General features: G+C 43.7%; 1 protein-coding gene across 1 annotated transcript; it reads left to right on the top strand.

Moving 5' to 3' along the window:
• The first annotated feature begins 17,972 nt into the window (after positions 1-17,972).
• LOC124697315 (heat shock 70 kDa protein BIP1-like) lies at positions 17,973-36,109 on the top strand. Its single transcript, XM_047229924.1, has 4 exons — positions 17,973-18,314; positions 19,371-19,431; positions 34,772-35,012; positions 35,116-36,109. Exons 1-4 carry the CDS (start codon positions 17,973-17,975, stop codon positions 36,107-36,109), a joined length of 1,638 nt encoding a protein of 545 aa, XP_047085880.1.
• Positions 36,110-72,089: the final 35,980 nt, after the last annotated feature.

The following is a 72,089-nucleotide window of genomic DNA, read 5'->3' on the forward strand; positions in this document are numbered from 1 at the left end:
ACTAGATAATAATTTTGTGTGCCATCTTGTTCTTCAAAAGCTGCATTATTGACTTGTTTCTCTGACTTGGCATGACGCTCACATATGGAATGCTGAACATATTGGTTTGCATTCCCTCTTATACAAGTTCACAGGTGATCCCACTATATTTTGTATCTGGTCCATCCTAAGCTCCAGCATTAACTATCCTCTATGTGTTGCTCGAGTACAAGTTTATATCCCGAAACATCTTGATTTGCATCCCCTTCACTATAAGTTCAGGAGTATTATTTAGTTCACGGCCAATTTGAAGTAATTGCACTTGTCACATGTTGGTTCACATTCCCTCCTCTTTAGCTTTTGCCATCGTAACTTCTATTTTTGGTTTACATTCCCTGCTCTGTAGATGTAGCCATCATAACTTCATCTTGCTCAGTCGTTGTTACAAAATTTATAGCCAAATGTTATTCCCTGAACATGTTGGTTTGCATGGGACTCGACAGTAGTAAGTCTGCTGTTTCATTTTAACGTGCTCTGTTATATTGGCTGTTGGTATGCAGCATGCACTCTTTGTTTGCTTATTGTGCGCATTACAATGATCTTCTTATAACGATGAAATGATGAGTTCCAAATTCTTTGGCAAACAATATTGTAGTATCTTTGCCTTTCCATTGTTGCTGTCTTAACTTGTAAGGACTTTGTTTCAGATATAGGTGGTGCATGGACAACTTAAAAGATTGCTGAATGGCTTCATTGTATTGCTAGGTTCAATTACCATTCAATTTCTCTAGGTTCTCGTAATATTTTTTCAAAGCCTTGCAGACTGATGTAATATTTAGTTAGTTTTTATAGTTCTTTCGCGCATTTTTTCTATGGTGCTTGTGGTAAGTGAGGCTATCCGACAGAAATCATGTGCTGCGTAAATATTCTCAGTATCTAAATCACAAATTCCCATCCCTTAAACGACCCATTTAAGCCAAAATACATAAGTGCCGGCCCGCAAAATCCTAAAGCGCCTATTATGCCGGCATATAAACAGCAACTAAACGAGTGGGCCAGCCCACTTGATTTATGGTGGACCCCACTGTCTAATTGGGCCGGCCCATTTGCTTTAATGTGGACCCCACCCACAACTGGGCTGGCCCTGTAACAGAAAAGTAGGCCCCACAAGTTTATTGGGCCGGCCCACTAACTAGTTGGGCCGGCCTGGTTACACGATAGAGGGCCCACATTTATTATTGTGCCGGCCCACTATGTTGTTGGGCCGGCCCACTTGCTATATGGTGGACCCCACATACTAAATGGGCCAGCCCATTAACAGGAATGTGGGACAAACCTGTGTTTTTGGCCCGGTTCACTATCTTGTTGGGCCAGCCCACTTGACATATGGTGGACCCCACATACTTAATGGGCCGCCCCTTTAACAGGAAAGTGGGACCCACCTGTGTTTTTTTTGGCCCGGCCCACTTGCTATACGGTGGACCCCACACACTAAATGGGCCGGCCTTTTAACAGGAAAGTGGGACCCACCTGTGTTTTGGCCCGGCCCACTTACTTGTTGGGCCGGCCCAGTTGCTATATGGTGGACCCCACATACTAAATGGGCCGGCCCTTTAACCGGAAAGGGGGACCCACCTGTGTTTTTGGCCCGGCCCACTATCTTGTTGGGCCGGCCCACTTGCTATATGGTGGACCCCACATACTAAATGGGCCGACCCTTTAACAGGAAAGTGGGACCCACATGCTAATTGGGCCGGCCCACTAACTTCTTGGGCCGGCCCAGTTGCTTTAAGGTGGACCCCACATGTTAAATGGGCTGGCCCGATAACAGGAAAGTGGGCCCACATGTCTTGTGGGCCGGCCCTTTTGCCTGTTGACCGGTCAAACGAGTGCATTCGGCCCGGCCCACATGCTTAGTGTGTCGGCCCCTTTAAGTTTTGACCAGTCAACCTTAGAGGTTAGGCCCGGCCCACGTACTTAATGGACTAGCCCAGCTATATAGTTGACCGGTCAAACTATGTCAGCTGGCCCGGCCCGGAAACTTAATGGGCCGGCCCGCTTAAGACGTGGCAGGCCTCGTGTGGGCCTACCATCTACCACGGGGTTTCAGCCGGTTAACGCCGTTAACTGCCGCTAACGGCGCCCGCCACGTGTCGGCTTGCATGGCGTCGGCGATCAACGGGCTCCCGAAAACACTTGCGCAACGGTCCGATTTTCCGTGGCGGAAGGGCGCCCAAACGCGACGGACCGAAAAAACGTCGTAGGACTTTGCTTGACGCAGTTTCGACAACAGAACCCATATCGTCGGGTTAGGCCCATAGGCGACGAAAAATACCCCTTAGTGGACGATTTTGGGACGTTGTCTATCAGAACTTTTCTTGTAGTGGTTGTTATTGTTGCACTTAAATCAGCCTAGCATATTTAGGTTTTGTGCTTTTAAAATAAACATTAGTTTAATTTCATATTCTTACAAGAAAAATGCGTAATAGTTTTTCAAACATCTATTCACCCTACTCTAGGCAACATCTCATCCTTTCAGCTGTTGAAGATGGAGATTTATAATGATAAATTATCTTCAAGGGGAAACTAGATACTTAACCACCCTTGAAAAAATAATGCCAAATTAGTGCGGAAGGTGAAGACATTCATTGAAAAATTACTATTAAAAATTGCAAAAGGCAAGAATTTATTGTCAAAAATTATCAAGGAAATCGCTTGGAAAAATTTAAAAAGAAAATTACTGTAAAAAATGAAAATAAAAAGTAAAAAAAGGATCGAGGACACTTTTCATGACTGAACACTATTCATCCACGCATGAACAATGCATGTAGGGCTACGATACAAGCAAAGCCCTTCGGCTTTTATATATGCTATAATTTATCTTGTGTATATCTTGGTTAGCTTGAGTTGTTGTTGTTGCACTTAGTTGAGCTTAGCATATTCAGATTTTGTGCTTCTAAAATAAACATTAGTTTAATTTCGCATTCTTACAAGCCAAATTCGTAATAGTCTTTAAAACACCTAGGGACATCTCGTCGTTTCAACGGTTGAAGATGGGGATTTATACCGATAAATTATCTTCGAGGAAGATACTTAACCACCCTTGAAAAACTAGTATCAAATTAGTGCGGAAGTTGAAGACTTTTATTGATAAATTACTATTAAAAATTGGAAAGGAGAAAAAGTAAATAGAAAAATTGCTGTAAAAATAAAAATGAAAACAAAAAGTAAAAGGAGGGTCGAGGATATATGTATGTAAACATGCGTTAGGCATCTTTTTGCATCAATTCTTACTAGATTTTGATTTGACATCAAAAGTATACAAATATACAGGTACACATAGAAAGACTTTAGATTTCAGTGTAATCACAAGCACGGGATATAGGGTAGTATCATGGTCTAACTAATCATAAATGAATAGAAAGTTAGGGAGATTAGTTATCAGATACTCTCTCCAATCTATACTTGTTGTCATGGTTTTAGTCTAAATTTAAATTAAAGCTATGACAAGAATTATGGAATTGCGGGAGTAATAATTATGGTCAGAGGAGTGAAGACGATCGGTTACCTTATATGTGTGTAGGTACTCATGCATATCATAGCAGATAAGGATCTGTGTACAATATAAGTCGGGTTCAGGACTTTGATCATAAAATCTAGAAACCAAAGCAAACCACACTCTATATATATTTAGTACACATTCTGAAGAACACTGGCTGCTGGCATATCTGTTTGAGTTTTTACTGGACAACTTCAGTTGCGCATATCTGAAATTCAGAAAAGCCTCGGCACACGCACAGCACATTCCTGTACACCCTAGGACATAATCCAACAGTGATGTGCCTTTTCTTGTTGATGTGAATAAATACAGAAGACACAAATGATACATCTAGGAACCAGTTTCCTGATAACCTAGAACCAAGGTGGTGATTTCTGTGTGAATAATTGCCTTGTCTGCATGTTTGTGTAAGGCTCTTGACCTTGAGAAGAGTTCTGATGTCGATGCGGCGGTCTCTCTCTCTCTCTCACCTGAGTCTAGCATGCAGGTGGTTGCTAAGTCAGGAGTGTTGACGCCTGTACCCGAAGCTTTCGTTGCCAGTGAGATTTGAGTTTTTCTCGCTACCTTGGCTGTTGCCTACCCTAGATGAAAAGGTACGTCCAAAAGTGATGATGCTAGCCCACACGAGTGTAGAAGTGAGAAGAGGGGTGCTACAGGGAAGGCATCTGCAGTCTTGATGGTTTCTCCCTTTGCCTTGGTCTGTTTGTCGGTGCTGTGTAGGTGTCTGAAGTGTTCGTTAGTGTGGCTCTGTGATCTTGGTGTTGGCATCAGTGGGCCTGTTGTTCAGGTGTTCGGGTCTTACGTTAGGCTTGCTGTTGGTGTGTGTGTGGGTGGGCGGTGTTTGGATGGACGTGACCTTGTTGTTGTAGGTTTTCGCTTGATTTTCTCCTAAAAATTTGGCACTTTCTTCTTAATTAATGGATGAGGCAAAAAAATTACCTCCGTTTCAAAAAAAATGTAAATATGCCGCAGAGATAAGAAACAATTTTAATCGTGTTATTTTTAGGATCATCAATAAGCATGGATCCGACCATTTTAGTTCAGATAAATCATGTCTACTTTAGCACCATCAATCTGATTCAACTGATAGGTTTCTTTCAGAGAAGTATATTGTAGCATATTGTAGCAGCATATGTTCAAGTTCAGGCAGAAGCACTAGAACCTAGGAAAACCAACGGATTATTGTTCCTTGCAAGTATTTATTACCTACATGCTTTACTATTCTTGATACATGATCATCTTCTGTTACAGCACACTTGAACACTTCTCCTAATAGCACACAACTAATAAATAATAATATGCTTGCAATACACTTGTCTGCTTCCGTAAATAGGGGTCAAAGATGTCACTAAACTGAATTAGGCCATTATCTTTCGTTGCGCAAATAAACATGCACCTGAATTTTTTTACAAATAAATAATAACCACACTACTGTAACAGACATCCAGTGTTCAGCAAAATAACTAGGTTACAGAAATCATCAAGCTAGGCTGATGTTGAATTGCTTATTTCAAGTAGGACCATTTTTGGGCAACTAAAATGATCAGCTCAGTGACTACACTCTGCTGGTTCAAACAGAGTCATGTACTATTTGGGGTTTTCCTTCATTATTGACATCAACGCAGTTCCAACTCTGAACATAAACTTAAGACAAAACCACCAAACTGAACACATTAACCTTCTGATGTCTTCAGGATTGATGCAATCTGGTATAAGAAGACTTGAGGACTGAAACATGCCTGCAAAGTGGGACAGTATAGCCGACAGTTCAGTTAACAATAAAAAGGAGTTTACTAATTGATTATATACAGGGGAAACTTTGTACTCACATTAGTGAGCGATCAGCAGGCGCCGTCCTGGAAAACGAATTGGCTGCCTTCAATGTCATATGTGAGCCCGATAGATTTTGTTATGGAGCTCCCCAAGATCTGTTTGCCCTTCACTCCGGCTTCATCCCGCCTGAAGTACATGCACAAGCCGAAATTCCCATCATAGTAAAACGCATTCTGGGGAGGTAGTCTCAGCTTTGCACCAGAAGCAAATAAGAGCTCCACCACCGGCAAAGCTGGCCAGTCTTTGAAAATTGTATGCCATTCATCCTCAAAGCAAATGGCAGTATCGGCCCGAGTAGTTACTCGGTCCCGCTTGTAGCCAAGAGACTCTACGGCTGGAGTGACCGCCGTATCAAGCATATCAAATGTGTCCGACAACAAGTATGAATTTTCTGTCCCCGTGTCGACTATAATATCAGACGATGCTTCCACCACCTTGGTTCCGTTGACACTGACGCCATCTAACTTCAAAGAGTACACCGGCGGGCTCACAGCAACAGACAATGGTGTCGAGTAGGAAGAACTGACGCGGCTATAGTTTCCGATGGACAAATATCCTGGCTTATTAGTGTCCCTGGGGAAACAGTAGCTGAATGCCTTGTACCCTACAAGGCGTGAGACTTGCATGAAGAAGGAAAACGGCACGTCGCCGAACCCCATAATGCCGGCATCAGAATTGCCGTATTTTGTGTCCAAACTGCAGCCGAAGATAAAGCCACTGAGAACAGCCATGTCGTTGGGTCCAAGAGTTAGTGTGTCCATCACCAATTTTCCCACAGAGTATGAAGACCCTGCTCCATAACTCATGGCATACAAGCAGCTATCCTCTTTTTCCATGCATGCCTTGGTTTCTAAACTCACTGCCAGGCTCTTTTGGACTGCAAGGCATGTCTCAGTCGAGCACCCAACACGTCCGAGTGTCGTCGATTTGGTAGGGTCGAATATCTGACCTGCACCAGGTTCATCTTGTTCGTGGCATCTCACCGTGCATGGTTCGCACTGAACAAATGATAGTGTGGATCCTGAGTCAAATGTCACCAAATTCCATATGGGTGGCGTGCCAATTTTGATTGGCATTAGATATGCAAAAGTGTTGATACTGGGGTCCCTTGTGACATTAATGTCCAGTTTCATATCCTCAGATGGCCTCAGGTGTCCGAGAGATTCCTGGGCACACGCGTGTTCTCTATGGAACACTGGGAACTGCAGTGCGCCCTCCGAATTGACAGCATGGTCTGTTGTGAGCGGATAAGAACTAGTTAGTCAAACAATGTTGTAATACCTCATATATGGAGTGTCACTATGTGAACTGCAATTTGTAATATATTAAGAAACCTATCATCTGTTTTGTATGTATACTAAAAAAGTAATCCAAGTGTAAAAGAAAAATAGACACTCACTAAAGCATATAGGCAAAATTTAGATAAACATGATGACTAGGGACACGAGAATGAAGAGATGGTAGAGAAGTACAATGCGTATACGTGTAAAGAACTATAGCAATATGTTATTTTTCTTGTTCGAGAACGCCTAGCAAAGTAGCAATATGTGCGTCGTGTTAAAAGATAGAAACTGCTTGTGTGAAAGAAGCCAGCATACCATATATGGAGGAGGGACACTCGGTGCAGTATGCCGTTGTCGGTGCAAGAATCAATATGAGCAAGACTAGTTTGAAGCACCCCATGTTGTACTGCAAGATCCCTGTGCACTTGACAGCCTCGAAGGACCAGACTGGGATTCTTATCAACCTGCATCAACCAAACAATTAGCGTCTTAGCCACTTGAGTAGTACTAGAAACAACACATTGGTCCTATATATACTGCATTTTGAGCGTAACCATGAACATAAATAACCATTGCAAGCTATTTTTTACACATCTCGCATGGTAGCTATACAAGCAACCCAATCATGTAATCCAGAAGGCAATAAAAATGGTGAGAAAATAAAGTCAGTTTTTAGTTTTTACAATGAAGGCTGAACTTGAGAACTCTTTAATTTAATCGACAGGAAGTCTGAAATAAATATGAACGTGGTCGTTCTGTTTTGCTTAATGAAAAGCAGGGCTATATGCCTCGCATCTAAAAATAAACAAATATGAACGTACTCCTGTCACGCGCAACTCAAAGTTGAATCTAATTTGTCACATCCAACTCAAAGATCAAGATGTAGTAATAAAGGTCAAAAGGTCGAGCGCGGCTGTGGAACTGGACATGCGAAAAATCCAAATGAAACCTAGCGAGACAGAACCTGATTAATTCTTAGACTAGATGGGAAAAAATGAAACTATTTTGTGGGATGTGCGCATGTGAGTTCAGTTGAGAGACAGAGAGAGAGAGAGAGATTTTGTTCATTCTATTATGTAGTGGTACGTTATGTTGCATGACTAGGAAATAGTGGTTGCTATGTGCAGTTTAATCTTCTAGCAAACTTTTCGAACTTCAAAAGATGGACCTTATAGGCGATGGTAGGATTCTTGAAGAAACCGCCAGAGAGGGGCCAACAACATGGGCAACTATGCCTTGGAGGTCTAAATATTTGAACATATATTACCGAGACCACCTTAGATGGGCTCTACTTCAGACGGTTTGCACGGCCCTTCAAAGATGGGCCACATGTGAGTCTAGGTCACTTGCAGGGGTGGATGCAAGCATCGGGCCTAGTTCTAGATTCTAGAGCTTTTCCCATCCCTTTCTTTTGACATGAACAAATACCTGTTTACCCGTAAAATGTATAGGGAATCCGAACTTTCTATGGAATGCCAAGTGCAACTCCTTCAAACCGAAAGGAAAAACATCCAAGGGAAATAAACCTCCAAAGCTCCTTATTTTTTTCTTATAAACCCAACAGGGCCTCCTAGGGATTGCCTCTTGACACATGGTAAACCAGCGTACTGATGCTGTTGGACTGCCAAGTGCGCCAATGGATCAAAAGTCCAAATAAGAATAAAACGAATCAAATTATCAGAGAAAGAGACAACTAAATGTATGAGATATAGAGAGAGACAGAGAGATGGAAACTCTGGAGAAGAAACCACGACGGTGAGGTGCCACTGTTAACTCAGATCTTGTTTTTTGAGATTTCTAATTACCTTGATAGGTCATCAAACCAAATGCACTTCCAAAGCTCGCTGATTCCATCTCTTCCCACAGAGAACAGCTGAAAAGCAAGAACAAAGGTTGGCAATTTGTTTTGGATCTAAACTCATAGGCAGAGACGATTTGCATCTCTAGCTAGCTTGCTCTCAGATCATGTAAACAAACCTTTGCGGCCCAGACGAAGATGCCGATCAGGAAGGCGAACAGAACGCCGCCAGGATACCACATTACCCTGCTGCCCTGCCCAGCGAGATCGGATTGATTTTTTGGTGGTGCTTGACAAAGACTGATGGACGGCTCGCGAACTATATGAAAGGCAAGCAACCCGGCCGGCCGGTGGGAGCTGTGGCATTCCATGCAAGGGTATTCGTTATACGTCCTTTTCGTTGCCGTATAATTGTCATGACACAAGGACGGCTGTACGTCACTGCCGCGACCGACCGCGGAACGCGCTAATGCGATGCCACAGCGAGAGCTAGCTAGTAGCGTCCTTTTCGTATAGGTTTTCTTCACGTGCCCGAGAACTCACACTTCCGAGTTCGTACAGGTATATGCCACAACGAGAGTTAGCTAGCACTCCACGGTGATCATAATGTCCAAATGCAAAGTGGTAAGGTTCCGCGAGGCAAAGTGGAGCTAGCTCCACGATATGATAATCATAATGTTCAAATGCAAAGTAGTCCTCATCTGCACCAAAAATTATTGTGTACACACTCTTTTTTATTGCTGCAAATACTTTTTTTTTGTTGTAATTGCTCGTGAATTTTTGTTGAAATTGTTGTTGATTTTTCACATTACGTTTTTTTAACGGTGCACCCTTTTTTTAGATTAGTATTTCTTTTGTACGAGGGGGTGAGGATCTTGTTGCAAATACTCTCTGTACTAGGGGTAAATCACCACCAAAGTATATTTGTTGTAAATATCTAGAAGGTCAGGTCAAAGCGATATACACATTCATTATAAGTGGCTAGTTCTAGACATCAGATGTCTATCCAACGACACAGAGGATTGATGATTTTGGGATGCCGATCGGGCGACTGATGCCTAGCACGCGCGGATATGATATCATCCTTCTTCCTTACCTGTCAGTTTTATACCTTTCGAGACAGGTCCGTCCACCCGACATGTTGGATAGTTCATCTAAACCTGACAGCCCAATGATTGTCTATTCTATCCTCCATGGTAGCAATAGAGGATCAACGCAAGTTGTGAAGAGGCATGTATCATAAGTTGGAAGGGCATCTACCCTTCCACACCGGTCCATCTAGAAACTTTTTCTATAGAGCTTGTTTTGTTTGTAGGGTTTGAAATTTGCATGTAATTTCACAGGAAAAGTTTTCTTTACTAACCTCAAGGAAAGTTTCCGTTATTTTATGACAACTACGGCAACCCTTCCGAAAAATCATGTACTTCTCCTACGATACAACCAAACAATATGTACTACAAATTTCTAAATTGTCAAATTCCTTAAAATTCAATGTGTCAGGACATGACATTTCTATGTATTTATTTTCCTATTCAAGAGTTTTAGAAAGCCATCGAACCAAACAGGCCCTTATTTATCAGTGGTACTTTAACTTGCTTCTTAATTCTTTTGTGCTAATCAAGCGATGTAGAGGGTGGGGAAATTCCTCGTTTAAAGTTTCAAAAAGAAAACATATGGGCTATGGTGGCTATGTTTAGATATACGACTGTGGAAGTGTGGATGCGCAAAGGAACTGGTCCAGCTCCAGCAAGCAGGTCCCCCCAATTTCGTTCATGGTAGGTTTAGACGAAAGGGACTGGGATGTGATGTACACATATCCGCACATGGCTTGCTCACTACTATAGCAGTGATGACTCCTCCTAAGGACAGGAAGAACCGGTAAGAACACTCCACGCCGGCGGACGCTGATTGCTTGAACGCTCGAACGGTCAAAGGCTCGCTATGTTGCCTACTGATGGACCCAGCTTGTGATGACTGATGAGACGTGTGCTCTTCTCAAATAATAGAGAAATATCTGGATGTTGAGGCGCGCTTCGACTGCCGTAGCCGCGCCTTATACTCTTGACCTAGTATTTTATCACGGGATATGCAGCGGAAAAATTATGATGTACTCCCTCCGTCCTAAAATGTAAGGCGTCTAAGGATTAGTCAAAAGTCAACGTTTTTTATGTTTGACCAAGTTTATGCACAAAAATATAAACTTTCGCAGTACTGAATCAACATGAATAGATTCACCATAAAATATATTTTCTTAATATGTCCATTTGATATTATAGATGTAAATATATTTTCTAAATATTTGGTCAAAGTTAGTAAAGTTTGACTTTTGAACAGTCCTTAGATGCCTTACATTTTGGGACGGAGGGAGTACATTTTATAAAATATATTTTTCTAACATAGTTTTAACCGGATAAGTATTTGAAATAGCGATTTTCGATTTTCCTTAGTTTTTGCCTAATTATCGGTTTAGTGCTATTTTGGGCAGTCTTTGAAATTCAGGATTTCTCGACCTATCAAAAGCATATCGGACATTTGGATTTAGTCCGTCAATTGTAATAGCAACTCTACTTTTTGACGATATATTGTACTAATATGTTCAAAATATGCAAAAGAGGTATATGTATCCATGTTCAAAAAAGAAAACGCATGCATTTGTATGCATCATGTGAGTTAGCTAGCATAGTAACTTACTAGGTAGAAAAGCGCGGCTTGCCGCGCGCTTGACTGCCTAACGACGAGCAAACAAATATAAATAAATATTGTGAAAAAGGTTAAAGTAAGAAAATATAATTTTGCAATTCAACATGCACTAGACGGTTTACACTTAATTGTATAATAGTTTCTCCAGCCCAAATTAATAGACGCAAAACATATAATTCTGAGTTGCTCAATTAATTTAGGCCGGAGGGAGTACATGATATCATGAGCCAAATAGAGATATCATCATAAGAGTGGTGCTTTGTACATACTAATATACCAAAGAACATAATTATACTACACATAACATAAGAACTGGCTACATAATCATCTATCTTCTGAACCTGGAATCGGCTTCCTGTCAAATGGCGAGCAATGAAAAATTAAGTTGACAGACAGTACATATAGAACGGAAAATGGTGTCATAGGTCAGATGTGATAGTTACAGAAAGAGGTAGCAGAAGTACATGCACAAAATATAAAGTGCACATGTAAAAGTTGCCCACCTATGGGATGTGCGGTTCTTTGGAAAACACGTATTATGCCTTATGCAATATTCTCACGAGTCATCCATTGCATAATATAAAACCACATGACATTATATATGCAAAAAATCATGTTCACAACATACTTATGAAGTTATGATATATAAACCGGTAGGTTGCACCTCTCAACAGTAAATAGTGCATCACCCGAAATAGTTCAGTAAATAAATAGTAACACAATTATTAGAGTACATGTATCCAATGAAAAAATAATGTATCGCTAACAGAATCAGATCTCTAATTATGCATGTCTTGATCGGTAATCTAAAGATTGACATTGCTATTGGGTTAGCTCCTTTCTCAATGTGATATCCATGCATGACATCAAATCCTTTTTTTACTGTCGGTATAGCTTTTGTGGATCATGCACATAAGTTGGAGTGACTAATCTTCACCCATCATTGACCGGACTTTACATGCAAAACAAAAATTGCATGCACTATCCAAATATAAGCTAGCAAAAGGATAAATGAGAGATTTCCATTGTTAAAGAAGATACATGAGAGCATGAGAGCCAAGATTAAAGTAAATAAACTTAATAGGGAATCATATGATATATCATCGATATATGAGTACTTTTAGGAATTTTCTGAGAAAACGTTTCAAACATGTATACTGACATTAAAAGATGAAATTTAGATATGAAAAATTAAAATGAGAAAAAGTGGACCGGAAAGAGACATTCCTACGAAAATGCTCTGCCATAATGACACTGAATTTTTGATGATGCAGACAAGTTACATATAGCTACAACTCACGTCATGCAGCTATTCGCAGAAGATAGACAGAGGATGCCAAACCTGAACCTGCAACAACTATATGGACATAATTCAACAAATCTTGAGGCGAAACATAGAAAGGCAATCATGGGGGCATCTCCTGGAAGCAGCCTAGGGCCTGATGTATTTACAAATTAGTTGTACAAACTCTATCTCGAGAACTTCAAAGCTGAATTGATCCAGCTATTTCAGACACTACACAATCAAACTATAGAGCTATCTGGTTTAAATCTAGCCTTCATCACATTACTGCCCTAATGTGATAACCCACAGAAGGTTACTAACTACATGCCCTGTCTCACTTCAGCACTCTATACCAAAAATGATGCGCCTAGGTTCTGTCCAAACAGGCTGCACAGCAGGATCAGACAGCTGGTGGATGCTTTAGCTGGTTGAGATGGTGGTATCTGAACCAGCATATCCTGAGCTCGGCACACACGACTCGCCCTTGTGGCGTTCCCTAATAAAAAAAAATGATTGGCCGTACAGGGGAAGAAATCCAGCAGCGCTGGTTATTGATAGCGGTATTGTGTGCACAACACCAGGAATGCGAGTACGGACACTCGAACTCGGGCGGGCTAAGAGATATCAGCAGCTCACTTCCACCAGGCTATGCCTTGGTTCACACATTTCCTAATGACAATGCTACCAGGTGCGGAAGGCCTAATAAAATGTCAAATTGGCTCCAACAAATTGGTGTCTTTTGGACCGACTATTAGTGCCCATTTGGAAGACTGAACTGCACATTCCCGGCTCTATACACGTTTGCTACTGACCAACAATGCACGGTTTGCCTGCAGTTCAACAACACTGAACGAACAATTCAACTTTTAATGTCTTGTATATTTGTGATAGCTCTAAATATTGATGCTTTTTACTGCGGATTCTTCACTATCTATCACTTGTTTTCATTGGGTTTTCACTAGATTTTGTGTTTCAACTAATTTTAACATTGCAATCGAGGCGAAACCTTATTTTGAATTATGTATTTCAGGAAACCATCACTTATGGAGGATTCCAAGGCATTTTTGAGCTGATTGCAACGAAATATGAAGATTTCCTTTTGAGGCCAAATCAATCCTGGTGCAGCAGGGTGTTTAGCGGGCACCCTTATGGGCGGGGCCGATCGTACCACCCGTCCATACTGTGTGCCGCCGCCTTCCTCATATCAATACGAGCCTCTTTCATAAAGGAACACATAGAAGAAACAGAACGCTTAGCCACCATTCGCACAAGAACAGAGCAGATCAGATCTGAAAAAGGAGAAGACCACCATCGACTCCCGCGAAGATCTACCCCCTCAAGATCATCCACTCATCCATCACACCCCACTTGTATTGAGAGAGAGAGAGAGAGATTCATACTTGTAAGATTAGGGATTGAAACCTCTATTCCATCCCGGTTTGTATTTTATTTAATCTTCAACTATTATGACTTGCTACGATAATATCGAGATGAACTCTATTTACATTGCTATGATATCATTGTGATTTTCTCCTCTCATGTGTGAGTAGATCCCATAGGCGTGGGAGATGTAGGGGATTTGTGAGATTTGTTGTGCCTATTTTATTCCATCTATTTGTGAAACTGTGATTAAGATAATTATGTATGAGAATGAACGTTTATATGCACCTAATGTTGCTATCTAATTTAAGGGCCCAAGTAACATGATCTAAAAAAACTCATAGACAGGAACTTGTTTGCTAGTGAATCGGAGACCCCCGAGTATTGACATGGCCGATATCAAAGAGGATCTAGCAATATTCGAGGAATCACAAGGGACCACCAAGCTTAAAGTTTTGATCTGGTTTAACCACCTTAATAGATGCGCTGACCATGGATTTGGTAACAGGAAGAAACATCATTGAAGAGAGATGAAATGTACCAAGAGGAATCTTTTTCTCTTTTGGATTGCTTGCCTTCTCAAATATAAATAGGAAGAATCATATTCACTTATCATATTTATTCCACCAGGCACATTCATTATCGCCATGAAATGAATCACCCTGCACCTCCTTTTTCATCTGCAGAAACTCGCTTTATTCTCTAATATATGTTTACTTTAATGCACTTTACTTTATTGCACTTTCAATACTCAAAACTCCCTTATTCATATTCACCATTTTCCATTTCAATACTTGCACTCAACTCACCTAAGACTTTTGACACCGTGGGTGCGACAGAAATACCGCAGATAAACATCCTACTAAGATCCTCATTGGGATAGGATATAAAAACCGGAAATAATACTTCCACGAAACATGCACGAATGACCCTGTGTTCTTCCAGGCCATCAAGCTATTTTTTGGCACCGTTTCCAGGAAGCTAAGCGATGAGTGTTTGTTTGTTGACACTAGTAAGTTTTGATGATCTCTTTTGAGGACAAAGGATCTACACACTACGTCTGGAAGTTATTCAAAATCTTGCTACTCACGTGATGTAGATGTAAATAATTTAAGTACTTTGATGGAAAATTTATCCATCACCGCTAAGGTAGCTGGGCCTAGCAAAACCTTAGGAGAATATGGAACTCCTTCAACATAAATGCAAAAAATCCTATAGTTTATCCTGATGTAAAGGGCATCGAATATGAAATAGATCCTGAATTATTAACTATGTTGCAAGAGAATGCCTTTTTAGGAGAAGATCATGAAGATCCAAGCGTTCACTTAACTAGAGTGAATGATATATCTGAGGTAGTTGGGCCAAAGAATTTTCCAAAAGATTTTCTACTTGTTAAATTATTTCGTTGGTTCTTGAAGGACAAGGCTTTCAAATGGCTACAAGCCTTACCAACAAATACTATTGCTAGCTGGAAAGACTGCATAAAATAATTTATGAATAGATTTAATCCTTTTTATAAGACTATGTAGGTTATAGGGGAGATCACAAATTTCTTCCAGAATATTGGAGAGAGCTTTGCCCAAGCTTGTGGAAGATTCTCCGGATTACTTATGAGGGTTCCCAACCATGGTTTTATGGACCACATGATTTTGTAATATTTTTATGGTGGACTTAGCGATGAACCTAAACAAATGGTTGATGCATGTGCAGGAGGAACTCTTAACTCATTGACATACAAGGAGGCAATGATCCTTTTTGGTGAGAGAGCTTTAAACAATGAACAGTACAATCCATTAGGTGAGATTGAACCAAAGTCATGTATTCTCTTTATAACCCCTGAATTTATGCCTGAAATGAAAAAGTCAATCGAAGAGAAAGGTATACCAACTAAGCTTGCAATAGAAAACAAGACTAATGAACTACAAGAAATAGTAGTTGAGAATGAGCTTAATATGGAAATGAAATTTTTTTGGTAACAACAAACAGGATTCACAGAGCTAATATTTAGACAACTTACGCTCCACAAGAATGGTATAAATGTTTTAGTTGGAACACTAGAAGATTTAAATCACACAACTAAACACTTGAATAAACAGCTTGATATGGTTCAAGTACAATGTGACCAAATAGCTAAAGCTCAAACTTTGATTTTGAGCCAAAAAGATTTTAGTAAAGCTTTTCTACTAATATTATTACGAGACGAGGTACAAAAACGCAGGAACCCCCGGGGCTAGTATGATATGAAGAAGAACAAGCTCGTAAGGCTAAATAAATAGAAAGAATGAACCAGGAGGAGAATGACCTAGTCGATCCACAAGATGATATTGACCTTGAAGACAGAAGGAAGAAAGAAAGAAGCCTCGAAAGAAAATATTGAAGAAGATACTGAGAATCAAGATGAGGTATATGATTCCGATGCTGAGATGGTAAAACCAAGGGAAGAAGCTGGTGTAAGCCGTGAACATGAAGAAGAGGCCATAATATCCAAAGAAAAGAAACTAGAGAAGCAGAAGGCTAAGAAGAAAGCAAAAGCAAACGAACGAGAGCCATCACCAAAGGTAAAATCGAAGGTACCAACTAGAGACATTCTTTACCCTAATAGAATGAAGGTCGATCATAGTAAACACCTTTATGATGTGCTATTGGTAAACTTCATTTAGAACTTCCGTTAGCACAAGCTATACTAGTACAAACTTATACTAAATTTATTCGGGATATTCTTAATTGAAAAAAGAAAGTGACTACAACTTTGGCCATAATGACTAGCTATGGAGATAAGCTCCCCGCTAAATTAGGTGATCATTGAATACCTACTATTACTTGTGCAATAGGGAATACTAGTATTCATAATGCTTTATGTGATCTAGGTGCATGTGTTAGCATTATGCCATATGACCTTTATAAGAAATTAGGCCTAGGAGAGTATTCTCCGACATCCATCACTTTACAAATGGCAGATAAAACAACTAAAAAGTATGTGGTAATGATAGAAGATGTTTCTCTCTGAATTGATCAACACATCATACCCACTAACTTTATAATACTTGTTATGCTTCATGATGATAAACTTTCTATTATACTTGGGAGACCTTTTTAAAGTACGGCAGGAGCAACCGTTGATTGCACTGGCGGGAAGATAGTCTTTAATATATATGATGACCAAATTACTCAGTACTTCTCGAAAAAGCCAGACTGCTAAGCGCACCCAAGAGGTAAATGCATTTTATAGTGGACAACCCAAGGTGAGTTCCAATAATCCAAATTATGGTTGAAACAACTCATAAAATTTCTAATAAAATGCTTGATGGGAGTCAACCCATCCTTTTCTTCAATAAATTTTGAAATTTATAGTCCTTTATGTTATTTATTTTTATCCATTAGGTTGTCGCTAATAAAATCTGCTTATTTTTGATGTTCTACAGAAATTTTCGATGAAAAAGACTAAAATCATAGTTAAAAGGGGAAGGGAAGCTGAAAGCAATATCAAGGAGAAATAACGACCACAGCTATGGTGGGACGCGTTTGTATAGCATGACCGTACCGAAAAGTTGAGTCTTCTCACAAGATTGACGAAACCATCTGTAACTTTAGCGGACAGTGGTACCGCGGGATCTGCCCGTACCACCTGGCCATACCAACTTCAGCTTCGGAACTTCAATTATCGACGAAACCAGTACGGGGCATACGACCATACCGCCCGCTCGTAGCAGATACAGGTTTGTAATCTCATCCCCAACCGACGTATCAAATGGTGGCGACCATCGGTACGAACGGGTTTGCCCCGTACCGCGCGCCTGTACGGAGGGTTCAGCCTCGTGAAGACGACGGCGGCTGGTAGGTAACCCTGAAGCCAGCCATTTTATTCTCTCTTTATCTCAAAAACTCAAACCTTAATCCCCTTGAATCTCCGATTCTTCGCCAATTTCGTTCGTTTGAGTTGGGGAATCTTCACATCGGTACGTTTCTTGCCAGATCCATTTATTATTTGTAGCAATGAACGGTTGAATCTCTCATATGGGCACCTAGATGAGTTCATACTTTTTGAAATTTCTTGTTGATTCTACACGTTTGAATTCAAACTTTATGCCTATAATGATTGTACTACATCATAGAAACCTATTGCCTATACTTTTGCTATGAAATTTTTTCAGTACCATGAATATTGGAGGTATGTTCCGCAAGAACGCGACCGGTGGTGCTAGTGGCTCGAGCAGCCACCCCAACCCACGCAAGAATCCGCGTAGGAAGAGGGACGGTCTCCAGAGCGAACTCGACAAGGAGTACAAGCGTTTGGCAGAAAGCAAGGTGCTCCCGACGAAGTGGCCCGACTCCAAATTCATCTCCCGCCAAAGCCTCAGCAGCGACTTCGACCTGCTGGTGCGCAATGCCGGCATGAAGTTCTTTGCATCTCTAAACCAGGACACCTACAAGCGTGCCACTTTGGAGTTCATCTTGTCCTTCCATGACGACCTCGCCGTCCTCGATCGAAGGACCACTGTAAGTTTTCGACTGAACCCAGAATTGCATGCCCTCACTTTTGAGGAATTTTGTGGTTGCTTCGGGTCTCCACTGATGGGGAGCTCGATACTACTAATGAAGATGTCCAAGAGGCGAAACACGCCTTGCAGCAAATTTCAGGAACACGAAGGAATGGACACTTTGTGGCGTGTGAGTTTAATACCAAATTTGTGCTTTTACTTCCGGCAATAAAAAAATCCAGCAAAGTTTAGCAGTTATATCCATGCCCATGAGACTAACAACTCCTCTGGCAAACGAATGATCTGCGGATGAATGGTCCTGATATTCAGTTATTGAGTTGAAGGCATGGGGAGCATGCTACATGCTATCGGTGGGCAAAAATATTAGATTCATGGGGATGGATATAACCGTAGTTTTACAATTATCTATGAGAATTTATGAAATTCATTCAAGTTTCGATAAAAGTTTGGCATGTGCTCATCACCAAGGGGTAGAAGTTCTTCAAAAACAATGAAAAGATTGGGTGTTAGAAGGTCATGATTCTTGATGTGGAGGTCAATGATTTTCTCTAAGTTTAATTCTGTTTTGACTTACAAAAAAGCACTCTTAATTTGACCAAAGCATCCATTGCTCAAAATATCTCAATAAAAAGAGAGGTGCCAAAACAATGTATTCGTGAGCCTAGCCAAACTCTTGACACTATCCATGGGTTTGGATTTTTTTTTTGATTGGCAAGCTACACGTGGTTAGGACGCGACATTAGGTGCAACCATTTAAATATCTTATGATCATATTTGAAGTTGCAAGGTTTTTGAAGATGAATTTGATACCACTTCGGACTTGTGAGATCTTCTACTCCATTTTATTTCTCACTACTGTTCTTATATCACTTTGTCACTCGAGGACGAGTAACAGCTAAGCTTGGGGATGTTGATAGCTCTAAATATTGATGTTTTTATACGGATTCTTCACTATCTATCACTTTGTTTTATTGGGTTTTCATTGGATTTTGTGTTTCAACTAATGTTAATGTCGCAATCTAGGCAAAACCTTGTTTTGAATTATGTATTTCAGGAAACCGTCACTTATGGACGATCCCAGGGCATTTATGAGCTGATTGCAACGAAATATGAAGGTTTCCTTTTGACGCCAATCAATCCTGCGCAGCAGTGTGTTTAGCGGGCACCCCGTACCGGGGCCAACCGTACCACATGCCCGTACCATGTGCCGCCGCCTTCCTCATATGAATACAATCCTCTTTCGTAACAGGACACACAAAATAAACACAACGCAGCAGCCACCATTTGCACCAGAACAGAGGAGATCAGATCGGAAAAAAGGAGAAGACCACAACCGACTCCTACGAAGATCTACCCCCTCAAGAACATCCACTCATCCATCACACCCCACTTGTACTGAGAGAGAGAGAGAGATTCATACTTGTAAGATTAGGGATTAAAACCTCTATTCCATCTCGGTTTGTATTTGATTTGATATTCAACTATTCTGGCTTGCTAAGGTAATATCGAGATGAACTCCATTTACATTGCTATGATACCATTGTGCTTTTCTCCTCTCATGTGTGTGTAGATCCCATAAGCGTGGGACATGTAGGGGATTGGTGAGATTTGTTGTGCCTATTTTATTCCATATATTTGTGAAATTATGATTAAGATGATTATGTATGAGAATGAATGTATATGTGCACCTAATGTTGTTATCTAATTTAAGGACCTAGGTAACATGATCTGAAGAACTCGATCATAGACATGAACTAGTTTGCTAGTGAGTCGACGACCCCCGAGTGACACGGCTGACACGTCTCAAACGTATCTATAATTTTTTATGATCCCTGCTTGTTTTGCACCAATTCATATGTGTTTTGTTTACACTTCGTTGCACTTTTACATGATTTTTGGCACTAACCTATTAACAAGATGCCACAATGCCAGTTTCCTGTTTTCTGTTGTTTTTGTATTTCAGAAAAGTTGTACAGAAAATATTCTCGGAATTGGACGAAACAAAAGCCGAAGTTAATATTTTACCGAAACGAAGACGAAGTCCGGAGGGGGGATGAAGAGGCGCCACAGGTTCGGCCAAACCACCCCTAGGCGCGGCCTAGGGCTGGCCCGAGCCTAGGGTAGGTGTGGGGCCCACAGGCGCCCCATCGACCTGAATCCTCCGCCTATTTATACATATTCTTGAGAAAACCCTGGATACCTACGCCTCCATCCACGAAAAGTTCCGTCGCGGCCGCCATTGCCGAAACCATCTCGGGGGGTTCTGAAGCTCTTCCCGGCACCCTGCCGGAGAAGGAAATCATCGCTGGAGGCATCTACATCGACATGCCCGCTTCCGAAGTGATGCGTGAGTAGTTCATCCCTGGACTATGGGTCCATAGCAGTAGCTAGATGTTTGTCTTCTCCACTTTGTGCTTCATGTATCGATCTTGTGAGCTGCCCTACATGATCAAGATCATTTTTATGTAATCATCTATGTTCTATTTGCCGGGATCCGATGAATGTTGAATACTATGTTAATATTGATTATATATTATGTCATATGTTATTTGTGATCTTGCATGCTCTCCGTTGCTAGTAGAAACTCTGGCCAAGTGGACACTTGTGACCGCAAGAGGGGAAATTTATGCTCGATAGTAGGTTCATGCCTCTAGTAATCTGGGAGTTCGACTTTATAACTTCTAAGGTTGTAGATGTGCTGTTTCTAGTAGGGATAACCCAACAATTTTTTATCCGAGGGTAACTATATTGTTTACTTTACACATATTGCTTAATGTGATTGTCTGTTGCTTGTAACGTTATACTGGAAGGGGTGCGGACGCTAACCTGAAGGCGGATTATTAGTCATAGACGCGATTGAATTATGGTCCATGTATTATGTTGTAATGCCCAATACCAAATTATCATAGTAATCATCTTGTCATGTATCGATTGATATTCTGTCAATTGGCCAGCTGTAATTTGTTCACCCAACATGCTATTTATTTATGGAGAGACACCTCTAGTGACCTGTGGACCCCGGTCCTATTTCCTTTACTGATAAATTCAACTGCAATCCTGTTCTGTTTACTTTCTGCAAACATTTCCTTCTATTCGATACGTCTAATCCTTGGTGTTCAGCAAACCGTTGAGATTGACAACCTCACTGTAAGTTGGGGCAAAGTAATTTGGTTGTGTTGTGAGCAGGTTCCACGTTATTGTTGACGCCAATAGCGCGCCCTGCCACTAGTCAGCCATCAACAACTTCAGAAGTCACGCCTTTCTTCTACTGGTCGATTAAACCTTGGTTTCGTACTAAGGGAAAACTTGCTGTTTTGTTCATCACACCTTCCTCTTGGGGTTCCCCAGCAGCGTGTCCGCATACATCAAGTACACGCCATCAAGCTTATTTTCTGGCGCCGTTGCCGGGGAGAAAGAGGATTTCTGCAAGGGGAGTCTCTCATCTCCAATCTCTTTACTTTGTTATAGTTTTCTTAGTTTCTTTATTTTGTTTTGTTTGCTTTCATTATATCAAAAACACAAAAAAAATAGTTTACTTTTATAGTTGTCTTTATATCTAAAACACAAAAAATTAGTTACTATTATAGCTTTTATTTCGGTTGCTTTTGCTAAAATGGGTTCCGCTGAAAATACTAAGTTGTGTGACTTTACTAGCACCAACAATAATGATTTTATTTGTACACCTATTGTTCCACCTGCTCCCGAAGCAGTCTTCTATGAAATTAAACCTGCTTTGCTAAATCTTGTCATGAAAGAGCAATTTTCTGGTATTAGTACTGAAGATGCCGCTTCTCACCTTAATAATTTTGTTGAACTTTGTGAGATGCAAAAGTATAAAGATATAGATGGTGACATTATTACACTGAAACTATTTCCTTTCACATTGAGAGGTAGAGCTAAAGATTGGTTGCTATCTTTGCCTAGAAATAGTATTGATTCTTGGGTTAAATGCAAAGATGCTTTTATTGGAAAATATTATCCTCCTGCTAAGATTATATCTTTAAGAAGTGACATAATGAAATTTAGACAATTTAATAATGAACATGTTGCTCAAGCTTGGGAGAGAATGAAATGTTTGGTAAAGAATTGTCCCACTCATGGACTGACTGCTTGGATGATCATCCGAATTTTTATGCAGGACTAAATATTCCTTCAAGAAATCTCCTGGATTCAGCTGCTGGAGTTACCTTTATGTCCATTACTTTGGGGGCTGCAACTAAATTACTTGATGATATGATGTTAAATTATTCTGAATGGCACACCGAGATAACTCCACAAGGTAAGAAGGTAAATTCTATCGAAGAATTCTCCTCCTTGAGTGATAAAATTGATACTATTATATCTATACTTGTTAATAGTAAAAAACATGTTGATCCAAATAAGATTCCGTTAGCTTCTTTGGTTGCTCAAGAAGAACATGTTGATGTGAATTTCATTAAAAACAACAATTTCAACAACAATGCTTATAGGAATAATTTTGGTAGCAACAATTATAGGCCATATCCTTCTAATGGTAATGCTTATGGCAACTCTTATGGTAATTCCTACAGCAACAATAAGAGTGCACCCTCTGATCTTGAAGTAATGCTAAATTAAGGAATTTATTAGTAAACAAACTACTTCCAATAAAACTGTTGAGGAAAAGGTTGGAAAAATTGATATTCTTGCTTCTAAAGTTGATAGCCTTGCTCATGATGTTGATTTTATTAAATTAAAAGTTTTACCTCATGATGTTAAAGAAAGTAAAACTTTGAATGCCATTCAAGTTAGAATTGATGAAAATGTTAGGATGTTTGCGGAATTGCATGCTAGGTGGGAAAAAGAAGATGAAATTGCTAGAAATAATAATTTGACTAAAGTTTATACCATCACCACCACCAATAGTAATGAAGTTTCAAATGTTATCCACTCTCCTACTATTGATAAAAAAGTAAATGGTGTTGGAAAAGTCCGCTCCTTCTACAAAATTGCCTAAAACCACTGAAACTGCTCCTGATAAGTGTGCTGAAATTTTTTGGAGTATGGGAGACAAGATTCCTTTTACCTTTGATAAAAATGAGTTTGATTTTGATGATTGCAATATCTCTGAAGTAATTAATTTCTTACAAAATCTTGCTAGAAGTCCTAATGCTAGTGCTATAAATATGGCTTTTACAAAGCACATGACAAATGCTTTTATGCAAATGAGAGAGGACAAATTAAAACGTGAAGCGTCTATTCCTAAAATGTTCGAAGATGGCTGGGATCCCATCATTAAGATGAAAATAGATGGTTTTGATTGCAATGCTTTATGTGATCTTGGTGCAACTATTTCTGTTATGTCTAGAAAAATCTTTGATATGCATGAATTGCCACCGTTGGAAAAATGTTATTTGGATGTCTTGTTGATATTGCTGCAAAGAAACCTTTGGGAAAAGTTGATAATGTTCTTATTATGTTTAACAATAACCTGGTCCCCGTTGATTTTGTTGTTTTGGATATTGAATGCAATGCTTCTTGTCCGATTATATTGGGAAGACCGTTTCTTAGAACAGTTGGTGCTGCTATTGATATGAGAGATGGGATTATTAAATATCAATTCCCACTCAAGAAAGGTATGGAACACTTCCCTAGAAAGAGAAAGAAGTCATCTTATGACTATCATTAGAACAAATTATGATGTTGATGTTTCTTCACTTGATAATACTTGATACTCGCATTTTTACTGCGCCTAGCTGGAAGGCGTTAAAGAAAAACGCTTATGAGAGATAACCCATATTTATTTGAGTAATTTTTCTTTTGGTTGAGTCTTGGAAGTTTTACTACTGTAATGACCTATCCTTACCATTTTTATTTCGTGTTTGTGCCAAGAATAGCCTCTAATAGGAAGAGAGTAATGTTTGGGGAAGTTGCTGTCCTGAAAACAGATTCTATGTTGTTACCATAAAATTTGTAAAAATATCCAGAGTGTAATTTTGAACTGTCATTTTTTAATGCATATGCCCCAGGTTAATATCTAACTTTCGTTAGTTGACCACTTTTCTAAATAAGCAACAGAGCATTTTTGGAAATTTCAATCTTTACCTGATGTTCTGTTTTGACAGATTTCTGAACTATTTGCGTTCGCCTCTTAAATCTCTTTAGTTTTGAGTTCTTTTGATCAAAGAGATTTTTTAAAGGTTGCTATAGTAGCTTATGATTTAATAGATGTTTGATATATGTTAGTACTGAGCACAAGTGGATTTGTTTATTTTGATTGTACTAATGCTGCTAATGAAGAATTGTGCGAAGTTTTTGTATGAAGGAAGTTTTCAAGTGTAGGGAGAGAAGAATGATGTGAAGAGATAAAGAATGAACAAAAACTCAAGATTGGGGATTCCCCTTCATCCCAAGACATATTCAAGAGGTACAAGCATCAAAGCTTGGGGATGCCCAAGGCATCCCCACTTCATCAACAAAGCAACAAGTCATCTCTCTATACGCTATATTTTTATTGCTTCATACGCTATGTGTTGATCTTGGACATCTTTATTTTTGTTTTGTTTTATGTAGCATATGTTGGATCCCGGCACATTTGTTTTGGAGAAAGACCCGCTCATTTTTAATTGCGTATAACGCTCTAGTTTTCGTTGTTACTGTTCTGCGAGTGTTCTAGTTTTCTGGTAGTGCGTTTAGCTCTTGTTCTTTCACTCAAATTTTGTTCAGACCATGTTAGTATTTTTTATTTATGTATGATTATCTCTCTGGTCCATATTGTATTTCATCTCTGAGAGTTATTTCAAATAAGTTGATTGGTGTTGGATACGAGTAAAATATTCCATGACTATAGTGATGCAAATGGAAGCTGATCTAGACTGTGGCATAGACTTTGGCATGTCATATTGGATGTTATTCTTGTCATATGATTAGTATTTATTGTTTTAGCATGACTTATTTCAAATGGCTGAGAGTGCATAATGTGTCATTGAAAGAATCATGTGTTGTTTCTATCATAAAAGCATAGTATTGTGGTATTCTCCTTTGATGCTTTATTGGGTTGACTTGGCGCATGCTTATAACATGTTATGACTATAACCAGTCAAATAAAGCCTCTATGATCATTTAGTATTTGATTTGTAATATCACTTTATGCTTTGATTGATAATGTTTTGTCGCTATGCATGATTATGGCCGTTACTGCTCTCTTAGTTGGTCGCTTCCAGTCTTTTTGCTAGCCTTCACCTGTACTGAGTATGAGCTCTACTCGTGCATCCAACCACCAAAAACGAAAGTGCCAATTGTGTCCACCATATCTACCTATATGTGGTATTTCACTGCCACTCCAAAGTAAATTGCTTGTGTGCTACCTTTAAACCTTCAAAAATTAATCACCTGTTTTGTGTAAATTATAGCTCATGGGAAAGTAGTCTAAAAACTATTGTGGCAAGTACTATGTTTTATGCATTTTTAGTTCTTATAAGTTGCCTGTTGTGTGATAACCATGCTATCATGGGGAACACCATCATTTTGCTTTTGTTGAATATCATGTGAATTACTATGCATGCTCATCTTGTTTGAAGTAAGGGATATTTACCATGAGTTGCAAACATTTGAGTATGCATATTGTTAGAGAGGAATATTGGGCCGCCAACTAAAGCCATGTTCACATGGTGGAAGTTTCAGCTGGGAAAAAGTCCAAATATTTGTTGTCCTTACTTTCCCGGTATGGATGTCCAAAAAAGTTGAGATTCATCAAAAATGATGAGATCCATCTCCTAAGGACCTTTGTACAGGAGGCAAGGAGGTACCCCTTTGTGACACTTGGTTAAAACATATGTATGCGATGAAAATCCATGGAAGTCCAAGCTAATTAGGACAAGGTGTGAGCACTATTGGTATATTATGATGAGGCAAGCAAACTTATAGGAAGTAATTATGCATAAGTCATAATATTTATCACTACCGTTAACATAAGTAGCACCTCTCAAAATAAATATTTTCAACACTCCTATTGATTTCAAAATAAAAATCTCTAGCACATGGGTAATCCCTGCTTCCCTCTGCGAAGGGCCTTTCTTTTACTTTCATGTTGAGTCTCCATCTTCTAATTTATGCACCGATTGAGAGAGCATAGTTTTCATTCTTAGTGCAATGTGCATAGTCACAAAATTATTATTGATTGATTCATGATTGTGCTATTGCTTGCTCTTAAATTACTTGTATCTAGTCACCTCTTAAACTTTGAAGGTGTCCTTGCATTTATGTTTTTATATTCCATAAGGACATGTTGAGTACCATTTGATTATGTTTACTCTATGATCATGAACACACAGCTGCTTTTGATGCACTATTATTCATGATCCTTTGTTTGAGTTACTCTTCATGTTATAACATAGTTGCTAAGTTCTCAACTGAATCATATCTATTATACCTATGTTAGAGTACTTAGATCCCAGCTCACAATGCTTTACATGCTTATCAAGATTGTGTTGGCTTCATGTCATCTCAAAAATTATTTTTGTTATCACTTACCTACTCGAGGACGAGAAGGAGTTAAGCTTGGGGATGCTGATACGTCTCAAACGTATCTATAATGTTTGATGCTCCATGCTTGTTTTACACCAATTCATATGTGTTTTGTTTACACTTCATTGCATTTTTACATGATTTTTGGCACTAACCTATTAGCAAGATGCCATAGTGTCAGTTCCCTGTTTTCAGCTGTTTTTTGTATTTCAGAAAAGTTGTACAGGAAATATTCTCGGAATTGGACGAAACAAAAGTCGAAGTCAATATTTTACCGAAACAAAGATGAAGTCTGGAGGGGGGACGAAGAGGTGCCACAGGGCGGCCACACCACCCCTAGGCGCGGCCTAGGGCTAGCCCGCGCCTAGGGTAGGTGTGGGGCCCACAGGCACCCCACCGATCTGAATCCTCCGCCTATTTATACATCTTCTCGGGAAAACCCTGGATACCCGAGCCTCCATCCACAAAAAGTTCCGTCGCGGCCGCCATCGCCGAACCCATCTCGGGGGGTTCTGGAGCTCTTCTCGGCACCCTGCCGGAGGGGGAAATCATCGCCGGAGGCGTCTACATCGTCATGCCCGCCTCCGAAGTGATGCGTGAGTAGTTCATCCCTGGACTATAGGTCCATAGCAGTAGCTAGATGGTTGTCTTCTCCACTTTGTGCTTCATGTATCGATTTTGTGAGCTGCCCTACATGATCAAGATCATCTTTATGTAATCCTCTATGTTTGGTTTGCTGGGATCCGATGAATGTTGAGTAATATGTTAAGATTGATTATATATTCATGTCATATGTTATTTTTGATCTTGCATGCTCTCCGTTGCTAGTAGAAACTCTATCCAAGTGGACACTTGTGACTCCAAGAGGGGGTATTTATGCTCGATAGTAGGTTCATGCCTCTAGTAATCTGGGAGAGTGACTTTATAACTTCTAAGTAATGTACTACTTTTTCATCTGCAGAAACTCACTTTACTCTTTAATAGTTGTTTGCTTTTATGCACTTTACTTTATTAAACTTTCAATTCTCAAAATTCCATTATTTATATTCATCATTTTCCATTTCAATCTTGCAGTCAATTAACCCAAGACTTCTGACACCTTGGGTGCGATAGAAACACCGCAGATAAACATGATACTAAGCTCCTAGTTGGGATACGATATAAAAACGGGAAATAATACTTCCACGAAAACATGCACGAATGACCCTGTGTTTTTGCAGGCCATTAATTTGCTTTTCACTTGCGTAAGTGACATTACCCCACATAATGATACCAACAATGATAGTAGGACATTACTAATATCTTGCAAAAAAAAGCTACAATGGCTGATCTCTACATAGTTCTAAACGATGACGCAAGAGTTGGTGGCCATATCGATTGGTTTGGGTAAAGGAGTTCAGACAAACATGGAAGATCGATAACGCAGATCATGATGTATGTATTATACACTTGGTTTGGGTAAAGGAGATCAGACAAACATGGAAGACCGATAACGCTGATCAGGATGTATGTATTATACACGGCGCTCGCTGATCGACACTTACCTTTTTTCTGGATCATGTTTCACAAATTTGTCGTGGATCTTGTTAGTGAGGGTGTTGAGAAGCTCTTCTATGTAGGCCTCGGCATAAGTGGTGTAGATGGCACGCCGCTGCGAGCCACGTCTCTGTGGGCCAAGATGGAGATGATCGTTCGTTCCCTGCTGCGAACAATAATTATGAGAATAACCTAGTGAATCATGTCAGCCGTGGCGAAACAGAGTATGGACAGGAGGCCGCTGACCGAACCTTTTAAGGCATTGTGAAGGTTCTCGATGTCCCCGCGCAACGGGCGGGTCTCCGGTGGGGATAGTGAGCGTCGCCATTTGTTCATGCAGCGGAGACGGCGTCTCCCCCCCCCCCATCTGGCAGAGCAGTGACGGCGAGGTTGCGGTGACCCAGCATACCACTGCATGTTGTAGTATACAAGTCGTTGATATGATCTTCATGAAGGAACTTCTTCACAAATATCACATCCCTCAGAGTGGTACAACAGAAACATTGCAGCTCATAACACTTGATAATATATTACAATCATGGTCTTAACAAGTTGGCATTCTCACAGATCCGATGAGAACACCCTACTATTACTTAAGTACTGTTACAAACCAACAAGGATATAAAAGAGAGCTCAGCAACTTATTTAAGTATGCCACTACGCTGCTCGGCTCTAAGCTAACTATAACAACTACTACTCCTCTGCTTCGGTGTTGTCTGCTCCATAGACTATCCCATAGTCTACGCCTTCCACCCCTCCGGTCAAGTCGGGTTCCTCGTAGACCAGTTCGCAGTCTCCTTCCGGTGGCACCTCGGTGATTGCCTCCACTTCAGGATCACAGTCTAGCAAGGGTGTCGAAAGAAAGTGAGTACGGGGGTACTCAGCAAGTTCAAAAGAGTAAAAGGTGTTTGATGCACTAGCTACGACCCTCGATCAGAAAATCTTAGGTCAATGCATGTTTCGAAAACATTTCTTCAAAAGGTTTATTTTATTCTGAAAACTATGCCCGTCAGTCTTCACTGGTTGACTAGAACTTCACGGAGTTCCTTTCCTGCCGCGTTCGCAGTTCCCTTCCCGGAACAAGGAGTGACAGCCACAATTTGATACACTCTGCAGAGGTGCGTTACTTTTCCCATAAGAGATCTCATCCTTTTTGCCAACCGCAGGGACTTGCCCCCGTTCACACTTCCGTGGTGTGAGGCCAGGAAAGAAGATCCAAGCCCACACACCTCCTTCTCCGCGACCCTGCAAACCCACCCTTTTGTCCATCCGTACACCCCTGGTAGACATCTCCCGATCATACGGCTTTACCCCCGGTGTACTATGGACAATCCCTCATAGACGGTAGAGCCTCTCATTCACACGGATGGGGATTTTAAAGGATTTCTCAACCTACGGCAGTGTTATCTCCAACACCCCGCCAGGCTCTATCAAGTCCGTTGGCGTGCAGGAGGGAAAAGATACAGATGGCTTCCCCAGAGCCATTATATATCTTATGGTCAACGCGATATGTACGGCGCTAGAATCACTGGACGGCATTGGTACTTAGTCCTAGATGAATAGTACCCTTGCAATGGAACCTCCACCAATCAACACATACCATAGTTCCATTGCCAGCCACATAGTCATATTCATAATTGGAAAAGTAACATTTCATTTTCAATGCAGGAGTGATAAGTATAAAGCTTTGCATTAAATTGATAGAAAATACTCAAATTGACATGAGCAAGGGTGAACTTGCCTGTGAACTGAGAGGTAATGCAGTTCGATGCGTTGAATGGAACCCGGACCTCGGGTTCTGTAAAGAAGCATCATTGTCCGGTAAAGACAATGTTATAAAATCCAGATAATGCATGCATGGATGTATTATTTTATGTTGAATCCCTGACCCCCATATTTTATTAAGATTTAGGGTTGAGTTAAGATTTGTGCCTTTGGCAGTAACTTGTAATTACTCTTAATTATGCAAACACTTTATATTTCATAAAGGAATACCTTTAAAAGTAATGCAATTTTTCTTTTTGAAAATATTTGTTTCAAACTTTCTTTGAAATAATAGAATTTTCTCTATATTTCTGAAATAAGAGTAATAGAATATTTTCCTTTGGAAAATACTTTCTTTTTAAAAGAAATGACTTGGAATATAGAATTTCATTTTTAAATATTTGAAAACAAATATTTAAACTCATTTGAAATTTTTTTCCTTGATTTTTAAATACAAGGAAATAATAATTTAGAATTCCAAGTTTTAATTTAAATTCATAAAATTCCAAAATTTGAATTTGTTTCCTAAATTCCATTTCTTATTTCATTCTTGATAAGAGTAATTTATGATTCATAAATCTTATTTTTCTTGGTTTTTTTTAGAGTTTCAAATAATTTGTTTGGAATTTTGTAAAATTCAGGGTTATTTAAAAGTGAAATTACCAAAATAACCCTGGCCCAACTAAATTTGAGAAATGGGCCCGTTTGGGTCGGCCCATTTGGCCGAGCCAAACCCTCTCCTGGTGGAGACCGACCGATTCGGCCCACCCACTCCTCTCTCTCTCTCGCTCGTGTCCTAACCCTAGCTCTCAGGCGACTCGCGTGGCGACCGTGTCGCCGCCATGGCCGCCGCCGTGCTCCGGCCATCTCCGAGCTCTCCTGACCTCGCCGCCGATACCACCTGAACCGCCGCGCGACGATCTATCGATCCGTCCGCGTGGTTCCGTCGATCTCTTCCTCCTCTGGCAGATCGCCACCTCTCTGGATCTCGTGGAGAATCGTCTCTGGGGATTGGCTATCTCCGACGAGCTGGCACCCTCGGCGTCGTCGTGCGCGTGTGCCTGGGACTGACCTGGCGCGGGTGTTGTGCTCGCATCGCCTGTGCCGTCGTCTCTGCGTGCGGTGTTGTTCGTGAGGTTCGTCGGTGTAACGTCGGCGTCTACCCTGGCTTTGCAGCTGTTATGGCCGCGCGGGCACTGCCTCGCCATGCCATAGCTTCTGCCTCCAGGCGCGGGTAAGCTTCTCCTTCTCCTCCTCCTTCTCAACGCCATGTCTGTGCGCCTCCCATGCCTCTGTGCTTCTTCTACCTCTTGCTCTCAAGCTACCTAATGATCCAATGATCATACAGGGCTTTGCTGTTGCTGCCTATCATCCTATGCTTCTTCTCTACAAGTCCTGGCCAATTCACCAAGCTTTGGTTACTGTCCAGTGTGTGATGCTTGCTGTTCATGCCTTGTGTTGCTTGTTTACTGCTTCTATCATGCCATGAATTGCTATGCCATGCTGTACATGATTATGATCTTGCTTGTGCTTACTGGTGCCCTATGCTTGCTTGTCTAGGTGTACTGCTATGCCTTACTGTGACACTTGTGATGCCTGTGATGCTTGTGAGGTGCTTCTGTGCCTTCTGTATGCTCCAATGATCCATTGGATCAACAATTTCTGTTGGCTAGACTCTCTGTGTTGCTTGACTTGATCTAATTGATCCATTTGATCAATTAAATGTCAGTGACTTGGTTGCTTATGGATTCTTTGGCTAAGTGGATGATTTACTTACTGATGTTGCTACTCAAGCATGCTTATGCTTCTGTGTGTATGTGCTGCTGCACTCCATAGCCTTCTGGACTTGATCCAGTAGCTAGGATGCAGTGACATATGCTTGTGTTGCCTCACAGGGTGCTACTGTAAAAGTATTGCATGAATTTGTTATGTATTCATGCCTGGATGGCTTAATTTTTGATGAACTGCTTATGCAGTAATGAATAAATGTCTTGCTGTGTATGATTTGACTTTTCATGATTAATTGGAAAGCAAATGGAGTCTGAATCCATTATTGGATAGTGATGCTTTATTATTTGGCTTTGTTTTGGATGATTCTATGTCTGTTGTGACCTCAGTAGCCTTGCTACTGACTGGTTGCTCACATAGTTGGCTAGATCTGTTGGTTCCTCATCTGGTTTGCATATTTGGGGATCATAATCAATATGAATGCCAATATGCTTGCTTATGAAGATATCTAGGGTTTTACTGATGGTTATATGCTTAGGATCTTACTGTGTAGTCTTGGTAGCTGCTAATCCTAGTAATTCATCTACTGGTGCTGCATGTGCATGTGTTCTGCTAGTGTGTGCATCTGTGCATGAACTCTAGCTTCTGTGCACAATACTTGTATCTAGATGGTTTCAGTTTTAGTGGCTTTCTAGACTGCCAGTGATCCTTGGTGAAAACCAAGTGATGAGCTACCCATTGAGCATCTGCTCAATCCCATGACATATGTCATGCATAATTTATGGATTGGATCCACTGGATCCCTTCCAGGAACTAGGTATACCTTGTTCCAGCTCCTAGAATGAAATATTTTGTTGATGCAGACTTCTGGTTTGTTTGGTCACAGCTCTTCACCTCCAGTTCTTGGTTGATCTTCTCAGGTCACCATGATTTTTGGTGGTTGGTTGGTTTATGTGTTGGTTTGTGATGTTCTTGAGCAAGAACAGGATGAACACTGCCTATTCTTTCTTCTGCTTACCTTGTGAATCTTTATCTGGTCGACTATGCCCTGTTTCTAGGGTTTGTGCCCTTTTATACCATCTCTACTTCTCTCCTTGCCATGCCACACAAGCCTGGCTTGGTTAGTGACTAGGCCAGTGCATGGCCTTGCTGTTGCTTGCACAGCACACATGAGCAGTGTGTGTTCATATGCTGAAACTTGAGCCCCTGGTGTGTGCTCAGGTTTGGTCTGCTGTTGCTCTTATCCTGTGTTGTCCAAGTCTTTGGACATGCACAAGTGTACATGATACTTGTTTCTGTCCAAACTGAATATCTGTGGATTACATAACCCCTGTCTAGTGTTGTTGTGTTATTTTGCAGGTTTTGAAGATGAATATGACCATAGAAGAATCCTCCAAGTCCTTAGTCTAGGTTTTTTTTTAGTTTAGGATCAAATAATGTAATCTTCATTTTATTTCTGTTTATTTTCCATTAATTCTTGTATCCAGAATATTGTAAAGACAATGTATGTGTGTGTGTGTATATCAATAAAGCTCAAGGTTTCTCTATGAGCTTAATTGTGTTTGTAATATAGCTATTAATAAATAGTTGTTGTATGTATAATTCAATTTGAAATTCAAATTCATTTGAATTTATGAGTTGTCTTTAAATTATGAATTCCTTTTTCTATATTCACTTTTGCTTATTGTATGTTCTTAAATTTCCAATTCATTATTACTTGTCAAATGAAATCAACTCCCAAAATCTAACAAGATACAAAAGAGGTCATGTCAAAATTCATAACTCAACATGCCTAACCCTAATTGCATTTGAGAGAGAACATCGATCCCTCTTAGGTTTAGTTGCAATAAGGCACGAAAATTTCCCTCGTTTTGCGATGAAATACACATCCCATTTCTAAATCTACCATTCGTTGTTCCTATGTTCTGGGTTATTACAGAGGTGCATGGTGAGGACGCGACAGGCCACCTCGCTTGACCATGGTGACATGGGAAGGGCATGGCGATCAAAGAAAATATGAAAGGGCGTGATGTTACGTCTTTTCCATTTACTTAAATTTTGTGATTGTTGCAATCCCTTGATTATTGGTACACAATATATTTCCTTCAATCTTGCGTACGGTGCTTTTCATCCTCTTAAATTCAGTGATTGTGTCAAACCCTTGATTGTTGGTACACAATATATTTCCTTAAATTTTGCATACCATGCTTTCCATTTTCTTAAATTCTGTGCTTGTAGCAATCCCTTTGGTTGTTGGTACACAATATATTTCCTTAAATATTGCATACCGAACATGCTGAAATTTTTGGTCGTGGATCTTTAATCGGACGGTGCAGATGTGCAGATGTTTGGTATCATATCAAACATTTTAAAAAGCAAACGGACTCCTCTTTAATAGGAAAGACATGATCACTCTTTGAATTCGTTTCCACTCCGTTCTGAAATTTTGATCTGAGATGAAGTGCTCGTGCAGACTTTCCGAAAATAAAACAAGGCAGGATCATATTTTTCTCTTAATACGCAAGAAAGCAAAATTACACTTTCCGGGATTTCCAAAAGAAAACCGGACTTTCCCTGGGATAATTTTTACATGTGGACAGGCAGGAGCCGTACGCTAGTAACGCTACTGTCGATGTAGCGGTCACATGTACAGGGGTCCTGCCATCACCGGTAGTTGCAGGATCAACGGCCGATGACGATCCGGTGACATGTCCCGCTGCCACCACCACCACCACCGCCACCGCCGCCTGGCCTAGCCAAGTCGGTCCCGCCGTAAAAAGATCCCAAAGCTCCAGTCCATATCCGGGTTCCAATCCATGGCGAATCATCTCCTCTCCCTGGCTTTTCTACTGCTCATCTGTAGTGTCTATCTTCCTCTCTTGTACTCATGAATCGCATTTTCTTATCGGATCGGCCGAGCGCTTAATTGTTTGTGTCTTGCAGCGTCGTGGGGCGCGGCGGCGTTTAGAACGGGCAACACTACGGCCATCTACATCGGCAACACCAAGTCGTGCATCGCTGGCTATGGAGGCAGCGAGGATCTGGACACCTCGTACAAGCTGTGTATCCCCTCCTGGGTCGCCTTCACCGGCAACGGCACACTCTTCGGCGAGGCCGCCTTGAAGCACGCCGCCGTCAGCCCCGGGACGGCCGTCGCTGGCTTCAAGCGCCTCATGGGCCTAGGGTAATTAAATTAATTATCCTGTACAGTCGTTTCTTTCCTCCTTGGGCAAGGTTAGGCCGTCGATGGTATTGCAGTTTGAGTGGATGGATGATTTGATTGACAGGATGCATAACGCGGTGGTGAAGAGAGAGATGGAGCTAGTGCCGTACAAACTTTTTAGAACGCCATATGGAACGCCTGGAATCCAGATCCAGGCCGAGGGAGGCGACGCCAGGAATTTCCAAACCGAGCAAGTCGCCGGTATCCTCATGTCCAAGCTGAAGCAGATGGCGGAGGCGCACCTGGGCCGCGAGATCAAGAACGCTCTGCTAACCGCCCCCGTGCACTTCACGGCCGATCGGAAGCATTCTCTGATGGCGCACGCTCGGTGGGACGGCGGCTTCTCCGGCACAAGGTCCGTGGGCGAGTATGTGGCGGCGGCCGCGGCGTACGGCCTTCACGAGAAGCGGCGCCACGGCAAGGTCATCCTTGTCTTCCATATGGGCGGCCGCACGACCCACGCCACCAGGTTCAAGTTCAGGTATAGGGATGGGCTGGCCCATCATTTGGGCGCAAGCTATGAAGCTCAGCTGGGCGGCGCCGACCTCACCGGCAGGGTTGTCGACCACTTTGTGGAACTGATCAAGGAGAAGCACCACCGGGACATCCGGCAGGACGAGAGCGCGCTCCGGAAGCTGTGGGCGGCGTGCGAGGTCGCCAAGAAGGCGTTGAGCCACCGGGAAGACGCTGTAGTGAAGGCGGAATCGGTGTTGGACGACGGCGCGGATTTCTTTGCGCGGCTCACGAGGGCACAGTTCGAGGAGCTGAACGGCGATCTGTTGGCAAGAGCCGTGGGCACGGTGGAACAGGCGGTGACGTGGCCCGCCCCGCCCGAGCAGTGGGAGAGCCGCAAGGAGAGCGTCGACGAGATCATCCTTGTCGGTGGCAGCGTCAGGATCCCCAAGATTGCTCAGTTTTTCAAGGACTACTTCCATGGGCGGGAGCCAATCGTGGAGGAGGAAGCGGTTATTCGCGGTGCTGCTCATCTCTCCCGTCGCGAGTCTGCAGAGTTCACGCTCCAGTGTGCTGATTACTACTCGGACTACTTTGGATGCTGATGGATCAGATGATCCGGTACTAGTGTGCTCTTTATATTCTCTATTCCCTCCATACCGGATTAATAGGCAATTATATACTTCGAAAAATAAGTTTAACTACTAGTTTGGTCAATAAAAAATAAGATATACAACATAAAAATTATATTATTGGAAACATTTTTTAAATACGAATCCAATGGTATAATTTTTTGACATATATCTTATATTTTGTTGACCAAATTTGTAGTCTAACTTGTTTCTCCAAGTGCCTAATTGTCCATTAATCCTGTATGGAGGAAGTACATATAATCATGGGAAGCCGGGTTATCCTCCGCCTCCTATGCACGCCACGCGTCCCCGTGGGATGGAAGGAAACGAAAGCAACACACGTCGATTTTGACAAAACTGACTTATTTTTGGTAACAACTCACGAAATAACCTGTCTTGAAAAGATTTTACGAATTAAATTTTTTTGTTTGGCTCCGCACCAGACGGAGCCAAGCTCCATAGCTTGCCGTCACCACCGACGACGCCGTGCCACCACGACGCCACGACCAGCGGCGCTAAGCTCACGTAGACGTGGCAATCAGCGGCTGTGGTGGAACCCGCAACTAGGAAGCTTGGCTCCGGCCCGGACGGCGTCGTGCTATGTAGTTTGGCTCTGCCCGCAATGGAGCCATGCCCCTTCGACGGAAATAACAGTCAGGCCCGCATCTGGGTTGTCCTTAGCATCAAAACGAATTGTTTCTTCCACCTCCCGACCACTGGTCTCTGTCTCTCGGAGTCCCCACTTAAGTTGCCCATCAAATCCCTCAGATATGTGGATTTCGATTCCCTTTAGATCCAAGAGGTAATCTCCCCTATTCTCCCTCTTTTTGTCCAATTAATTTTGTGGATTTGGTGCTTTTCTTCACAAGTTATGAAACCCTAGATCTTCCATTTGAAAGGTTTATTCTTATGAATTGGCCAATGGTTCTTGGTTAGACGGCTATGGAACATTAGGTGTTGAAATTGGTGCTTAGGGTTAGGGTTATCAAAGATCCTCGCGCAGAGGGAAAAAAGCCAACGAACTCGTCGGCTTGGGCTGGCTCCATTTGCCAAAGGTAGCCCTGACAACACCTGGCCTACGCTGATGAACTCCAGCAGAATTAGCTTCCAGCGTGCGGCGCGCACGCTCACAGTTCCCTGCCAAACTCTAGATCGAGGAGCTACCTCAGCGATTTGGAGGCCGACGCTTGAGCTTTACTGACATGGATGTATGGGGAACTCCGTTCCTCGCCATCTCCGGCCACCGGAACTCAGCAACAAACCAGAGCACCACCATCTTCCAGTCGGAGCAGCTCGCTAGCTCCCGCTGAAACCACCCCACCGACATAACGCCATACTGGCACCTGGGCCAACCTCTGCTACTACATCTAAAGTAATATACAAACCGGCCTCCCCTCCCTCTCCAACTCTGGCCTGCAAGGCCGCTGGAGAGGGGTGGAGAGGAGCCGTGACCCACTCGACGACTCTCAAGGTGAGGTACTACTCACACTTGAGAGCAGTGTGGGGGGCGAGTGTCCCAAATCTGTCATGATCACTTCATGCTCTTTTTTCTAGCTTCATGTCTTCTTGTGATTCCGGACATGTGCTTTTGGTGAAAACAGTACAACATCTTTTGTGTGTGTAAACAAAATAGATATCAAATAAGGGCGTGCGGAGCATTCCCCAGGAGATCTAATTCCCTTTTGCGGAGAACCTCGCCGGAAGTGATGAGGACAAAAGGAAAATATATGCAGCCCTTCTGCGGAGAACCTCGCCTAAAGTGATGAGGATAAAAGGAAAATATATGCAACCCTTCTGCGGAGAACCTCGTTGGAAGTGATGAGGACAAAAGAAAAATATATGCAGCCCATCTACGAAGAACCTTGCCGGAAGTGTTGAGTGATGGTGTAACCAAGGCACTGGTCGCCGGGTTGATGGTACCTTTGCTAGTTGTGCAACGGGTATGGTATGATGGGCTTCTTGGTATTGAGAATATTTGTAAGAAGAAGCCTTTGAATTGCTGGCGTAAAAGAGATGGTATTGATCCCCAAGCCATCATGCAAGTGTCATCATCGAGGAGGACTACTTTGAAAGACTTAGCCTTTGAGTTAGGTGTGTCAACCGTCCACTTTGTGGAGGCCGTTCATGGAGAAGCAATTTAGGATGCACTCAAATGCCATAAAGCCACGTATCATAGATGACAACAAGAAAGTAAGGGTTCGGTGCCCAGATACGTAGATCCAAAGTTTCAAAGCATGTACACCACCATCCGATGAGAAATGGTTTTATAAAACTAAGGGCTCTTAAAACTAGTATTTGTCCAATGAAGAAAAATAACTTACGGATTATGCCAAAGCAAGCACTATACTGACAAGATAATGTTTCTATGTGCCGTGATAAGATCAAGGTTTGATGCAGATGGCTCCTGGCATGGAAGCTACTAGGAGCGACACAACAATTAATTCACATGGTGTGGGCGTGAGAGAGAAAAAATGACCCGGGCAGCTATGACTCAACGGCAAGCACGTTTCCTTTTTTTAACAGAGAAAGAACTCAAAAAGCTGCATTAATAAACGGAAGGTAGAGAATTAAAATGAGGCCCATTAACATCTCTTACCGTGGGAAACCTAGAATTTGAAGACAAGGCCTCAAACTTTACAAAAAGAACCCTAACATAGAAAATTTGTAAGCAATCAGGTGCTTTAGGTTCTTCTCCGCCACATGCCGGTGACCTCCAAGTGTTGGCCGCGCCGAGATCTGAGAGAAAGATGCTTGTTGTTCTCTACTTGCCAACGCCGAGCCAAACTCGCCGGCCATCTCCGCACCTCCGGGGACAAACCACTTGGAAGCGCATCGATAGCGAGCTCTGGCGATTGACCGAAGAAAGCATCCAGATGGAGGTTGAACTCCTGGAAGAGGGCCGCCAGTCGGCCATGATATGCACGGGCAAGAGGCATCAACGCCGGCAATAGTCCCCTGGTAAAGAGCTCTCCAGAGAGTAGTCGTAGCCGAGATTCCCCACCATCTTCTTTCCCCAGAGAGAAAAGACACTAGGTCACCTCCTCCCCTAGCCACCAAGGCCAGCCAGATGAAACCACCCCGCATCTGAGCTCCGCAGCAGGACATAGCACAAAGCAAACTGCTTATTGAATAAGGCCTCACCGGAGTTGCCGACCACGACTAGCTTCCGCCATGAAAGCTTGATGAGGAGCACCTCTAGCAAATGTCTGATGCCGCAGCGAAGCATCAGAACGAGCAGCCTCCAGAGGAAAGAGAAGCCGGCCTTATTTCGGGAGATGCCTAACTCCATCTTCCTCTCCGACCACCACACCCTGCAAAATAACATGGCCGAGAGAACGACGGGGCGAAGGACGCGCCAGATCCGGCCGAACGAATCTAGCAGTGTACCCCATTCTCCACAAAGGGTAAACCTAATCGAAAACTAAGCCTACTACTACAACCAGCGTCCTTCCTTTGCCTACTCCAGCCAGCACCACTGGCAAGAGCGGTTCCGATTCGGCCCGGCGGCGCGGAGGAGATATCCAGGTGAGAGAGAGCTTCTGGAGAGAATGTGAGGGGCCCATTTTCTATTCTTTTGGACCAAAAAAACGTATTGTACGTCAATTGTTGGAGACATCCATCTCATTGGCATGCCAGGTTGTGGACTGGTCGACGAAGCTGTCTATGCATTAACTGCCAATCACCAAGACACCCAACGCAAATATGTAGGAGTATCTAGTAACAGCTTCGTGGGGAAATACCCGGATGAACCCGGGTGCACATGCATCTAAGGATGGCAATTTCCCACGGTACGGGTACCCGCGGGTATCGTACCCGCATGGGCAGGGTATGGGTACACTTTTATGCCCATTGTTAGTACCCATACCCTGCCCGTTAAGTTATGGGTAGGGCACGGGTAAAGCCTCGTACCCGCGGGTATACCCATACCCTGCCATTTATTGTCAAATTCATACGTGACACGTCTATTTTTATTGACTTATGAGTTAGAATATGAGAATTTTATTTTTATATTATGTTAATTGTTATGTACTCAACTACATGTTATTATGTACTCAACCAATCATTGACTATACGGGTATGGGTATGGTATTGCTCTACCCTGCCCATTGCCATCCTTACATGCACCCGGTTTCACCAATTTTGAAAAAAAAATGCTCTTTGAAAATCTAAAAAATTGAAATAATTTGTTTTATGTACATATTATGTTGATAGTTGCTTGTGTAAGTTTTCGTGGAAAAATTCGATTGTACGTGGCCTACATGAAAATGACAGTGGCTGAGGTGGCGCGATGTGATTCGTCCACCTCAGCGGGCGGGAGTGGGGCGGGAGTGGGGCGGTAACGGGCGGGAGTGGGGCGGGAGTGGGGCGGCAGTGGCTGAGGTGGCGCGATGTGATTCGTCCACCTCAGCTAGCCGTTGGGGTAGCCGTTGGTACTTCAAAAAACCCTAAAATTTCAGCCCCCCCTCTATAAATACCTCCATATGGTTTCACTCACTCCACACCCATTTCATCTCCTCCACTCTCCATTTCCACTCCCTCTCAACGCCATGTCTTCGTCCAGCAGTTCGAGCGAATTACAACCAAGGATTACTATGTGTGGGCTCATAATGCATAGATTATGTAATTTTTTCAAATTTTTATGTAATTTTTTCAAATTTTTATGTAATTTCTTTTTATGATGTAATCGGTACCAATTTTAGTTCAATAAAATAATTTCCTTGCATTATTTTTAATGTTGTAATCTGAAAAAAAAAAGCTAATGTTGAGGAGAGAGAAATGCTGATGTGGAGGAGAGAGAAGTGAGAGCTCTCACTATAGCCCATGCATTGGCAAGGTGGGGTGAGAGTGGGGTGAGAGTGGGGTGAGAGTGAGGAAAAAGCTGACGTGGCGAGGCTAGAGTGGGGCGGTGCATTGGCACCAGCCTAATGATTGGTTGTGCAATGTTCACGGAAATATAGTAAATTTGATTTTCACATTTATGCGTAGGTCAGACATGGCCGTTTTTTTTAATGCCAAAATCTGCACAAAGAAGTGTCAACATAGGATATACATGAAAAAATGTATTTCATGTTTTTCTAAAACTTTGAAATAGTATTTTTTGGAATTTAAAAAAATAGTGTGGCCTTATTTCTCTCGGAAGCTCATGCTAAGTGCAGATTCCCGAATGCCGCCGAAGTTCCAGAACGAATGGGAACGCGTCCGTCCCGGCCCGGCCCAGCCCACTACGAATCTCTCATCCTTTCCCCTGCCGAGCACAACTCTGCGTGTACTGCCTACCAAAAAAAGGAAAGAAGTAGCTCCGGTCTGAAATCGCCGCAGTTCCTCTTCCATTCTCCGAGTTCCTTCCCCGGAAACCGCCGGCGAGGCCATTCTACGGGGCGCGGCCGCTGCTTCCTGCAACATCAACTTCCTAGCTAGTCCCGCCTCCGCAGCCTCGCTCGCCGGTGAGTCCTCAGTCAGTCCCTCTCATCATTTTTTCTCTGTGCGGGGCTCAGGCCGCACGGTCGTGCTCATGTGCGATTTCTGATCTCAGCTCGTGCAGATGAGCCCTGGATCTTCCCGCGGCCCATCCTGCCTTTCCTGCTTCGGATGGAATTTGAGGTCCGGGCGACATCGTGTGGTAAGTACAGTAGTTGTCTCTGTCATTCACGCCTGCTAACAAGAAGTCATTATTAGGATCATACACCCTGAAGCGCATATATCTCATGGATTATTAGCAACCATCTCAGTCATTCACGCTGCTAACAAATCATTTTAGGATACTGCCAAATGGGATTGGGAAGAGATTTTGGGAGAAATTATGTTTCTTTTCTTAATTAACAGTTAATATACACACAGTGTAGAGCCGTATTCTCATGCGACTTTTTGGAAAATGGTGAACCCCTCTTCCCATGGACGTGCGGCATAGGCTAAAAACACATGATTTGTGGCTTCACTCATTTGCTAATTCTAATGTGGATCACAAAAAAATATTGATAATGGGAACCAACAAAAATGGGCATTCTTGATTTCTTCAGTGATAGTTGGATGGGGTTTCAGTTTACCGAAGTACTGCACGCACGACACAACCATGTCCCATCCATGTAGGATGCGCGATAAGGTGGTGGGTTGCACTTTGATGGCAGCTACGATTACATTGATCTTGTTGTACTTGTAGCACAGTTGTTCAGTTTAAACAGCATATGTACACTTATTTAATTGCAGTTACATCACTTTTTTATTTGTATGAGCTTTCGAGCTTGAATCCAGTGGTTACTACCTTTACCAAGTACTAATGATTTTAGTTTGAATAGTACTTAAGTTCGGCTCATCGTTTTGCATATGTTGGGTACTAGTATAACTTCTAAAGCTTGTGGCATTCAAATGTAAGACAAGGTTTTAAATACTTCTTTCTTTATTTATATGAAGATGCCGGTCTTTCTCCGGGGCAAGCAAAGAGACATGGAACCCAAGAAAGAAATAACCATGCCATTCCTAACTGATGACCTGGTGGTGGAGATTCTGTCTCGGTTGCCGCTGAAATCCTTTTGCCGATTCAAGTGTGTTTGCAAATCTTGGCTTGCCTTCTCGTCTGATCCACATCACAGCCAGAAGCTCCCAAGAACTCCAGCTGGTCTCTTGTACCAAAAGTGCGATTATCTCAGTCCCATCCATCTCGCCGGACTTCCGTCAAGTGGCAGGGAAATAGACACAGCTCTTTGTTTTGTGCCAAGTTATCATCATCTAAGGCTAATGGATTGTAGCAACGGCCTACTCCTTTGCTGTTATGAAGGTTTCACAGGATATTTTCCAGACGTTTCACGTTCGGTTGTGTGCAATCCAGCAACACAAGAGTGGATGTTTCTCCCACATACTCAACCTGGATCAGATTCTGATTATCATGTCGTGTTGTGCTTTGATCCATTATGGTCCCAACACTTTTATGTCTTCAAATTCCAGAAGAGGCGTTCGTCGCATCATGTAGATCATCCAATCAATGAATTTGAGATATTCTCGTCTCAGGATCTCTTGTGGCATAGTAGTCTCTTGGAAACTGAAATTGGTTTTCATGGTCGATCACACTTCATTCACGGGGTGTTGTATATTGAGCATTCATTGGATCATTGTGTCCTTGCAATGGAAATAGATGCAACAGCCCCAAGTACACAACTGCTCAAACAAAGGACTATTCAGTTGCCAGGATTATTCCCCGTCAGGTCAGTGATGTTCCGTTGTTGCCGTGGCCGCGTTTCCCAGTCATCAGGGGTCTTATGCTATGCCCAGCAAGAAATAGATGGTTGCACGATGCAAATTTGGCGTTTGGAAGACTCTTCGTCTGAGAGGTGGGTGGTGAAGCATCGGCTAAATATGGTCGATGCAATTGGGAGGGACGTCTTGCTCTACACTGATTCTTCCGGATCCTTGTGGTCCGAATATTACATCTTGGCTTTTGACCTTGATAGAGAGGTTGTTATCCTGGGGGAGCGAGGCACTTGGAAATTCCTCTTATTTAGCATCAGTACCAGAAAAATCTCAGAGCTTCAGACTCCCACAACCTGTGAACTGTCTGATAAATTTCACTATGTGCCATACTACTGCAAGCTTTCCAGCTTCAGTGCGTCAAGGGACTCAAGATGAATGTCAGCTTGCAAATAGGTATCTTATGAATGCTGTAATCTGTAAGCATTCTTAGTGCTTTAAGGGGCTCAAGAATGTTAGCCAAGTCGTGTATATTATGCTATGAAGGTTGTACTTTGTAATCGTTTTTATGTGCATTAGCTGCACCAAACAACTGTTATCTATGTATCAGATCGCTGGATTGCTGGCTTTGTGTGCCAATGTGTAGTGCCTTCCCCTGGCAAAAAATAGTTTAGTGCCTTTTTTAAACCTTTTTCACTTATTAACGTTTGTGGTACTTCTGGTTGCTTAATTTGGAAACTTCTGTATTTTTTTTATGAGCTATATACACTTGTAGTCCCATAACTTGCATGAGATGTGCAAATTAGTCCCACAACTTGTAAAATGGGGTACCGCAGTCCCACAACTTGTTTTGATGTGCAAAAGCTGGTCCAACCGATTCAAAAGGTGCCACGTGGAGATGCATTTTTTGCAAAAATACCCCTGCATATGTTTCTATTGAAATGTGTTTGCGGTTTTGCCTTACCATGCGGGTCCCACCTTGTCAAGGAAGATATAAAAACTTAATTCGCCGATGTGGTGATACGAACATTGTGTCTTCCTGTTGCAAGCCGCGTGAAGCTAGCCACTGAGGCACACAACCTCTTCTGATTTTATCCTCACAGCAATATTACTATTCATTTTTCCTAGCCGACTTATCCATTTGGGTCTAATGCCAATGCGTGTCCTAAACACACTTCACAATTGTACACAAATTTTTTTTTTGGCACCGTGTTGCCTGTTTTGTTGTTGGTGGTGGTTGTGTTAGCATAGAGCATGGACTAGCCGACTAATGCCGTACCACGTGCACATATAAGTTGTACGTGGCGCTGTCACCCCTTTACTTTCTCTGAATAGTAACTGTGTCGCGTGCCGTTTGACGGCTCCCCATTGGCATGACCGCCTACCCTTAGAAGCTGCCCATAGTGCTCTCCCTCTCTATCTTATCTACGGCGGCTTGCCGAGAGAGTTTCACCTCCTCGGCATCAGCAATCTGGTTGACGTCGTCATCGCTGGACTCGTTAAGAGCGAGTTGCCTCGGGTGGCACCATTGTAGCGTTGTGTCGCCACCTACAACATCACGCTCCCCTATAGCAACCAACTCGCCGCCGCTGCCTCCAATCCATCCCTAACTGTGACTCCAATCAATGGCACACAACTACGAGGCGTCATACGCATGGTCGTCCGGCGACAACGTTATCGACGACGGCGCTCGAGGCAGCTCTTCCACGCCGGTGCCAGTGAAGAGGGAGGTGAAGAAGGAGGCGCCTTCCTCGCTTCCACGTGGGCGGCTTGAACTTCGCCGCCCCATCGACGAGGACTACTGTCATGTGGCGTAGGGAGGCGGAGCTGTGGTCCGCTAGGGACTCCGGCCCGTCGACCTTGCTGCCGCTGATCCTTCTCCACCACCGACACCGAAAGAGGAGGAGGACAACTAGGAGTTATCCAACGACAACAATAGGGGCGACGACGCAGAAAACGGCGACTACAACGCCTTGGACCGCCGCTAGCTTCTAGTTGTATTCGTCGTCTTTTGTACAAACTCGCCGTATTTTCTAGAAATCGACCAAATTTCTAATCCTATGAAAACTCAGATTAGCAGCCTTAGACATGAACACGGCAAGCTTTCCAATAGCTAGCATGATCAGCGGTGGGAGAAAGCCGTGAACTACGCATATTGTTTCATACTAGATCGTGATGGCGCGCGTTGCTGCGCCCGTCTATTTTAACTACGAAACGATAGAGTCGCCTTCCATTAGATCGCATCTCTCCTCTCAGCCGCCGCCTCAACCCTAGCCACCTCCAGTTCATCCTCCTCCATAGATTGGTTCCCCCTCCTCCGGTCGGCTTCGCCGGCGTCGGGAGGAGTGGGGAACCCGATCTATGCGTGGAGTTTCGAATAAAAGTATTGTTTTCATTAGATTATGTTAGGATTTTGGTAGCCGCCTTCTTGTTGGTTTCCCCTCAATGGAGATGGCATCGTCTCGCAATAAGTGATCTTCGGCCTTTCGTTCGGCGACGAGATCTTCTTCCCGGCGTCAATGGTGGTGTTGAACAATCACAATTTTCTAGGTATGGGTCTTCGGATCTTGCTTCGCCAGATCGATTTTGGATCTTTTGTCGTTGTTGCCGCGAGGAGGATTATCCTCGCAGTTTTTGTCCCGGCTGCTACGTCCTCGACAATGGTGATTCGTACTCTCGGCTCTCCATCGACGACGACAAAGCTAGTCGGTTATTATTCCCTGATATACTGGTGTTGGTACTCTTGCCGATGTTGTATGACTGCTTTAATGGTTGCGTGCATGCACGCAGCCTTGGCATTGCGGCACAAAAAAATATGGGAGAACTTTCGTCGGTATCTACAGGTCTATGGTTCGGTATCTATATTTGGCTGCCTTCAGAAGAGTACACGATTGTGTTCTGGAAGAAGAAAGAAATTGAAGACCTCGAAGATTTGTTACTATCTTTTAGACTTTATTTTGTAATCGTTGGAGTCAGTTTATGTATCTCTACCATGTACTATTTGTTGCTATGAATATATGTGGTATTGATTGTCAAAAAAAAAACTACGAAACGATAGGAATTTCTGTAAACATATGGTTCCAAAGCGCCCATCCATTTTCATTTTGAAAGAACACCACAAACTAATATACATAGTGTACTTGCTCAATTTAAAACTTATGCACTCGACAGATTGGATCTTAAAAGCATTTCCTAAATTTGAAGGAAATCATTTACATACACACCATAGTGTTTGTTCAGTGAAACAAAAACACAAAATATAAAAACAAATTTGTGTGTTCGACCATTGGCGGATACAGCCCCAGGCTGCACGGGCGTTGGCCCGGGGCGTGGGCGAAAAACGCAGGATTGACTGTAGCAAAAATTACACTGTATCACACTGTAGCCCACTGTAGCAAGAAGATGGCCTGGGGCGTCGTCAGATCCTGGCTCCGCAAGCTCGACTAATTTGTCACAACACTACATGGTCCAGCAACAATCTCCAGGCAGCCTTGCATCATGATGCAGTTCGATACACATCCCACCGTGAATATCATCACCACCTCTCCTGCATCAACGTCAACTCAGTTCAGAAAGGACCTCAAAACCGGAGGTTGCTCACGGAGAAGTTGACGTCTATTTTTTTTCCTTAGCAGGAAGTATGTCCATCTACCTAGGAAGTGAAGATAACATGTATAAATTCACATTAAGCAGCAAAGATATCCACTCATTTCATCGGGAAGCACACCTATCTGTCCAATAAACTTAAGATCATCGATTCAAACTGGAGCAGGGGAAGTAAGCGATAGCTTGCAGTTATTGAGAGCAGGATTCAAGAGCAAGGAAAATTACATATTTTTCTTTGTTACTTATAAAGTCATAAATATTCGGATTAGAAGTCTGCAGGGTGAAGCTTCGGTTGTACACAATTTGCTTTAAATTTGAAGACAATCGGATCTGATTGCAGACTAAAATACAAGAACATGAGCTATCTAGGACCATGCTAAAAATATGTCAACACTGGTAATGGAAGTGAAATCCTCTAGTGAAAATGTACCATCTCTGATAAGTAGCACAAGACTACAACATATGAACTAAGACCAGATCCCAGCTTCATTCAGTCCAAATAGTTAAGTCCCCTATAAAGACATCCACATCACTTATAAGAGGAAGCATTGCAGATTGTTGCTGGAGATCTCCAGATCCCAGCTTCATCGGTCCAAATAGTTAAGTCTCCTATAATGACATCCACATCACTTTCTTAAATGTGTGAAGGAAAGTATATAAAAATTATTGCTTCCTAATATAACAGGAATAGCTAAACATTATTACAATCATATATTAAATTTAGTTTTGACCAACCAATCAATCACATTCTAAATCAAACCATGTTTCAGGATATCTTTTCAATATATGAAAATAAGACTGCTAGGTACCAAGGAAGTGTGTAAATACGTGAAATGCAAAAGAAGAGAACTATGCAAGATTTACCTTGTTATAGTTTTCCAACCAAAAAGAAAATTGAAACGCACAAAATAAACTCATGATACAATTAGTTAACAAAACAAAGCTCACCAGATCTGAGGAGCTCATGGAAGGCACAAGTAAGTGATCATTAGAAGTGTGGATTTTGGTATATCAGATGAACTGATATGAACGTTAAAAATAAGAAAGAATGTGTGGTTCATTGATGATAGGGGAGCGTATATGCACTGGAAATCACATGACAGTACACAGTACTACCTTTTGGCCAATTTATAATTTTGTTGCTAAGCCTAAGATGCTGGAAGAAACAATGGAGATGAGTCCTAAATAAGAAAGTACAAGTGACCTTTCATGGCCTTGATCTCTAGATCAGAATACAAGTGACCTTCAAAATGTAGAAAAAATCATTATTAGTCACAAATGAGGTACCTGTAAAAGGTAGGGAGCAGGAGCATCTTTTGTAAGTGAAAGGGAAAAACTACTACCAATTTATATCTTCACTGAGAAATACTGAATATGAAAGGTAGTGATACTCAACTGCTGACAGAAATTGATAATATTTGTATAAAGAACCAAGTGATGATAGCATAACCAGCAAACATAGGTGCATGCTGTCATTCAGGTAGGAATAGTACTTGCCAGCTTAGAAGAGTTCCAAAGCAGCGATTTTTCCATGTGCAACCCGTGCACTATTTCATCAGGATTGGCCCTTGAGCAAAAACTTTTGGTCAGCCTCTATTAGTCACGCATCCCAGACCTAATTGCATGACAAAAATTATTCGACCAAAATTGCTAGAAACATACATGTATATCACATAGTGCATTAAAGGGATAACTCATAGGATAACATCCTTCTCAAATTCTCCAAACAAAAAAAAATTCTCTCTCTGGACATTTGTGGCATCATTAGACCTGAAGAATGTTTGTAAGGGCAAAGAATCGATGAAAGGGTTAAGAGAAACCTTGGAATCCCAATCTGTTCCTGGCTGTGCATGACTCTCTTGGAATTCTCTCTTCCGCGAGTCGAGTGTAATATTTTTCACTGAGGAACATCACTGAACATGGAGAACCCAATTCTTAGCCATATCTGTTGAAAACTTACCTCGTTGGTTTTTCTAAATCAGGTTGGCTATCTAAATCTGGAAACTGAATACCCCATGATGACAGGATCTAAGAGACGAGTAATAACACATCAACAAACCATGATAATGTACATTCCGGCGAAAATAAAAATTGAATCCTAGTGTATATATTACTTCAACCTTTCTAAGGTTTACATGATTTTTTCGTAATGTGCCCCTAATAAAAAAATTGTAGGATTGGTCCAAAAATTACATTGCCCCCAAAAATAAAATTGGATCATGAAGAGGAAGAAAACCTGAAATTTGTCCTGTCATGGGCTTCCCTGAATAGATGCTCCGTCCAGGATTAGAAGGAGAACGTTTTGGAGGCAGCGGTGTCCCAGTTAGGTGATTAGAAGCAGCGCGTGCATGCGGAAAACAAAAAAAAACGAAAAAAGAAACCTCATAAATAGAATCTAAGAATCGAATCGGAAAGAAGATTCGATACCCATAACACCACACCCAAGAGCAGGAACAATCAAATTGAGCATCAGCGACGATGCGGCAAGATAACGGCCAGGGAGAGTACCTATCATGGCTTGTGGACAAGTTGTGGTGGCGACGGCGTAGAAGTGCCAGAAGCAAAGATGCGGAGCAGAAATTCCTCATGATTGACCCATCGGCTTGCCTCATACACACCAGGCGCAGCACAACTGCAAGGGAGGCACTTCACTGCCACCCCTGCCCGGGCGCGGCTAGGTATTGGAGGCCATCTCCGCCGCTTGGTACTCCCAGCGCAACGAAGGGGCGGACTTCTGTCAAAAAAAAAAACGAAGGGGCGGACACAGACCAGCAGTGTCCGCACAGATGGCCCAGTTAGCCCATTTAATCATAGGTCGCCCAGATCAATCGTTGGAGTAGCAGCCCTTTTAACGATGGGCCTGCCTAGACAGACGGGTGGCGTGGTAAAAAGGGCAACAGCGACGCGACTAAATGATCCGGGACGTTCAGAGCCCTTATCGGACGGCTACGGACGTCAAATTGCTGTGGAGTCTCCTAGCTAGGTGAGTTTTACTGTTAACTAATAACAGTACAGTAAATGTTCAAACAGAAACGAACGTTTGGCACATTGGCTATAGTCACGTGGCCAGAGTAGCGAATGTTCTGATTTCGAATCGCATTTTATTTTAATATATCTTATTAACATGTGGGACCACGTAAGTCAGAACTGCATACACGCTTCAATACAAAAACATGCAGGGGTATTTTTGCAAGAAAGACAACTCCACGTGGCTCCTCCTGAATCGTTTGGACCAGTTTTTCACAGAAAGGCAAGTTATGGGACTACGGTATCCCATTTTACAAGTTATGGGACTAATTTGCACATCTTATGAGTGTATATAGTTTTTTTATACCCTCTTGGAGTTGTTTCGGTTATTGGTTTCTTTTTTCAGGTAAGGTTATTGGTTTCTTGTGGAGACGGTGTCATGTTCATTTAATGGCGTAGCTGTATTCCTAGGCCAGCCTAGTTTAATGGCGTAGCCGTATTCCTAGGCCAGGATGTTGTCACTTCCCCACGTGCCGACGATGCGGCTTCCCCCACAATTCGACGCCGTGGCTTCATGCACCGGCGTTAATGCCGCGGCCGGTATATAATCCCCTTGGTGAGGAAGCCACCTACACTTGCCACCTTGCAACTCTCTACCATTGACTCTACTCTCGCCGCCATCAATGGCGCACAACGACGAAGCAGGCAGCAGCGGCAATGGCATAGCACAAAGGTATCTGCGCATGTTAAACACCAATGTGGCAGAGGAGCTCGCATCTAGAGCCCAAGGTGGAGCATCATCCATCGCTGCCGTAGCCGTCTTGGGTGGTGGCGAACACCAATGTGGCAGAGGAGCTCGCATCTAGAGCCCAAGGTGGAGCATCATCCATCGCTGTCGTAGCCGTCTTGGGTGGTGGCGAATGCATTACTCCGTCCTTGAGTCATCCGATGATGGCGAATGGGAAGGGGTCACCTCCACTCCCACTACGTCGTCAGAGGTAGAGGGGTCACATGGGATCCGGTCCTATTTTCTTACACTTGCTCATTTATCCTAGCTTTTGGGGCGTTGTTTTTGTGTGTTAGCATTTTTTGCCCTAATTTTCGTTTCATAAGCTTTCCCGCCCATTTTCAAAAAAGTGTAATAGCACACAAACTTTCTTGGTTTTTCCCTCACGGGAATCTTAACTTTCTTACAGATTTTTAAAGGCACCGGAATCACCTGAATGACAATAATTTGTTGTTCAGGGTGTGCGCGTGCACACTCCTTTTGCTTGACACATGTCGCCCGGCTCAAACTTCCTTACTCGAAACCAAGCGCCCCGGTCAAACACTTGACGACTCGCTTGAATATGAAATAGGGACCCACCCGTTGCACTTGTTTACCATACAGGTAAGTGGGTTCTAATGCAAAAAAAAATGATGTACTATTTCCTGTCTGTTTTTTTTTATTACGGAGTAGCATTAGCACCGTTCTAAAATTTACGTTTTTTTAGAATCTAAATTCGTTTTCTAAAAGGGCTTACATTTGAAAGAGCCCACCATAGGTCCATTGCATGCATGAATGAATCCAGAATTCTGCCTTTCTGTGATCCACCGGAGTCCTGTTGGTGTGATTATCCAAGATATAAAATCCTTGGCAGCCAGCTTCGAGGCAGTCTCGTTCAAGCATGTTCGGCGTCATTGTAATGAGTCGGCACATGTCTTAGCCCGTTTGGCACATGTCTTAGCCCGTTTAGCGGAGAGTTTTATTTCTTCTATCTTTAGAAACTTTATCTTGGAGTGTATCCGGAAGATTTTGTATTATGATTTGCTGTGATCAGTAAAGTGTCGTATTCCCTCAAAAAAAATCTTGCTCAAAATTAATGAATAAGCCCCACGCTTGTCGATCTAGCAAATTGATGGCGTGTAACTCACACGTTCGTTGGGAACCCCAAGAGGAAGGTATGATGCACACAGTAGCAAGTTTTCCCTCAGAAAGAAACCAAGGTTTATCGAACCAGGAGGAGCCAAGAAGCACGTTGAAGGTTGATGGTGGCGAAATGTGATGCGTCGCAACACCAGGGATTCCGGCGCCAACGTGGAACCTGCACAACACAACCAAAGTACTTTGCCCCAACGAAACAGTGAGGTTGTCAATCTCACCGGCTTGCTGTAACAAAGGATTAACCGTATTGTGTGGAAGATGATTGTTTGCGAAGAAAACAAGTAAACAAGTATTGCGAGTAGATTGTATGCGATGTAAAGAATAGGACCGGGGTCCACAGTTCACTAGAGGTGTCTCTCCCATAAGATAAAAGCATGTTGGGTGAACAAATTACAATCGGGCAATTGACAAATAGAGAAGGGCATAACAATGCATATACATGATATGATAAATATAGTGAGATTTAATCGGGGCATTACGACAAAGTACATAGACCGCTATCCAGACATGCATCTATGCCTAAAAAGTCCACCTTCGAGGTTATCATCCGAACCCCATCCAGCATTAAGTTGCAAGCAACGAGACAATTGCATTAAGTATGGTGCGTAATGTAATCAACAACTACATCCTTAGACATAGCATCAATGTTTTATCCCTAGTGGCAACAAAGCACAACCACAACCTTAGAACTTTCCGTCACTCGTCCCGTGTATCAATGGAGGCATGAACCCACTATCGAGCATAAATACTCCCTCTTGGAGTTAAGAGCAAAAACTTGGCCAGAGCCTCTACTAATAACGAAGAGCATGCAAGATCATAAACAACACATAGGTAATAGATTGATAATCACCATAACATAGTATTCTCTATCCATCGGATCCCGACAAACACAACATTTAGTATTACAAATAGATGATCTTGATCATGTTAGGCAGCTCACAAGATCCGACAATGAAGCACAATTAGGAGAAGACGGACCCATAGTCCAGGGGTGAACTACTCACTCATCACTCCGGAGGCGATCATGGCGATGAAGAGTCCTCCGGGAGATGATTCCCCTCTCCGGCAGGGTGCCGGAGGCGATCTCTTGAATCCCCCGAGATGGGATTGGCGGCGGCGGCGTCTCAGTAAGGTTTTCCGTATCGTGGCTCTCGGTACTGGGGGTTTCGCGACGGAGGCTTTAAGTAGGCGGAAGGGCAACGCGGGGGGCCACACGAGGGCCCCACACGCCAGGTCAGCGCGGCCAAGGCCTGGGCCGCGCCGCCCTGTTGTGGCGGCGCCTCGTGGCCCCACTTCCTTTCCCCTTCGGTCTTCTGGAAGCTTCGTGCAAAAATAGGACCCTGGGCGTTGATTTCGTCCAATTCCGAGAATATTTCGTTACTAGGATTTCTGAAACCAACAACAGCAGAAAACAAAGAATCGGCTCTTCGGCATCTTGTTAATAGGTTAGTGCCGGAAAATGCGTAAATACGACATATAATGTGTATAAAACATGTAGATATCATCAATAATGTAGCATGGAACATAAGAAATTATCGATACGTTGGAGACGTATCAGCATCCCTAAGCTTAGTTTCGCTCGTCCCGAGCGTGCAAACGATAACAAGGATAATTTCTGGAGTGACATGCCATCATAATCTTGATCATACTATTGTAAACATATGTGATGAATGCAGCGATCAAAACAATGGTAATGACATGAGTAAACAAACGAATCATAAAGCAAAGACTTTTCATGAATAGTACTTCAAGACAAGCATCAATAAGTCTTGCATAAGAGTTAACTCATAAAGCAATAAATCAAAGTAAAGGTATTGAAGCAACACAAAGGAAGATTAAGTTTCAGCGGTTGCTTTCAACTTATAACATGTATATCTCATGGATAGTGTCAATGTAAAGTAATATAACAAGTGCAATATGCAAGTATGTAGGAATCAATGCACAGTTCACACAAGTATTTGCTTCTTGAGGTGGAGAGAGATAGGTAAACTGACTCAACAATAAAAGTAAAAGAAAGGTCCTTCAAAGAGGAAAGCATCGATTTCTGTATTTGTGCTAGAGCTTTTATTTTGAAAACATGAAACAATTTTGTCAACGGTAGTAATAAAGCATATGAGTTATGTAAATTATATCTTACAAGTTGCAAGCCTCATGCATAGTATACTAATAGTGCCCGCACCTTGTCCTACTTAGCTTGGACTACCGGATCATCACAATACACATGTTTCAACCAAGTGTCACAAAGGGGTACCTCCATGCCGCCTCGTACAAAGGTCTAAGGAGAAAGCTCGCATTTTGGATTTCTCGCTTTTGATTATTCTCAACTTAGACATCCATACCGGGACAACATGGACAACAGATAATGGACTCCTCTTTAATGCATAAGCATGTAGCAACAATTATTATTCTCATATGAGATTGAGGATATATGTCCAAAACTCGAAACTTCCACCATGATTCATGGCTTTAGTTAGCGGCCCAATGTTCTTCTCTAACAATATGCATGCTCCAACCATTAAGGTGGTAGATCTCTCTTACTTCGGACAAGACGGACATGCATAGCAACTCACATGATATTCAACAAAGAATAGTTGATGGCGTCCCTGTAAGCATGGTTATCGCACAACAAGCAACTTAATAAGAGATAAAGTGCATAAGTACATATTCAATACTACGATAGTTTTTAAGGCTATTTTGTCCCATGAGCTATATATTGCAAAGGCGAATGATGGAATTTTAAAGGTAGCACTCAAGCAATTTACTTTGGAATGGCGGAGAAATACCATGTAGTAGGTAGGTATGGTGGACACAAATGGCATAGTGGTTGGCTCAAGGATTTTGGATGCATGAGAAGTATTCCCTCTCGATACAAGGTTTAGGCTACAAGGTTATTTGAAGCAAACTCAAGGATGAACCGGTGCAGCAAAACTCACATAAAAGACATATTGTAAACATTATAAGACTCTACACCGTCTTCCTTGTTGTTCAAAACTCAATACTAGAAATTATCTAGACCTTAGAGAGACCAAATATGCAAACCAAATTTTAGCAAGCTCTATGTATTTCTTCATTAATGGGTGCAAAGTATATGATGCAAGAGCTTAAACATGAGCACAAAAATTGCCAAGCATCACATTATCCAAGACATTTTAGAATTACTACATGTAGCATTTCTCAATTCCAACCATATAACAATTTAACGAAGAAGTTTCAACCTTCGCCTTGAATACTATGAGTAAAGCCTAAGGACATATTTGTCCATATGCAACAGCGGAGCGTGTCTCTCTCCCTGAAAGTATAGAGATGGTAAACCTATAGGGGGGGTGAATAGGTTTCTACAGATTTTAATTCTTTCTTTGCAACATTAGGCTTTGCGGAATATAAAGGTGAGCCTAATGCAAACTAGGTGAAGCAACCTATATGAGGATACAACTAACTCGAGCACGAAGGCTCTCACGAGCGATTAAATCACACGTAAGGAGTTCGGTTAGAGATAACCGATAGCACGCGGAGACGAGGATGTATTCCCGTGTTCCCTTGCTTTGCAACAAGGTACGTCATGTTTGGAGGAGTGGAGGTCCCACGAAGGATTCCCCGTGCCACGAAGGCTCACCCTATTCTCCGGAGCCTATCCCACGAAGGAATAGCTCTCTCACTTGTGGTAGACTTTGAGGTAGCCTCCAAACCTTCACAATCTTTGCCCGGAGCAGATCCACAGCCCGGATGCTTCCGGACTCCTCTTGCCCACCTGGGTTTCCAAGGAACCCTAGGAAGCAAGCTTCTTGATGAATACAAGGGGGAATGAGATTTGGCTTGGTAGAACGGTAGATCGGGTCCTCCTCTATCGTTTCCCGAGGGATTTGAGTTTGGGTGGAGGAGGAGGGAGATCTGAGGCTTTTGGTGTTTCTAGCAATGGAGTATGAGAGAAGGAGCTCAAGAACAGCTTGTAGTGTAGTGCCTAACTGTCTAGAGGTAGGAGAAGGGCTATTTATAGTGTTCTTAGAAATATGGCCGTTGGCCACTTGCCACCTCAGCGTTTCCTCGACAAATCCGGTCAGACCGGACCAGGGATCGGACTGCCCGGTGCAGAGGCCGGTCGGACCGGGCTGGTGACCGGATCAACTTTTCGTCGTCCAGAGGCTCCTCCGGTTGGTGACCGGTCGACCGGGCCATGCGCCGGACCCGCCGGTCTGTAATCCGGTTGACCGGCCGGCAACCGGATTTGCTGTGTTCTTGTGTGGAGTCCGGTTGGCGACCGGTCGACCGAGTCGTGCGCCGGATGCTCCGGTTGGCGACCGGTTGACCGAGCTGTGCGCCGGACTGGCCGGTTGCTGGCCCGGTTGGACCGGGCCGCAGACCGGATTTCTGCTGTAGACCCCTTTTCGATTGTTGTTGAAGTGGGGGTCTCCTTTAGCCTTCTTGTTCCTTTGATACACCATTTATGCCTCATTGCCTAAAACCTGAGATTATCCTTATAAACATATTAGGCCAAATACTCTAGCACGGTGTCATTGTTACCAAAATAATGGATAAGGGTAAAATACCCTTACAATCTCCCCTTTTTGGTATACGATGACAAACCGAGCTAGAGTCACAAATAGATATTATGATAAGCTCTAAACCTTGATTCCATATAAGATATTACGACAGCTCCCCCATAATGTGTGCACTTGGAGAATTTGCGTTTGAATGCAAAGTGCACCATTTGTTGAACATGAGAAGCTCCCCCAATATCTTTAGGAAACAAGCATGGTATGGAGATGTGTATATCAAGATATATAAGCATAGCACACATAATCATCCTAACATAGAGTAGCACACATAACAGTCGTCCATACACATCCATACACGAATTATTGGAAGTAGCAAATGGTTCTTGAAAAACTCAAATCAAATAAGCACAAGCCATATAAAATCCAAATAAAGCAACTCCCATGGCTTGTGATAATCAAAGAACCCCGTGATTCCCTAGACTCTACTCTCTTCTCCCCCTTTGGCATCGGAACACCAAAAAGGCGAAGAAAAAGTAGAGATGCTACCACACCCATCAATAGAACTCATGCCCGGTGGAGTAGGAGCCCTCGTCATCATCACGGGCAGCCGAATCAACTTCATCCTCATCACCATCACCATCATCAGGAGGAGGAGTAGGAGCACGAGCAGTCCTAGGAGGAAGTCCACCATGGGCATACATGGAAAAGTCAAAGTTCTGGATCATCTCATCGGTGATGGGAGGCATCTCCCACTGAGGTGCAACCACAGGTGCCAACTCGGGTCCAGGAGGGGGAACAGGGACATTCCTAGTAGCCATAAACTCGTTCTGTCGCCTCCTGGTCTCCTGGTTCAAAGCAAGACTCTGATGTGCAACATCATTAGTGTTCTTGCACATTTGCCACATGCTAGTGAAGAAGCGAGCGGCACCATGCTTGGGGCGCCAAGAGTAGCTGGAGCTAGCATCATGATCATGGCGTTCCTTGGAACGGCGCTCAGTAGTGGGCATCATGGAGGGAACATCCGGACGAGTGGCCTCCTGAGTGGGAATCTTGAAGGCATCCATGATGACGTTTTCACCAAGAGTGTTGAGAGGAGCAGGAACGATGTAGTTGATGAGCCGCTGAACATACTGAGCATAGTTGAGAGTCAGGCGGTCCAGAACTGCACGCCTTAGTTCACAGAAAATAAGATCGCAGCCATCAATCTTCCTCACCCTGTCAGGATGACAATAGTACATCAGATTGAGATGATAGTTCCGGACTTCACTGGTGTCGCCAGACTTGCTGATGAGGTTCTCTCGGAACATCTTGGCAAGGACAAGGTATGAGTAGTACATCCCAGAGATAGTGGGAGGTCCAGGTATAGGATTCGCAGGATAGCAGAAAGAGATGTCACCCTTAGTAAGCTTGGACCGTGAATGAATCTTGTATCCTGGAGCATTGTCACCACCACAACCCATAGCTGCACGGAACTGAGAGTAGGTGCATGAGTACTTCCTCTTGCCAGTCATCCAGGTGATGGTGCGGTCCTCATCATCATGGAAGAAACGGTGCAGTGGAACTGACGGACAAGGAGGGGACAAAAGGTAGGATCCGCTTGTTGATCATCGGGCTTGAGGCACATGAGATCATATAGTCCCATACCCTTCAAGGTTCCAACCACAAAGCGGTACTTTGTGGCCTCATGCAAGCCAAGCTCGACAGTATTGATGGCCTTGGGTGATACAATATCACCATTCTTCATATACTCATGAGAATCATAGTAACCATCCCATAGGACTGCTTGAGTCTTGGTCCAGAAGAACTTGTCCCCTTGAGTGTAAGTCCGTTGCTCAAAGCGATACGGATTCGCTGTTCTCAAATGCTGCCACTCAAGACGGTTTACAAGCCCAACATTGAAAGTTGGCACGATTTCATCATCCTCTTGGGCGGCATGCTTACCCTTTCTCTTGCAAACAGACTTGGTTCTACCCCCAGCTGAGCTGCCAATGTCAGTACCCTGATGAGTCTGAGGGGGTACGCGACTACTAGATCGACGGGGAGGATCAGCAGTCCTTCCTCTCTTGGCAACAGTGCCACGGCCCTCACCACTCCAACTACCTGTGAATGAGAAAGTAGAGCAAGAATAGCAGTGGGGTAAGTGTACATGTCATCAATAAGAGGGAATCCAGAAAGCATAGCATATATCCAAGTGTATTGATGAGATTGTGCGAAAAACTGGGCAACCCGGCGCATAGGCCGGTCCAACCGGACAGCAGACCGGACGAGCCGGTTGGCGACCGGTTGACTGGGCTGCACGCCGGGCCGGCCGGTTGAGCGGCCGGTCGACCGGGCTTGTGACCGGGTCTGTCGATTTGTGAAGTTTAGCCCAGATTTTCTACCACAAATTCATGCAAAAACTCATAAACTTGAATATAGACTATAGCAATGGAGTGGAGTAAGTGCATTGTGTTGTGAGACATTCTAAAGGCAAGAGGACTTACAAACCCTAACCCTAACCCTAAAGTTTCCCAAAAAATTTCAAAATTTGCAAAGTGGGAGGGGAACTAGGGGATAGGGAGTAAAATAGATCACATTACCCGAAGACATGGTCCTCTTTGGTCAAGAGATCAAGAAGAACACGAGGTAGGTCTCTCAAACCCAAGAACTCCAAGATTTTCCAAAATAGCTTGAGAGGGACCAAATCCTTTGGTGGAGTTGCTCCAAGGGGCCCGATCTATGGTTTGGTGGAGTTTGAGAGAGTGCTTGTGGTGGGAAGACCCTAGGGCATGTGGGAGGTGATGGGGGCGGCGGCCATGGAGGTGTGGAGGTTTGGGGGGAATGAGGAAGAAGGCCCCAAGGGGTATCCTCCTCCACTCATAACAGGCCGTGCGCCCGGTCGAACCGGACCTGCCGCCGGCTGGTCCGGCGCAGAGGCCGGTCCAACCGGACCAGAGACCGGCCATGCAGTTTTATCTCTTTTTCGCCTCGTTTTGCCCCTATGCTTTGTGTAAATGTGTGTGAGTGCTCAGATGATGACATGTACATATAGATAGATAGATGATGATGAGATGATCATAGACATGGGGTTGGAAACACAAAGTTTTCTAGGCATACCCATTGGAGTGAAAATCCAAACAAGATGTAAATAGCAACAATGGGCATGATTCGAAATATAGATCAAGAATCATAAGTCATTTGGAAGTGATTTTTGCAATAAGATCATTTAGCCTTGTAGTAGTCAAATCAAGTTGAAATTGAGACTAAATGAGGGGCGGGGGATTACTCCCCCTATGTGAAAGCGCAAATGTCATGTGACCTCGAAGAGACGTGCTTGGGTCCATATAATGACATTGGGTCTATTTATGTTGCACACATGGGTATGCATCATACCAAGACATGGTAAGATGACTATCTCCATATGTGCTATGCCTCTAAGCTAGATAGTTAGATAAATGCAAGAATATAGTGCAAGAAGTTGATTCAATCCAAGTTTTTAGGATCAAGAATACCAAGTTCTCCTCTCAAGTTTACAAACCGAGCTTCATCCAAAGGCTTAGTGAAAATATCCGCCAATTGGTAGGTTGTTCCCACATGAGTGAGATCAATGTCCTTATTGGCAACATGGTCACGTAGGAAGTGATGGCGAATGTCAATATGTTTGGTGCGACAATGTTGAACCGGGTTATTGGCGATCTTTATTGCACTTTCATTGTCACTTAGAAGAGGCACCGTACCAAGAGACACACCATAGTCTTTCAAGGTTTGCTTCATCCATAACAACTGAGTGCAACAATATGCCGCGGATATGTATTCGGCTTCGGCGGTGGATAAAGCGGTGGAGTTTTGTTTCTTGGATGACCAACTCACCAATGACCGGCCAATAAATTGGCAAGCCCCGGAGGTAGACTTCCGGTCAACCTTATCACCGGCCCAATCGGAGTCCGAGTAGCCAATGAGTTCAAAGGTTGACCCCTTTGGATACCATAGCCCGAGAGTAGGATTGAGAACAAGGTATCTTAGAATCCGTTTGACCGCCATCAAATGGCTCTCCTTAGGAGCGGATTGAAAACGAGCACACATCCCTACACTTAGCATGATATCCGGCCTAGAGGCACAAAGGTAGAGCAAGGATCCTATCATGGAGCGGTATACCTTTATATCCACATCCTTCTCACCGTCACATGAGCCAAGTTGCCCCTTTACGGGCATGGGTGTCTTCATTGGGCTTGCATTGGTCATGTTGAATTTCTTGAGCATGTCATTCACATACTTTTCTTGAGAGATGAAGGTGCCTTTTGCAAGTTGCCTTACTTGGAAGCCTAGGAAAAACTTCAACTCCCCCATCATGGACATCTCAAATTTCCTAGTCATCAATAGCTCAAAAGCTGTGAGAAGCTCATATGGAGTTTTGTTGTGGAGGGGGCGGAGCAAGAGCCGGTTGGAGTAGTGGACAGCTGTAGAGATGGCTTCTCCCCAAAAGTTGTGGGGTGAGTTGAATTCACTCAACATGGTTCTTGCCATCTCAATGATAGTCCGGTTCTTCCTTTCAACAAAACCATTTTGTTGAGGGGTATATGGAGCTGAAAACTCATGCTTGATGCCCTCATCATCAACAAACTCTTGCATAGTGTAGTTCTTGAACTCGGTGCCATTGTCGGTCCTAATCGCCTTGATCTCGGATTCATATGTACGTTGAGCTTTCTTGGCGAAGGTGATGAACTCCCTATGGGTCTCATCCTTAGACTTAAGGAGAAAGACCCAAGAGTATCTTGAGTAATCATCAACAATGACTAGTCCATACTTGCTCCCACCAAGAGTATCATAGTGTGATGGCCCAAAGAGATCCAAATGAAGGAGCTCCAAAGGCCTAGATGTGGTGACGATACTTTTGATAGGATGTTTCTTCTTGAGTTGTTTTCCCGCTACACATGCACTGCATACACGATCTTTCTCAAAAGAGATGTCGGTTAGTCCAACAATATGCTCACCCTTTAGGAGTTGTTTAAGATTACTCATGTTAACATGACCAAGGCGGCGATGCCACAACCAACCTTCGTCATGCTTGGCCGCCATTAGACATGTGTAGGGAGAGGGGCTCTCTTTCGAGAGGTCAACCACGTAAAGGTTGTTCTCCACATATCCAACAAGGACCAATTTGAGATTGTCACTCCTAAAGACTTGCACATAATATTTAGTAAAATATGAATTGTAACCAGCATCGGCAAGATGGTATATAGAAAGCAAGTTATAACCAAGGTGTTCAACAAGCATGACCATCTCAAGGCACAAGTCCTTAGAGATTGCCACCTTGCCATACCCAAGTACCTTTCCCTTTGAGTTGTCACCAAAGGTAATGCTTGACTTCTTGTTAATATCTTCAATGAATTGGTCAAGCACACCTCTTCCTCCGGTCATATGATTGGTGCATCCACTATCAAACACCCATTTTGGACCACCGGAGGAATACCCCTACAAAATCAAGTAGAGGATTTAGGAACCCATTGATTAATGGGTTCCCTAGTCATGGCAACAAGATCTTTTGGTACCCAAATCGAGTACCCTCTATAAGCATAGCCATTGCGAGGACCAACATAGTTAGCATAAACATCACCATAATAATCAACAAATAAAGCATAGTGATTGTTTGGCCCCGTGCGATCACCACTAGTGGCTTTGCCCTTTGGGGCTTTGCCATCATTAGTGACCTTCTTGTTCTTTTCTTGAGCGGGCTTCTCTTTCTTGTAGTTGTTCTTCTTGTAGGGCTTGGGAACATATCCAAGTCCATACTTTTGATTGTTTGACCTTTGCTTACTCAAGAGGTCATCCAATCCCATCTTACTCTTGGTTGTGGTGAACTTGGAAAGTTCTTTCTTCAACCTAACATTTTCCTCAAGAGTAGTTGCTTGCTCACAAGCCAATTCATTAGGATAATAGTTGAGACCATATTTGGTTACCAAAGATTCAAGATATGTATTGGTCTCAACATGCAAAGATAGTTCCTCTTGTAAACGAACATGTTCCGCAATAAGCTTAGCATGCTCACTAGTAAAGGTGGTAGAGGAACTAGCAACATCTTTATCAATAATAGGATCATTCATTGATTCAAGAGCCTTTGAGTAGGTTTCTTGGAGTAGGTCATGGTTCTCTCCAAGTTTCTTGAGCTCATCCTTGACAAGCTTGTTAGCTCTTTCAAGGTGGTCAAGATCCCTAGTGAGAGAAGCATGTGCAACTTCAAGCTCCTCCTTTGAAGCATTAAGCTCTTGAGTCAATGATTGAGCCCTTTCAATAGTTTCAAGATCCTTAACTTTATCTAGTTCATAAGTTTCAATTTGTTGCTTAAGACCTTGTGATATGCACCTTTCGGTTTTTAGCTCTTGTCTTAGGAGATTGAATCTCCTTTCCTTCTCATTCAAATGATATTCTAATTCCTCAATGGACTCATCCTTTTCTTTAAGAGAGTCCATCAAGAAATCAAATTTGACAAGAGCTTCACCACGAAGGGTGCATCTAACATTGTAAAGTTCCTTAAGCACATTTAATTCCTTTTGATTTTCAGCTTCATCATCAAGGACACTAGACAAAGAAGGTGGGGGTTCCATTACCTTGGTTTCTCTTGCCATAAGATAAGAGCCAATGGTTGTAGATGAGGAAGAGTCGTCGGAGTCATCATCTTGAGTTATTCTTGCCATAAAGGAAGAACCAACATCATTCTCCGTGGAGTAATCCTTGGAGTAGTCATATGTGAAGAGTGATCCGGGCTTAGAGAAAGCCAAACCGGCCACTCCGGCCTCCTTCTCCTCATCTTCCTCTTCTTCATCGGACAAGTACTCGGCCCCAACAAAGGCTCTTCCCTTGTTCCTCTTGTATCGGTCGTTGATTGGGTTTGGCTTCAATCTTGGCTTGACCCCTTTGATGAACTTTGGCTTGTCTACCCTTTTCTCATAAGGGCACTCATTTGCAAAGTGGCTCTCTTCATCACAATTGTAGCAAGTTCTCTTCTTCTTCTTGTCATTGAGGAGCATTGGCAACTTTCCCTTGTACTTCTTGGCAAAGAAGGCAAAGTCGGTAGCGATGTCACTAGTTGAGGTCATCTCCTCATCTTCCTCAATTTCATATTCTTCTTCTCCTCCATGGTCAGCTCTAGCCTTGAGAGCAAGGTTGTGTGACGCTTCATGGTTGTGTGAGGCTTCATCAACACGGTTCATTGCCATGAGCATTTTTCCTGCCTTGGCCATGTTTTCATTGGCGGCCACATAGGAGACTAGATCATCGGAGTTCAGATCGGCACTCTTGGTCATGATTTGCAAGTTGAGTGCAAGGTTGGTATCTTCTTGCTTGACAGCAATCATAGCAATGACCTTGGACTTTATGAATCCTTCATTCATCTCAAAGCCGTCATCATACTTCTCAGCACCAAGTCCCTTGATCGTTACTCTAAGAGCACCAAGCCTTGCATAGGCATCGGCTATGGATTCTCCTTCTCGAATCATGAACCGGTGAGCTTCTTGCTTTGCGGTCTCATAAAGAGATGATTGGATCAAATCGGTTCCCTCTTGGAGTACTACGATTCGATCCCACAACTCTTTAGCGGAGCCGATGTCATTGACTTGATCAAGGAGCTTGCGATTGATGCCACTTCTAATCTTGTCACGTGCGGAGGCATTGAGTTGACGGTTGTAGAACTCGGTGGAGGTCAATCGAACGGGATCTTGTGGCTCCCGGTATCCATGAAGAATGATCTCCCATAGCTCCACACTTGCAGCTGCGAATATGAGATTCCATAGAAGATTTCCAATGTGGAAAGTGAGTTCCATCAAAATGGGGAACGGTCCCACTATGGTTTATATGAGGCATGGGTGAAGTGTTTCTAGGATAGTCATGGTTAACTTCATGGAAGGATTCCTTAGAGGCCGAAACCCCACTAGGAGCTCCTCCAGTAGTTAGGTTCTTAAGCATGACGGACATTTCGCCATTTGGCTTTGTAGTTCATCCTCCTTTTTCTTCTTCTCGGCCTCATATGCCAAGAATCTAGATTTCATTTCTTTAACCGAAAGGTTAGAGTCATCATCTAGACCCTCGAATAGTTTTTCCATCTCACTCTTAAGGCGGTGAAGCCCTTAAAAAGAGTCCAGGCTACGATACCAATTGAAAGTATAGAGATGGTAAACCTAGAGGGGGGGTGAATAGGTTTCTACTGATTTTAATTCTTTCTTTGCAACATTAGGCTTTGCGGAATATAAAGGTGAGCCTAATGCAAACTAGGTGAAGCAACCTATATGAGGATACAACTAACTCGAGCACGAAGGCTCTCACGAGCGATTAAATCACAAGTAAGGAGTTCGGTTAGAGATAACCGATAGCACGCGGAGACGAGGATGTATTCCCGTGTTCCCTTGCTTTGCAACAAGGTACGTCACGTTTGGAGGAGTGGAGGTCCCACGAAGGATTCCCCGCGCCACGAAGGCTCACCCTATTCTCCGGAGCCTATCTCACGAAGGAATAGCTCTCTCACTTGTGGTAGACTTTGAGGTAGCCTCCAAACCTTCACAATCTTTGCCCGGAGCAGATCCACGGCCCGGATGCTTCCGGACTCCTCTTGCCCACCTAGGGTTTCCAAGGAACCCTAGGAAGCAAGCTTCTTGATGAATACAAGGGGGAATGAGATTTGGCTTGGTAGAACGGTAGATCGGGTCCTCCTCTATCGTTTCCCCGGAGGGATTTGAGTTTGGGTGGAGGAGGAGGGAGATCTGAGGCTTTTGGTGTTTCTAGCAATGGAGTATGAGAGAAGGAGCTCAAGAACAGCTTGTAGTGTAGTGCTGTTATCACCAGATTTTGGCCAAATCAGGAGATGGGCCGTAAGTGAAGATGGGCTTGAAGGACATACACGTGGAGCGTCTTTGAAGCGGCCTTGCGCAAGGAGTTTGGGCTTAATTGCCCGTGTATCTGTAAATATAGTAGATCGCATCGTAGTTTAGATTAAAAGATAGAGTTTAGCCCGTGCACGGTTAGGTGCACGTCCAAATTAGAAAGTCCCTTGGACTATAAATATGTATCTAGGGTTATCGGAAAAGGAGGACAATCACGTTCACAACAAACACAAATCAGGCGCATCGCCACCCCTTCTTTCGAGGGTTTCTCCCGGGTAAGCACCATGCTGATGCGATCTAGGCAGCACAACGTTTATTCGTTTACCTTGTGTTGCTCGTACTGAAGTGTTGTTGATGGCGAGCAGCACTATTTATCGTAGATGTTTTGGGGCTTGCATAGATGCTTTTCTTGCGCATATCTGCTTAGCTGTGCCGTCCCTCAATATCTAGCTGCCCTTACACCTATCCAGGTGTAAGGGCAGCGTCTTGCTTGTTCATTATTTAGTAGATCTGATCCGTTATAGCTGCTCCTTGATCCTTCAAGGATTGGTTTAATATCTGTATGGTTAGGCCTTACAAACGGGTTGAACGATCCGGTAGTGCGCTAGGTATGGTTTGCTAGTTCTAAGAGGGATGTTCCGGGAATTAACTTAACGTTGGTTTTTAGGCCTCTTTTAGGGTTAGCTTTCCATTATCTTGCGTGTTTATTAGGCTCAACTATGCGTAGGATGTTCCGATCATACGGTGAAAACCCTAAGCTGTCGTAGATTGGTTTAGCTTTATACTGATCAAGCAGGAGCCCCATGTCATTGAAAATCCAACATGAACCATGGGGCGATCGGCTCTTTGAGCCGATCCGCAGGGCAACCTGAGAGCCGATAGGGCTCATATTTAATGTTTACGTGTCTGCCATGCAGGGAACTAATCGAAGCAATCCACACCTTCCCGGCCAGGTATAGGTCAGGTGGCACGCCCTTGCAGCCGCCAGGTCGTGTGCCGGAGCATTTGCGGGACGACGTCGAGGGACCAGGGCCCGTTGCCGCCTTGGAAGCCTCCCGGCTCTTCGTGTTGCTTAACCACTGCTCGCCGGTGGGCTTTGACAGGCAACACATTCTGGCACGCCTGGTGGGACCTCGGGACAATCTTCCGCAACAACCATGTCGTCATCTGCACCTCAGATTGCGGGAGAACCAGTCAAGTATGAGGATCTACCTCCTGAGCATAAGAAGAGATATGATGAGCTCAAGACCATCCTGGAAGCCGATCTCATCGGCGCTTTTGAGAAAACCCGTTCGCACGGGATCAAGTTCAAAGGGTTCCAACCCGAAGGCGCGCTAGATGGCCTAGATCTATCTCTCCCTTTGGACGAACGTACCAGAGCCCTGCGACAGGAAGTCAATTATGCCGTTGCTCACTCTCTTCATCGGCATGCTGAGAGCCTGGTGAATACTCTGGAGCGTGTCGCGCTCAATGTGGTGCAAGAAGTCACGAAGCACAAGTACTCTCCGTCAGGTCCTGCTCTAGGAACTCACCAAGGGGAGGTACCGCTCTACACAAGGCCACCACTGCAACACACGTTTGCAGCTCCACAGCAGCAAGGTTCATCGGCGTACGTCGTCTACAAGACTGGAGGTGATCCTGGCGACTACCAATTCCTGTATGAGCCGCCCAAGGAGATTCCACATGGATACGTGTGCACATACGTGCCGGACTGCAACGACTGGATGACCCAGGTTACAGCAGGAAGGACTGCCACGGCAGGAGGAGTCGCTGGAGCAGGAAGCAGTGCCGGAGCAGATGTTGAGAAACAGGCGTGGCTAGCCAAATATGCCACTAGTACAAGTCATCAACGATCAGCTTCTGCAGCTCCTACGGTGGATGAGATCACCGCCATCATGAGAGACAAGTTCGGCATACTGCCGAAGAAGAGGATGATCGGCTATTCCAAGCCGTATCCCAACGACTACGACCTGATCCCGCTGCCACCTAAGTATCGGCTCCCTGACTTCACAAAATTTAGTGGATCAGAAGGAACCAGCTCGATCGAGCACGTGAGCCGATACTTGGCACAGTTGGGCATGGTCTTAGCTTCAGACGAGCTACGTGTGAGGTTCTTCTCGCAGTCGCTCACGGGTCCAGCCTTTGGGTGGTACACCTCGTTGCTACCAGACTCGGTTCGGATGTGGAAGCAGCTGGAAGAGCAATTCCATGAACAATACCATTCAGAAACCACGGAAGCTAGCCTTGCCGATCTGACTCAAGTTCGGCAGAGACGAGGAGAGACGGTATCCGAGTACATCCGGAGGTTCGGGACCGTTAGGAACCGATGTTATTCGGTTCGCCTAGCGAGAAGGAAGCGATCGAGCCGGCGGTAGCGGGATTATCGGCGCCGCTCAAAGATGTGACCTTCCAAGCAGAGTACAATTCACTGGTGCACATGGTTCAGAAGTTGACAGCATATGAACAGCGCCATCCAGAATTGTACCAGGACAAGTACAAGCGCGTCGCCCTGATCGAGACGGACGAAGATGAAGACTCTGCAGGAGATCAGGAGGTCGCTGTAGCTGAGTGGACTCGGGGGGCAAAACCCGTGTCCTGCAAGTGGGTGAAGCAACCAGGGCCTATGAAGGGGTTCGACTTCGATTTGAGCAAAACGGAGCAAATTTTCGATCTGCTGCTGAAGGAGAAACAGCTGAAGTTACCCGAAGGCCACAAAATCCCCACGCCACAAGAGATGAACGGCAAGCCATACTGCAAATGGCATCACACGTTCACCCATGCCACCAACGACTGCAAAGTCCTTCGCGGACAGATTCAGATGACGATAGAACAAGGCCGATTGCTCTTCGGTCAGTTTGCCATGAGAGTTGACACGCAGCCGTTTCCGGAAGTCAACATGGTCGATCTCAGCCGGTGCATAGGACGCGAGCCAGGTTTCTCGTTTGGTATCAATATGGCAGGGCTCGCAGGATCGCCATGGCGATGATAAGCCAGAGAGTAGTCACTCTCGTGGCAAGGATAAGAAGGAGGCCGATCCACGCGACCGGCCCCAGCATGATGACAGACGGTATTTGGTCGAGGAAGAGGTGATCAGCGTGCGGTATCAACGACCACTTTCCGCACACCTCCTTAACAAATATGAACAGCAATACGACCGACGTCGGCGCTACGACGTAGATGATGATAAATATCGTCGGTCCGATGCAGACAACAGGAAATACCGTCGACACGAAGGGTATGAGCGTCACGCTAGAGGGAGGTCAAGAGAGCGAGAGGACGTGGATAGACACTGGAACTGTCCTTTCTTCAAACATTGCTGGGACTCGGGAATGAGCCGATTGCCTACAATCGAGAACGCCGAGAATGCGGACGGAAGAGGAGGGGAACAAATGAAGTTTCAGTGTTCGAGCGACTAGGACCTCTCCCGCCTCAGAACAAACGAGCTGAGTCATCTCAAGATGAAGACTTCGAGGAGTCAGACGAAGAAGATAGATATCACCGACCAAGGTGGTGTCCTGATGGACTCAGCCACTCCCAAAAGCGCAGAGTGCAACGGCTAACAAACTTGGAAGAAGCCGAGGCGCAGTACCTGTACACGTTGAGGAAAGCACGGCCCGATCTGGCTGTGAAAATTCAACAAACACTGGAAACAGAAGCTCGCCCACCAAAGAAAGTGTGGCGACCCAAGCAGACGAAAGCCGATGCAGGGACATCGGCTGATACAAACATGGTGTTCGTTCTCCCGTCAGAATTTTGTGCTCCAAAAGACGAGGAAGTATCAGTGGCACAGTTCGATTGCGGGCCACGGCCAGTTATCTTTGAGAAGCCACGAGAAAGGAGTTATAGGCATCTGAAGGTCCTATACCTGAAGGGTTATATCAACGGGCAGCCTATTAGCAAGATGCTGGTTGACACGGGAGCAGCAGTCAACATAATGCCGTACTCCATGTTACGACGTTTGGGACGTTCTACTGAAGATCTGATCAAGACCAACGTCACGCTAAGCGATTTCAACGGCCAACCGTCAGAAGCCAAGGGTGTTCTGAACATGGACTTAACTGTCGGCCAAAAGACCATCCCTACGTCCTCCTTCATCGTCGACAGCAAGAGCACTTACGCTGTCCTGTTAGGAAGGGATTGGATCCACGCTAACTGTTGCATTCCATCCACAATGCATCAGTGCATCATACAATGGGATGGAGATGAAGTGGAGGTTGTTCATGCAGATGATTCGATCGACATCTCTTTGGCTGCCATGAACATCTGGGAAGCAAACGATCAAGAGCCGCTCTCTGGAATCAATCTGGACGGCTGTGAGCGCATCGAAGCTACAAAAAATGGGGTGAGGCTGGTCTTATCCACTGGCCTGACAGAGTAGCAAGATCCGGGTCTGCGGACGTACATGGCGAGGCCGATCCCTGCGATCGGCCCCAAAAAATGAAAAGTAAGGATTTCACCTCGGCCAGGCCACGGAGCCGTATCAGAGAACAAAGAAGTTGTAAACCCTCAGTACACATTGCAATGGAAAAGGAGGCCGATTCTAGCCATCGGCCAAAATCACCCTCACCATACCTTCTGCCGGTGTTCATCATTGATTTGGCCAGCTATAGGAAGCTGGGATATGGGTTTACAACAGCTGATGGGCTAGAAGAGATCGACATTGGTCCTGGGGATAAGCCACGACCAACATTTATCAGCAAATAGTCGGATCGACAACTACAAGGGAAGCCGATTCCAGCAATCGGCTAAAATCAGTCTCACCACATTTGATAGTTGCCGTGTTTTTAACATGGTGATTTGTGAGACAAGCTTGAATTGGCTGAAAAGCCGATATCTTCAATCACTTGAAGGATTCGGCTCGGGGGGCATACACACAGAGAAGGTACAAGACCACGAAGTATGTACCACCCAGGGGAAGCCGATTCATGAATCGATCGGCTAATAAAAAATCGAAAATACAAAAATTTTCAGCACAGCCGATGCTTGGACATCGACTTTAGAATTACAGAGTGTAAGCTGCCACTTGATCAGGCCTCGCGATTGGCCAGGACTTCGACTGCAGAGTCATCGTCAAGGATGGTGAACTGATCTAAGCAGCGAATCGCAAGAATTGAGCCAGGAGGAGTTAAAGAGCCATGGCATGAGAAGCTTCTTGGTTCAGGGAAGGGATTTGCTGGTCCTGCTGAGCCCTCGTGGTACATCGACTCCTGGTGCATGAGCTTTCCTATCTCGTTTTGATAGGAGTGAAGGGCTGACCCTTTTCGTGGAAGCCGATGGTGACATATCTGGCTAGCTCTACATGATGGTGTACCCGGAGGTGTCCAAGTTGGAGCTCCATCAGTTGGATTACATGTCCTTGATGATATCATCTTCTGGGGAAGTCTACAAGAGCAGGATTACTGGATTTAATAGGATAACCAAAGCCTAAGGGGTGTCTGCCCTTCAAAGCTTTCTTGGCAGCCACCTTCTTTGCTACTGTTCTCGCCTTGACTAAGGCTCGGGGGGCAGCTGCCCCTGAAAATCCTCTGCTCTTGGGAGCCGATTTTGGTTAAAATCGGCTGGCTCTGCACCACAATTGTTATGAAACAGTGGTGAATTATTGAAGAAAAGAACCATTGGAGTCGGTCTAAAGGGTTTGAAGGGGGGCCATTATCATTGATAGGCTCTGGACCAGTTTGTTGCTGCAAAGGAACATAACGTTACGAGGGAAGTTGTGAGCAAATGGCACCTGGTATGCAGGCGTATCAACTTCAACGTCAAGATTATTTCAGCTATGGTCCTAGAAGCTTTCATGGAGGCGTTAATTCAGGAATTTTGCCGTCAGGTCAAACATCACGATCGGATGATTTTGAAGTCTAAAGATTTAGGGGTCTCAAGGCTGTGTGCTGGACCTGTTCGATTGGGAGTTTGGATCTGAATTTCAAGGATTGCAAGTTACCATCTGAGGGGATGACTAGATTGACCTGTCTTGCAATTCATTGTAAAGAAAAAACTGATGCATTGCCATCGGCTCATGGAGCATCGACCAAGGTGACAATCGGCAAAATCAAGATAGGGGAGAATCGGCTAAATCAATATGGTAAAAGGAATCGGCAAGATCAAGTCAGAGGGAATTCTTCATTGATAATAAGATTTCTTACATAGAAGAGCTGATTGCCCTCAAAAGGAAGAACTAGGGGTACATTGCCCTATCTACTACTGCGGATCCTATGCTAAGATCCTATCTACGGGCCGTCGCTGCCCTCGTCATCGCCGTCGTCGCCACCATCGGCGCTGCTCTCAGCGGGCTCATCGTCACTGCTGCCACGGCCGCCAGGAGGACCCTCGTTGTCCTCGTCTTCCTCGTCAGCATCGTCGTCGCTGTCGAAGTCGCTGAGGTTGCCCGGCCAAGGGCAGAGGCGCTTGGCCGGCGGCTCGTCGGAGGAGGTGTCGCCCTCCTCCTCTTCTTCCTCCTCCTTCTCCTCCTCCTCGATGGAGCTGGAGTCCCAGGAAAAGCGATCGTCATCGCTTTCCCCCTCTGTTTCCCCATCGGCGAGGAAGCGGAGGTCACTCTCCCCGTCGGTCGAGGACTTGTCATCCTCAGACCAAACGGAGAAGTCGTGGCCCTCCTTGTCCCACGCCGTTGGGGCAAGGATGTCGTACGCCGCCTGCGTACCCCACTCTGGTGTCGATTCCCTAATGGGAGAGGACACGTAGGAAAGACCCGACGAAGTGGAGGAGGAAGAAGAGGAAGACATGGTGGCAGAGGAGGGCTTTTGGGAGTGCTAGTGCGAAGGGGGTGAAGAAGGGAACTGCAAGAAATGGCTAAATAAAAGGGGATATAGCAGAGATTTAATGCTTAAGCAGTTTTCGAGGATGTGGTGCCAAAACCGTCAAATCGTGCAGAGAAGGTGAGAAGGCAAGACATCATGATGAAGAATACTGCGACGGTTCTG

The sequence above is a fragment of the Lolium rigidum genome, chromosome 3 (assembly GCF_022539505.1).
Source record: "Lolium rigidum isolate FL_2022 chromosome 3, APGP_CSIRO_Lrig_0.1, whole genome shotgun sequence".
Classification (NCBI taxonomy): Eukaryota; Viridiplantae; Streptophyta; class Magnoliopsida; order Poales; family Poaceae; genus Lolium; species Lolium rigidum.

What these genes read in the sequence shown, in the direction of transcription:
- LOC124697315 (XM_047229924.1), top strand. Translation starts at nt 17,973, where the DNA reads ATGAATATTGGAGGTATGTTCCGCAAGAACGCGACCGGTGGTGCTAGT. An exon ending in TCCTCGATCGAAGGACCACT is followed by an intron (nt 18,315 to 19,370) that starts GTAAGTTTTCGA and finishes TATGTATTTCAG; the next exon opens with GAAACCGTCACTTATGGACG. An exon ending in AAGCGCCTCATGGGCCTAGG is followed by an intron (nt 35,013 to 35,115) that starts GTAATTAAATTA and finishes TTTGATTGACAG; the next exon opens with GATGCATAACGCGGTGGTGA.